Source organism: Peromyscus maniculatus, chromosome 1 (genome assembly GCF_049852395.1).
Source record: "Peromyscus maniculatus bairdii isolate BWxNUB_F1_BW_parent chromosome 1, HU_Pman_BW_mat_3.1, whole genome shotgun sequence".
Classification (NCBI taxonomy): domain Eukaryota; kingdom Metazoa; phylum Chordata; class Mammalia; order Rodentia; family Cricetidae; genus Peromyscus; species Peromyscus maniculatus.
This window is the reverse complement of record NC_134852.1, coordinates 30655384-30727191: the sequence shown is the minus strand read 5'-3', so window position 1 is coordinate 30727191 and position 71808 is coordinate 30655384. Positions and strand designations below refer to the sequence as shown.

Genomic DNA, 71808 nt, shown 5'->3' with positions numbered 1-71808 from the left:
CTTCTCCTGAATCTTGCTAGTCTGGATCTCAGGTGGCTCCAGCTCAAGGACTCTCTCTCTCCTAGACAATGGCTTCTGCCTTTGTTGGAGAACATTTTGCAAACAGACCCATGAGCTACTCAAATCTTTCAAGGGGTGAGATGTGGAGGAGGTCAGGATGAGGAGGCAGGAGGTGGGAGGAAGGAAGTGATGCTCACAGGCAGCAAAGAGTTGCAAGTCCATGGTTCAACAGACATCTCCAGATCAGGCTGGGAATTCTCTTCTTCCAGCTGTGCTCTGGCACTAGAGAAGCTTCTAGAATTCTTTTGAGGAGGAACAGCGGGAAGGGAGGGAGATAGGCTGTGGTAGACATAGTGTGGTCTTCATCTGGAGAGTAACATTGGCTTGTGTGAAGACCGTGAATCTCATAAAGTCGGAAGCTGGGAAGTTCTCAGAAAAGCTGGGACCCGGGGCCCTCAGGGATGGAGAGATGAGAGAAGGTCACGTGAAACCACAGAGCTCCAGTTTGGCTTCTTCCCTGATGAGACCCAGACAACCCTGGGGAGTGTGATCCAGAGAGGAAGGACCCATCACCAGGGTCAGCTTGTGAGGTCTGGGCTCTGCCTTGTAGCCAGGAGGGGAATATGGAGACACTGTCTCAGCCTACATGGGCCTCAGTGTCTTGTCTTCTACTCCTTTGTGGACATGAGGCAATATGGGAGGCCCTGGTGGATCAGGCTGAGGGTTTCTCTGGCCAAGGGCTCATGGCTATCATTGATCCATCTTCCAGGAAGTTGTGAGTGGGGGATGGTCCTGAGGGTAGTGGGAGGGAAAATCCCACTCACCCCACTCTTAGGGATGATGATGATGAAGATGAAGATGATGATGATGATGATGATGATGATGATATTTTTTGGCCAAGGAAAGACTTAGAGCTTCCTCAAGGGGTTCTGTTTGACCACCACGATGGACTTTGTACCAGAAAATGGAGCATGGAGGCTGAAGTCAAGGTAGACGCTTGGGGTCTGCTGGTGGAGCTTTGGAAACCCTGAGCTGAGTCCCAGGGGTGTGTGCAGGAGGTCAACACATTGGAGACAAAGAGATGGAGTGTGTGATTGCTAAAGATCCAGAAGAGTGATGAAGAGACAGGTTCTCGGGGTGGGGATGGAGGATGACAAGTTAAAGATCCAAGGATACATTTTGAAATAGAAGTTTCTCAGAAGAAAATTAGAACTAAGATATGTGATCCTAGAAATAGATAACAGAGACACAAAGTGTCTGGGTGGGAAGGACAGATGGATGTGAGATAAACCAGGATGTGGTAGTTTGAGTGAGAATAACCCCCACTGGCTCATGTATTTGAATACTTGGTCCCCAGTTGGTGGAAATGTTTGGCAAGTATTAGAAGGTGTGGCCTTGATGGAGGAGGTGAGTCACTGGGGATGGGCTTTGAGGTTTCCAAAGCTCATGCCTTTCCCAGTTAGCTCTCTGTCTGCCTCTTGACGTGGATTAGATGTAAACTCTCAGGTACTGCTTCAGCACCATGACTGTCCACCTGCTTGCATGTTCCTGACATGATGGTCATGGTCTCACCTCTGAAACTGTCAGCCCCAGTAAATTCTTTTTTTCCTCTCAACTGAGCATGTCATGGTGTCTTAGCAGAGCAATAGAAGAGTAATCAAGACAAAGGGTATGAAAGGAGAACAGACTCTCAGAGAGTCAGAGATGAGACCAGAGAGACACAGGTGCACAAGGAGTCACACCATGACTAGAGAACAATAGACACAGCAAGGCTTCAGGAGTACAGGCAAACCAGGAGATGGCACCAGCCATGTGAGAGTCAGCCAGAGGGACAATGGAGGGGACACCTAGACCTCTGTGATGTACCTCTTGTTGCCAGGGGCCCATCTGAACAGAGCCCTCTCTTTTACTCTGCCATGGCCAACATCATCTGCTCCATGATTTTTGGGGAGTGCTTTAATTTCTAGGATCCCAACTTGGTACATTCACTTAATTCACTGAGATCTTTCCATAGTTAGCTAAGGTCAGAGGTTCCACAATGAGCCAGGAATCAGTGTGGATGAATTCTGGGAAGTGACCAGATGTCTCCTGTCTATAACACAGAGGCAAGAAAGGCCCCCAGAGGTCAGATTTCCAGTGCAGTGGAGATTATTTTAGCCTCTCCACGTTTCTGGGTATGGTATCACTCAAAAAGTAGCTACCAGCATCCATAGAGACTGAACAAAAGGAGATGTTCTGAACCATGCTCAGATCACAGAGTGTGTGCCCAGCATGCACGGAGCCTGGGTCTGAGCCTTGGGATCACATAAAAAGATTGTTCTGGAACAAGCCTGTTATCCTAGTCTTTTGAAGGTTGAGGCAGGGGCTCAGGAGCTCAAGGTTATCATTAGTTCCTTACAAGGAGGCTAGCCTGGAGTACATGAAACTCTATCTGAAAAACTACATATACAAAATTCACCTCTTTCTCAAGGAAATACATTGTGAACTTGTCTACAGAAGTCTGAGATATCATTTCTGGTTCTGGTTTGTGCATTCCCACATCTCTAGATTCCCACAAATGCACCTTACCTTCCAACTTTCTTGGCAGTCCTAAGAGTGTCAGAATGCCACACAACAGCCTGGAAGCCTGCTACTGGTGGCACAGGAGGGCATTTCTCCCTTAAGATCCTGGGTGGGAACGACTGTTTTTGCAGCACCACAGCATACAGGCTGGCATTGCATACGGGGACATTTCAAAATCCACAGTGGGACCGTGGGTGGCTGCCTGTGGGTGACTGCCGATGGGTGTGTCCCCAGAAGACCTCTGGGCAGACAGCCATTCTCTGAGCTCCAGGGCTGCCCCTAGATCCAGTCCTGCCTTAGCCTCCCAGGTGCTGGGATTACAGGTGGGACCCCTCACCATTCGATGTGTGTGTGTGCTGGGGCGGGGGTGGGCTTATGGGATCAGAGAAATGCTTTGCCGCATGGACTCTTGGGACTGAACTCAGGCCCCCTCACCAGCTCCCTCAATCTTTTATTAATTATTATTCTTCTTCTCCTCCTCTTCCTTCTCCTCCTGCTCCTCCTCCTCCTCTTCCTCATCCACCTCATTCTTCCTCTTTTTTTTCTTTTTGGTTTTTGGAGACAGGGTTTCTCTGCGTAGCCCTGGTTGTCCTGGAACTCGCTCTGTAGACCAGGCTGTCCTCGAACTCACAGGGATCCACCTACTTCTGCCTCTCAAGAGCTGGGATTAAAGGCATGTGCCTGTGGTCTGGTAATCCTTTTTCAGTCTATTTTGTCTGTGGTTTGGATTGTGCAGTTTCTATCATCCTGTCTGCTAGTTCATTCATTTCTCTTTCATGGACAATATATTGTTGAGTCTAATCATTTAGTATTTAATGTTTTTGGATACTGTCATGTTTAGCTCTGCACTACAAAATACCAACCTCCCATTCATTGCAAATCTGCCAAACACCAACAGAAATCAAGAAAAATTTTTCTTTAAAAATTTGCTTCTCGTGCAGTGCCCTCAGAGGCCAGAAGAGGGCGTAAGATCCTGGAACTGGATTTACCACGCAGTTGTGAGCCACCATGTAAGTGCTGGGAACACAACCTGGGCCCTCTGCAAGAGCAGCCAGAGTTCTCAACACTAAGCCATCTCTCCAGTCCCAAGATTTTCTTTTTGGGATGTTGGCACTGAACCCAGGACCTTTAAAATGTTATGGATTCATGCAACCTTACACACTTGACAGTTCTTTTGTGAGTTTCTTTTCAAAATGGAAAATTAAGACTTTTCAAGTTGACAGGAATGGACGGATTATGAATTCTGGCAGAGAGCCTGCAGTAACTCTTTGGGAGAGATTAACCACCATTATCCCAAAAGCAAGAGAATAGAATTCATAAAGATGACTGAATGTGTCCTTCTTCACATTGTATGACAAAAGCAATCTCTAGAGTCCTCACATTCTATGCTGATGCAAATAAATCTGGGAAAACAGGATACAAATCAGAAGACTTAAGTAAAGTAGTTCAAAGTCCATACAACTCTGTACAAAAGGCAGAACTGTATACAAGTCTCATGGTACTGATGAACTTCACAGAACCCCTCAATATAGTCACTGACTCTCAATATGCAGAGAGAATTGTTTTACATATTGAAACTGCTGAATTTATTTCTGATAATACAGAATTAACTTCATTATTCATGCAGTTGCAGGAAAACATCAGAAGTAGAAAACATTATATATATGTATATATATATGTGTATATATGTATATATATGTGTATATATATCACATATCAGATCCCATATACGTCTGCCAGGACCTCTAGCACAAGGTAATGATGAGATGGATCAGTTACTAATAGATAACATGCTAGAAGCCTCAGAATTTCATAAGAAACACCATGTAAATAGCAAAAGTTTGAAGAAGGATGTCTCCATCACTTGGCAACAAACCAAGTATATTGTAAAAAAAAAAATGTCCTACTTGTTCTTTCTATAACCAAACTCCATTACCTGCAGGGAGGAATCCAAAACGTATACAAATAAATGAAATTTGGCAAATGGATGTGTTTCATTTCACAGAATTTGGAAGATTAAAGTATGCACACCATATCATTGACACCTATTCAGGATTTTAGTGGGCAACTCCTATGAGTTCTGAAAAGGCTGAACCTGTGTTTATACACCTATTATAAGTTATGGCCATCATGGGAATACCTGTACAAATTAAGACAGACAATGCCCTAGCATATGTCTCCAAGAAAATGAAACAGTTTTTTGCTTATTACAATATAAAGAATGTTACATGTATACCACACAATCCCAAGGCCAAGCAGTCATAGAAAGATCCAATCAAACTTTAAAGGATATGCTAAATAAACAGCAACAGGTAACAATGACTCCTAGAAATAGATTGCATAGTGCTTTATTAATCTTGAATTTTCTCAATGCTGATGAGAAAGGAACAACAGCTGCGGAGAGATATTGGACGACAGACAAAACTCCTGAGCTAAACCAACCGGTTTATTTCAAAGATGTGCTGACCTCAGAATGGAAACCAGGATACGTCCTACCTTGGAGAAGGGGTTTTGCTTTTGTTTCTGCAGGAGAAGAAGCTATGAATACCGACAAAATTAATAAAATTTCAATTCAAACTGGAGAAACCCCTTGCTCAGGAGAAGTAAAAGCTCATTCACCAATGTGACATCTCTACAAGCTGCAAGAAAAATTTAACAAAGGTTGGGGTAGGATTCTGTATTTGTCCTTCTAGGATAATGGAAATATCCATCTTCCAGAAATCGTAAGGCCTTGGATATCCAAATGTCTACAGCAGAAAGAAAGAATCTATTGGTGCCAATCTACACAGGGTAAAATCTTGCTGCTTAACATCTGTATCTCTTTAAATATAGAAAAGTTGTGGTTCTGATTCAATTATATACCAAGCTGGCTTTGGAGTTGGAATTGGCTCACTCCTTCTCTAAACCCAAGCATATTGCTAAAAGAAAAAGGTTGAGAGATTCTGTCTCATATCACAAGAGCTGTCTTGTGTGGGACAGAAGAAAACAATAAAAATGGACCATTGTCTTCAAGATTCTAATTCTTTCCATGTTGACTCTTGATTTCTCAGAATCCTTTCTTATGTATCATGTCATCTTCAAATCCAAACTTTCCATTTTGATATTAATAATGTTCAAGTTTTTCCACAGTAAAAAAATAAGTTTTTCCAATAGCAATCTCTGAAGTCTCCAGAAGGAAGATGGAGCCCCACAATAACAACTCTACCCAATCCAGAATGATGCCATGGTACTCATCATCATACTACACTTCTAGCCAGGATCTCAGACAACCTTACCCATTACTCTGAGACTGTCTGCATAAAGACTTAACTTTCTGAGCTTTCTTACAGAACCCAACAGAGATACCATCATCCCCTGAACAGCAGGAAGCAATTCTAAGAAAATGATGCTACTTTTCCCCCAAAGGTTTCATGTTTCTGAGGTTTATGGATAATGGTTATAGGGTTGGGGGTGGAAGAAAACTCTGGACTCAGTATTCCCCTTAAGAAAAGAAAAAAAGGGGAATGGGTAGGTATAGGATATTAAGGTATATTATTATATATGCTAGTAAACTAACCTAGTAAAATATCAGCCTTAGATAAATTGTACTGTTATGGATTCTTGTATATTGATACAAATGTAAACTATTTTCATATTCTAGATAATTTGTATATTGATACAAATACAGAACCATATTTGTTGTAATGTACATTTATTTCTACTTTTATTTGAAATGTTTTATGTATTGATACAAATGTAAACTTATAATTGTCATTCTGTATGTATGTTCTACCTCTGGTTAGAATATTTGGTATATTGATACATATTTAGGATTATTGTCATATTGCATATTATACTATACATTCCTACCCTGCTTTAGCTATTTTGTGTATTGTCACAATTTTGAGATCATTGTCCTTTTACTGCACAATTGCTTACAGACTGTTTACCTTGTCTACATGAAGCCTTAGTCCTTAGGTTATCTAGTTAGATAAGACTTACAGATTTATAGTCACCTATGCTTGTCATCTCTATAGTTATGTTAGTTTCTCCAGAGTTACAGAAACATATGTCAGATGGATAGGTAGTCTTCAAACACTTCATAGACCTGAAGAATATGGCATTTAAATGTCTTGATGACTTGGAATTCTGTTGATGTGACACATGATTGCTCCTGGCAGCACCAATCTGATCCCGAGAGAATGTTGGGCTTCTGAGACATTTCCGTTTGGAAGTTTGCCTTCACCTTGACACAAAATGGCCTACTGGGTGAAGAACTGCCCTTGCCTCAACTGCTGATGGTAAAATGGTCTGACAGATACTCTAGGCCTGTGGCCAAATTGAATGCACCAGTGATGCTGAGAAACTTTAGGTGACTATCCAGGCTGCCAGCTGTCTCTGTCTACTCTCAAAAGACGCCCAAAAGTTGCTTGCATCCTTCTACCATTTTTCAGGTATTATTATATTACTTCTCAGGTCTTTGATGGGATTGAAGACTAACAGTTATAGTTACAATCTTCTTCTATCTTAGCTAGAACATATTAAGTATTAGATTCAGGTTCTTTAGGATAGGACACCTTTTGGAATGATCTCTGTAATGTGCCATTCACCCATGCTCCAGACGTCTCTGGATCTTAGTATGTGTCTCTCATTTGATGTTGTTTGTGTTGGTTGTAGTTCCATCTTGTCTAGGACATTATCCCTAATTCCTCCTGTACAATATTTGATAATCATTCCTGTTGTGTATAGTTTTGTATTAGGTTAGAACTTTCTTATTTAGACAAAAAGGGGAGATGTGGTGGGTAGCTGTTCTAGCTTTGACCTGGAAGTACTACCCCCAGTGAGGTTTCCAGTAACTGTCACACCTACCCATGGCCTGCCCCTAAGGCGGGGCCATGATGGGAGTCCTTAAGAACTGAGATCCAGATTTCTAGCTCTCTTGGTTCCTGGTAGTCCTGGATGCTGGATGGTGGACTGAGCAGAGTTCTCCAGAGAACACCACTGGACTGCACTTCACCTCTCCCAGACCCTGTAACCTATTGCTTTACTTGTACGTTACCCCCCAAAATAAATTACCCTTTTAATTATGTGGAGTTGCCTTAATATTTCTACCAATACACAACAATGATTCCACCTTGACTATAGTAACATCATTAAGCTGACAAACACCACCTAAAGATCAGCCTTGGACTACAAACTGCTCAGGAGAATTTCAAGGTGGCTAGCTGAGATGCTCCAGCCTCACAGACTATTCTAGCCAGGACTTGAGATAAACCCTGCACTTTCCCATTACAGAGACGGGACAACAAATGATACAATTAACTCTCCCAGGACCTGACAATTATTACAATTTTTTCAGGGTTTTGGTTTTTTTTTTAAACTAAACAAAGGATATTAGATTTAGGGATTTCATTTTAAAAAGAAAAAGGGGGTATAGATATAGGATAAAGAGGTAGATTAATCTACTTTTAAAAAGCAACTACTGGTTTTAAATATTTACATTGGCTTGGATTTTTGTTTATTGATACAAATTTGAGGTTAGTTTTGTTATACTGTATACATGTTATAGAAATGATAGGATAAAAAGGTAGATTATTGAATCTACTTTTAAACCACAAAAGAAACTACTAGTTTTAATATTTTACATTGTTATGGATTTTTGTATATTGGTACAAATTAAGATAATTTTTCTTAGAATATACTGTACATATGTTTCTACTCTTGTTCAAGGTATTGTATCTATACAGATCATTTAGCAAGTTATGTAAATTTCTAGTCCTTGAAAGTTATTATTACAAACTATTTAGGATAATAAAGAAATGCAGGTTAGTAGTTACTTACTTATTACTATTGTAGTCATGTTTGGTATGTTTTCAAGATCAGACAGAGATATATTTCAGATAGGCAAGTGACCTTCAAACACTTCAGAGACCTACAGAATATGGCATTTAAGATGTCTTGATAACATAAGGTTCTTTGTTCTTTTCTTATGACAATGAGACATGTCTGTTCCTGGCAGCATCAATCTACTTCAAAGAAGATGATGGGCATCAAGAAACTCCTTATGTAGTTTAGTTTCTTTCTTTCTTTTTTTTTTTTTTTTTTTTTTTTTTTTTGAGACAGGGTTTCTCTGTGTAGCTTTGCGCCTTTTCCTGTAACTTACTTGGTAGTCCAGGCTGCCTGGGTGGAGTCAATAACAAAAATATTGGTTCATCTTCTGGAGACAAGAGTTCAAGATCCAGGTATCCTCAGGGTCGGGGGGGGGGGGAGAGGAGGGTCTTCTTTTATCATTCAGTATTGGAAAATGAACCTAGAGCCTTGAACATACTAGATGAATGCTGCCACTGAGCACAGCCCCTCACTGGGTGATTCTACACAAGGACTCTACCACTGAGCCACACTCCAGCCCATCACTGGGGGATTCTAGGCAGGGGCTCTACCACTGAGCCACACCCCCAGCCCCTCACTGGGGGATTCTAGGCAACGGCTCTACCACTGAGCCACGCCCCCAGCCCCAAGCTTGAGCTTCAGGAATGAGTGAGATACCTTGTGTAGGGGCTGGGAACCAAACTCAGGTACCTGCCTGTAACTGAACTGTCTCCCTTGCTTTTCCGCCTGTTATCAACAGGCTTTTACTATGTAGCCCTGCTAGCTTCAACCTCATGGGTGATCCTCTTGCTTCTGGCATCCTTGTGCTGCGGTTACAGGTTGTGCCACCACACCAGGCTCTCTTAACTGTCTCCTAAAGGTCTATCATCTTTTGATACCACTACACGGGGGACCAAGCTTCCAGCATACAACCGTCTTGGGAACAAGACTTCTTAAAGCATGGTGTCCTCCTAGGAAGACGCAGAGTGATGGCTGAAGTCTTTTGGAAGATAACATGGTGGAATCCAGTCAGCCTCAGGTAGTGCTGACAAGCCTAGTGTACATATTCTGATCTCAAGGCTTTGCTCCAAGATAAATTCCCCAGCAGATTAAAGGCTTATTACCTGGGGTGTTCATTTGTTCTCCAAGGAGTGTTCCAATGAGACCCGCCCATAGGAATGTCAACACAGGGGCCCTGCTTTCTTTCTTCCCTCTTACCTTTGTTGGGTGAACTTGAAGGAGCATACCATGAGTCACTGTTCCCGCCTCCTCCTAGAATTGTCCCATCAGAATTCTAAGCAGGGATGACATTACAAACCTCTAACACTTTCAGGATAGACTAAGCCACATACAATGCACAGAAACACTTGGCATGTGTGAGTATGGTGTTTACACAGGTAAAAGAAAGCTTTGCTGGGTTGTTTGGAAGACAAAACAATGCTGTGGGGAAGAGTGAGCTCCGGGGCTGGGACAGGGCTCAGCTAGGAGAACGCTTGTCTATCATGGATGACAACCCGCACCGGTAAGCAGGGTTTGGTGGCTCATGTCTGTAATCCCGGCACTTGAGAGGTAGAAGCAGTTCAAAGCCATCCTTAGCTACATAGTAGGATTGAGGCTTGTATGGGCTCCATGAGACCCCCCCCCCCCATCTCAACAACAAAAGATGGCACTGCAGTCTGATGGATCCCCTTGAAGTCTACAGCCTGCAGCCTACTACTTGATGGCTTTGAGGAAGGCCCTTGTTCTTGCTGTACTAGCCCTTCCCCTTCTGCTCCCTGCTCATTCAAGTCCAGCTTGCTCCCTGGACACACCACGGCTCTGTCCTTCATCTCAGGGACTTTGTGCTGACAGTTCATTCTTTGCAGAATACCTTCCCTAAAAGGTCCAAGTCTTTCCCATCGTCCCTTCCTTGAGGTCTTTATTCCATTAATCACCTCATCAGGGAGGCTTCCCTCTGTGTTCCCACCCGTCTCCACCTTCAGCATCATCTGCACACCCTCTTTTCTTCCTGAGACACTGCGGCACCCGGTCTCTTGCTGTCTGTTTCCAAAGGACGGTGAGAACAAGGCACTTTCTGTCAATAGTTACTTATTTTTGGATGGGGTTTCATGTAGACCAGGATAGCCTAGAACTTGCTTCATAGCCAAGGGTAATTTTGAACTCTTGCTCCTGCTTTTTCTCAGTGCTAGAAACACTAGTGTCTTTCTCCATAGTGGTCTCTGGAGTTTTTAATGGCCACCACTCAACAAAGCAAGACACAACACAGAACCGTGACAAGGGCATTGCAAATTCTGACTTCCCCTCAACCTCCTCATCTGTAACATGGAGCTCTGAGTACTTCTCTCTTAAAAGCTATGAAAGGGGGCTAGCAGGATGGCTCAGTGGGTATGGGCGCTAGCTGCCAAGCCAGACTACCTGAGCCCTTGGACAGACAGACAGACAGACAGACAGACAGACAGACAGACACACACACACACACACACACAAAAAAAAAAAACACACGGTGAAAGGTCAGAGTATAGTCCCACAATTTGACCTCTGACCTCCACCTGCATACCTTAGCACACAATAAATAATTAGAATACAAAATTAAAAAATATGAAAAAAAAAAGTCACAGGATGATGTCCACAAAACGTTTTCAGCACCGTCTGGCATAGAATGAACAGTTAGTAAAGGCGATCTCTCTGTGTCTTGGAAGAGTTCATGATTCTAAGACGCCACCTGTTTGTGCTATGAACTCTTTGAAATTCATAACTCCATTTTTCCTGAAAGGAACACATGGTGTAAAATCAGATTAGACTGCAACTAGGGACCACATAATTGACTACACTGGGATTATTTTGAAAGACGGGTTGTCAGTAATTAAGCCAGGGCAGGAAGACAATCTAAAAGAATCATTTCACCCTCGACAGGGGCCAGCAGAGGGCAGCTGTCAGGAAACCGGTTTCCAAGTCACTTCTGTGGCAGGCGCCTTTTGTTCAGAGACAAAGTTACAGGGTCAAGCTGTGCCTGCTGAACATTCCTTGGCTCACAGCAAGAGTATGTGTGGGAACCATGGCCTGGCACCCCGCTTCAGTGGGATGGGGTGGATGTCTCAGGGAGACATTGGGAGTGACTCTGGGGTTCCTCCTACTGTTATTGAGCATAACTCTGCTTATCACCCTCACAGTCATCACGTCCCTCATCATCTATGGGTTGTGTGAACACTCTCAGGGGGTTTCAGCCCCTCATGGGGCAGTGTTACTGGTACTTACAATAACAGCGATTGACTTTTTCCAAGCGTTGCTGCTGGAGCAAATTAATGACCACCCTTAGGAAGAATTTGGACTTGTGGAATTGTTAGTAAGGTGAGGTTAAGGTGTTTTTGTTAATGGTTTTGAGGTAGAAAATCTTGGGGAACGATTTAAAGTTTAGAAAGGCACACTTCTGTTAGTTAAGCAAGGCACTCGCTGAGGTCATGGAATAAAAACAACGGCAGCCCGGCTGTTGCTGCCTTTCTGGCTAGGATAGGTTGGTGATCAAAGGTGATGATTAGTTCCTTGTACCCATTTCTGCCCCCAGCTTTCTGGTATGATTTAATAAAAAACTGTCCATGAGTGGGTATGCACCCTGAGAATTTAAAGTAGAAATGACTGTTTTTCATATATAAAAGTCTAGATTTGTGATTCTTTTAAGTTTTTTTTTAAATAAAATTACCCATTGAGATAAATAATAAAATGATTGATCCTTTCTCTGTAACCCTAAATGCAGGCTGCCAGTAAAAGAACTGGCTGAGAAAAGACCTTGCTTGCTTACACTCTGTTAATCTACAACAGATTGCTTAGCTATGAATGTATGTGGATCACTGGAAATCATTTGTTTTTTTACATAGAATTTTTCACAAAGCAGTTAAGATTAAACTATTTCCCAATGTTTGCATTGCTGTGTAATATTTACGTAACTCTAACAAAAGTAGTTATGAAAAAACTATTATTTTGGATTAGATGGGCTTTGCTTTAGAACTTTCAGTGTATGGTTGCATTTAGATTTTTTAAAAAAGCAGATGCAGATGAACACTGTTCTAACAACACCTTTGGATGTTTTCATTGCCTGGTGGATTCTGTAGCTCCTGAATGAACTGGGCATGCTCAGGAACGAGTGTGATTGGCACAGATCTGGGCTTCCTTGCCCTTATTCACCTGAGCCCAGCTGTCCCATCTGTCAGGAGACAGGAACTGGCTTATGTTAAAGAAGGAAGAACAGAGAGGGCTGGCATTCTCCCCAGAGTCACACAGCACGGACACTGCCCAGAGAAGGAGAGGAAGGTGGGGCTCCTCTCAAAAGTGCCATTGGTGTCTAGAAACTTCTCGGGCTGGAACGAAGCAGGTCCTGGAACTGGTCAGGGCCATGAAGGATGGAGTGGAGTGGTGGGATAACTGTGGTACCCTGTTGGAGGAGTTGGCACAGATGATCATGGCTGCCTACCCAGGGCAGCACCCAGAGATGGCCTCCTGGCATATGTCTCCCGAACTCGAGGGCCTACTCAGCCCTAGGGATAGAGGATGTGAGATTGTGGGCTACCAGGTCTGCTCTCCTGGCAGGGTTCCTGCAACCTTCTCACTTGGTAACATGAGTTTCGCTATGGCTACCCAGCACAGCCAATGAATTACAGACGCGCCTTGTCTTACAATGGGGCAACCAATGGCCCACAGCATTGTTGAGGTGAAAGGTGTAGGGACGGCCGGACACACTGGTGGTTTTTGCATCACGGGGCCCTGCAGTGTCATGATTGTGTAGCTGATGGAAGCCGTGGCCGGCTCACCCAGGGTTGAGAGAGAGCATTGCATATCACTGGTAAGTACATGAACACAGTTAAAAACTCCAAAGCCAGGGAGTGGAGAGATGGCTCAGCAGTTAAAAGCCCTGTCTACTCTTGCAGAGGATCCTGGTTCGATTCCCAGCACCCACATAGTGGCTCACAACCATTTGTGACTCCAGTTCTAGGGGCTAAGTTTCCCTCTTCTGGCCTCTGTGGGCACCACATATGCACTGGTGCAGACATAGATGCAGACAAAACATCCTCAAACTACCCAGGTCCCCCACCCTGCTCCCAACTCCCCACCCTGTCCCCAGCTCCCCACCCTGTCCCCAGTTCCCTCACCCTATCCCCAGCTCCCCACCCTGCCCCCAGCTCCCTCACCCTGTCCCCAGCTCCCCACCCTGTCCCCAGTTCCCTCACCCTATCCCCAGCTCCCCACCCTGCCCCCAGCTCCCTCACCCTGTCCCCAGCTCCCCCACCCTCTCCCCAGCGCCCCACCCTGTCCCCAGCTCTCTGGCCTTGCTGTCTCTCTCTCAACTTGCTGTCTTTAGGTTCCCACGTCTCTGTGGCACCAGGTGCTTACTGAGCACCTACAAAAACACCAGGTCACATGCTTCCCAGTACTCATTCCCATCTCATGATACACCTGTACCGTTAGCATCCCTAAGTTTTCAGGATGAGAAAATTTAAGGCTCAAAGCTGAGTAGGCACTTGCCCGGGGCTTTTCAGCAACACAAAACAAACAACCAACTGTGATGTGGACTGGGGTTTGTCAGACTTAAAAGCCAGTGCTTTGCTATGACTTAGGAGCACTTCTTAGAGGGGCCTCTTGGACCCACACAGGGGAGGCAGGGAGGAATTCACCAGTGGAAGAAAAGCTGAGAGGCCGAATCGGGGGAGCTGCTGTTGGCCTCTCTCTCTCTCTGGAAAGGCTAAGACAGCCTTAAAGTGTGCTGTGTCTTCTTCCCACAGACCTGTGTGAACCCATAGCCCTTGACAACAGTTCACCATGGCAGCCCTGTGTTTCAGTTTCATCCCCTGCGGTTTGTGTTTCTTCCCCAGCTGCCTCATTTGACAGGTTGGGTTGACTAGATGAGGGTTGTCAAATAGTAATCCAGAGCAGCTGAAAGTCCTATCAGTCTCTGTAGATGTAACCAACAGTCTTAATAAATAAGAAACACAGAAACAATGTAAAAGAGAAAGCCGAGAGGTCAGAGCTCAGAGCTAAAATCTCACCCTTCCTCCTGCGGTGTCCCAGCTTCCCGAAAGAGAGCTATATCCTGTCTGTTTATCTTTTTATAGTATTTTCTTCTGCCTCCTCATTGGTTGTAAACCCAAACACGTGACTGCCTCGTCACTGTCTGAATGTACAGCTCCCTAGGTCTTAAAGGCGTATGTCTCCAATGCTGGCTATATCCCTGAACACACAGAGATCTATGGGATTAAAGGCGTGTGCCACCACCACCACACTCTTGCTATGGCTCTAATAGCTCTGACCCCCGGGCAACTTTATTTATTAACATACAATCAAAATCACATTTCAGTACAATTAGATTACCACCACAAGTCTTCTCTTCCACAACGATCTCTGAGCCTTAGGTGCAGGATCGTGTTGTTGTTTATAGTCACTTTATTCTGTTTTCTTCAGGATATAGCTGTGTTGATACCTCTGGCTTCTTGGCAGTCAGAGAAAATTTGGAAGCTAGCAGCCACACCCTGAAGGCAACCTACTAGCTTTCTAGGTTCGTTGTCCTATGATGCTAATCCACAGTCAGAGAATTAGACAAATTTTAACTTTAACATAGTAAAATTACATAAAATAGAACAGTTATCAAGCAAGAATTACAGTGAGAATATCTAGTCTATTTGTATTTGGTAAAATTAAAGAAAATATTCTATCTATCCTATATTTGTGTGTCTAAAGTTTTATATCTAATTTATCTTTTATCATGACTAAGGAAAATTATAGTTATAACTATCTAGTCTTCAACTACATCAAAGACCCCAGAAGGATATAATATTACCTAAGTAAACAGGAAGTACGTTGTAAGCAACTTCAAAAAATCTAGAATGACAGAGACAGCTGGCTGCCTGGACAGTCACCCAAAGTTCCTCTGTGACATTGGGGCATCCATCTTCAGCCTATAGGCCTAGAGTTTCTCAGTTGCTTCTCTCTGTGCCATGCAGAATGTCTGGCAGTCTCCTCTGTGAAGCAGGAACCTGGAGGACCATCTCATCTTGCAAAGTTTAGTGGTCACTTTCTGATGGGTCCTGCATGTCCAGTCATTACAACTTTTGTCAAGCAGTCCATGCAAGAGCAGTTTACTTATCTAATTGAAATATATCTATGTATACCTAGAAAACTTAACTAACATAACTATAAGTGTGATTATCATAGATGACTATTAATCTGTATTTCTTAATTATACATTACAATTTCAAATGAGCTGTACAAACATAATACCTTAAACAAGTGTAGAAACATACACACAGTATAACAAAATTAACTTTAAATATGTAATAAACTAAAATCTGTAACAATAGCAAACATTTTACACGAGTTGTTGCTCTTTAAAAGTAGATTCAAGCCGGGTGGTGGTGGCGCACACCTTTAATCCCAGCACTCGGGAGGCTGAGCCAGGTGGATCTCTGTGAGTTCGAGGCCAGCCTGGGCTACCAAGTGAGTTCCAGGAAAGGCGCAAAGCTACACAGAGAAACCCTGTCTCGAAAAACCAAAAAAAAAAAAAAAAAAAAGTAGATTCAATCATCTACCCTTTCATCCTATCATATCTATATCCGATCCCCATTTTTTCTTTAGAAAGATATTGACTATGACCAATAACAATTTGTGATCAACAATCTAAACAAAGAAAAAATACATAACCCAGATTTTGGGAATGTGGGCGTAGTATTCTAGGTTACTTCCTGCTGATTGGGGGCACTGGTAATCTTATGGGGATACAAAGAAAGTTTTAGGATTATGGTCAAGTCCTGACTGGAGTAGTCTGTGAGGCTGTATTCTCTGAGCCAGTTGCCTTGAAGTTGATTTTGGATGTTGGATCATCTGGAGACCTCTCAGGGGGTCTTGGCTGAGCAAACCATATTAGCCTAGAAGCAATCTATAGATTCTCATCTTCTGTGGAAACAAAAGCAGAATCTCTTTTCCAAAGCAATGTATCCTTACACACAAATTTTGAAGTCAAGATACCTTTAAAATACATATATATATATTGGTTTAACTCAGCAGCCTTTACAATTAAATATCTTTCTGCAGTTAAAAATCCCAAAGACAATATAATCCAGACTCTATGTGTAATTTCCATCTTTATGTGGCTTATTTTTATATTACTTTTACTGTCTCTTTAAAGACTTTATTTTTTAAAACTATCCATTTCTTTATATAACTGCATATATTCCTTTTTCTCTCTCTTCCAAGCCTATGTACATTTTTACACACACTGTAAACTGTTTAGAGGTTTATCCCATATGAATCTGTCTTACTGTGAATCTAAAAATCCTCCTCTGACCAGGGGAGATTTTTAACTGTTAAGCTGTTTGGCTAGGATGAAGGCTGCAGCCCTGGCTGCTGACTCCACCCACCTCAGCTTCGCAATGTGGCAGAGGTACATTTACCACCAGCTCTTGGGGAACCATGCTCACAGCTGACTCTGGGAAACAGTGGGTCTATACCTCCATCCAGCAATGTGTAGCCCAAAAACCTTTCATTATTCATTTATTTAACTATCTGTTTATTTATCTATTTATTTGTCTGTCTTAGCAAAAGCTAAGTCCACCATGCAGTGAGCTGCACAGCTTGGAGACACCTCTGTGTACCGTGGTGGGAATCCGCCAAGTTGTAGCTAAAGTCCACACACCACAAACCTGCCATACTGTAGCTCAAGCCCGCAGGCCACTGTGTCTCTGTACCTTGGCATCTCTATATCTCAGTCCTCATGAGACATGAAGTAGAAATTTGTGCTTAGCTCAATTTTAGAATTTCTTTTTAAGTTCTCACAAGTTTTAGGTGGAAAGTCGAGCCAACACGTTGGGCAGCCAAATGTAGCCAGGAGGTTTCTCTGGTCCTGCCTGGCCCTGCAGTCAGGACAAATCTCTCCCACCCACGTCCTGCAGCTGCTTATAAAACAATCACTCAGAGGCTTAATATTATTTACACACTTATGGCCATGACCTATGGCTCAAGCTTCTTGCTAGCTAGCTCTTATAACTAAACTCAGCCCATTTCTGTTCATCTATATGTCGCCACATATTCTGTGGTTTTGTCTGTGTGCCATTACATGCTGCTCCCTGGATGGTGGGATGGCGTCTCTCTCCCCTCTCCTTTCTTCTTCAGGTCTCTCTCTTCAATTTCCTGCCTAGCTATAACCTAACTTGCCATAGGCCAAACGGCTTTATTTTATCAACCAATCAGAGCAACACATATTCACAGCACCCAGAAAGACATCCCACAGCAGAATGTGCCCAACCACTGGCTCTTACACTGCTATGTGTTTATTTAGTGCTATGATTTGTTTCCATAAAGCTGTCGCCATGAACATCAAATATGCTTCATTGTTCTGAAGTTCTGGTGTGGGTCTTCAGTCCCTAGACTTGTAAATGAGAAACGCTAAAGCAAAGGTAAGATGCACACACATGACTTACACAACCATTTCCTTTGTGGCCAAACTGTGCACACTATTAAACATTTAGAAAATGCTTTAAATTTTTTCTCTTTAAAAAGTCGTGTGTGTGTGTGTGTGTGTGTGTGTGTGTGTGTGTGTGTGTGTGTGTGTATGGTGGATGTGCTCATGCTTATGTGTAGAGGCCAGATGTTGATGTTAGTATCTTCCTCAGTTGTTCTTCACTTAATTAATTACTTTAATTAATTAGTTAGTTAAATTAGTTTGAGACTGGTCAATGAGACTTACCTGCTCCACCCTCCAAATGCTGGGGTTATGCACAGATGCTCCATTCATGTCTAGCTTTTACGTGGGTGCTGCAGATCCAAACTTAGGTCCTGGGGCTTGTGAGGTAGGTACATCTCTGACTGAGCTATCTCTCCAGGTCCTCTTCAACTGTTCACTAACTTTTTTAGTATAGAAAACAATGGATTTCATTTTGAAATTTTCATACATGTCATACTTATTCCTCTACTACCCTGTCTCTCTCTGTAATGGGGATTAAACTTCTGATATCATTTATGCTAGACTAGTGTCATGCCACTGAGCTCTAAGCCCCTCACTGTTGATTGCCACAGTCCAGGTATGGTAGTTTGAATGAGAATGACCCCATAGACTCATGTTTGAATGCTGGGTCCCCAGTTTGTGGAACTGTTTGGGAAGGATTAGGAGGTATGGCCTTTGGAGGAGGTATGTCATGGGGGTAGGCTTTGAGATTTCAAAAGCCCAACCATTCCCAGTTAGCTCTCTTTCTCTGTGCCTCGTGCTTGTGGATAAGGAGGTGAATGTTCAACCACTGCTCTAGAGCTATGCCTGCGTGCCTGCCTGCTGCCATGCTCTCTGCCATGGTGGTCATGGACTACAACCCTCTGGAACTGTAAGTACGCCCCAAGACAGTCTTTCTTCTGTACATTGCCTTTGTCATAGTGTCTCTTCACAGCAACAGAAAAGTAAGTATGACACCAGGCAAGTGCTCTACCACTGTGTACATCACCCACTCTTTTAAGGTTTTAATTTGGAGATAGGGTCTTGCTAAGTTACTTAGGCAAGGGTTGATGCTTAATCTCAGCCTTCCTAATGCAGAGATGAGAAGCATGGGTGGCCATGCTCATCCTTAGATCTCCCTTTCTTAATAAGACTTCATTTCTGTTTACTGGAGTAAGAGATGGAGTGAAGGAGGGGAGGCAGTGACCTTTCTGTGATGTCCAGCCAATGCCTGTCTGATGCTTGCAGCAGAGCTATATGGCAGAGGTTGAGGAGAAAGGTCAGGAAACCAACGTGATTTCAGGCATAGCATCTGTACTTTCCGACCTTGGCAAGGTACCACAATAGACTTGAATGACACCAGGACTTTGGTCCTGTCAAGCAAGGTGATCTGGCCCTGAACTTGGGTCATTATTCCAACCCTGAATCTGAGTGGGAGCATTGAAGTACATTTCACGTAGTAACTGTCACAGTCCTCACATTTTGGAGGAGGTATATTGCCTTCACCTACTAACAGACACAAGTTCATAGGGGGCCACACAGTGGGTTAGAACTCCATCAGACTGGGATACAGAGGGAGACCTTGTCTAAGACAAACAAAAAAAGAGACCAACCACCGAATGCATTTCAAATGAGATATAGCCCATCAAATGTAAAATCAACTCAAGTTCGAAATTGATACTCAACTGTTGGAAACCTTCAGATATTCTTGAAACATCAGAGTCACGGAAATCCTCTTTTATTAGTGGGAGGATTCATGAACTCTAAATATTAATCCAAGATATTTTTAAGAAAAGTGAAAGAAAGACAAAGAACAAAAGAACATCTTTGAAGAACATCTAGGTTCCCAATTAAGACAGGCCACCATTGCCAAAACACACACCAGATTTCAAGCATAGCATCAAAAACTAGCAACAACAAAAGCATAGCCAGACCTGGTGCCATTAGCTTTCAAACCCAGCTACTTCAGAAGTTGAGGAAAGTTGACTGCAAGTTAAAGGCCAGTCTGAGCTACAAAGTGGGACCTAAAACCAATAGCTGGGTATGGTGGCACAAATCTGTAATCCTGACACTTGGGAGGTAGAGGCAGGAGGACCAAGAGGACCAGCTGGGCTGGGCTCCATAATGAGGCACTTTTTCCACAACAAAAAAGAAATTATTGGGGCCATGGGTGTAGCTAAGCTGGCAGAGTTCTGGCTTACATAGCATACATGAAACCCTGGGTTTAATCCTCAGCCTTCTCTAATGTGACCATGGTGGCTCACGCTTGTATTCCCAGGACCTGGGAGATAAAGGCAGGATAATCAAAAGTTCAAAGTCACATGGATACAAAATGAGTTCAAGGTCAAGTAGGGCTACATTATAGACCTTGTCTCTAAAAGAGGGAAGGCATTATGGTGCAATATTAGCCCGATGACCTGCTAAACAAACCATCAGGAGGGTCATATGCATGGAGTCATCCTTGGCCACTGAGCCATAATGATGTTGGTGGGTTTGGGTCTTTGATAATTGAAATTTATTTACTTGGGGAAAGTCATTATAACTGAAAGTATGATAATTATGTATTTTAAAATCATCTTAAGTTCCTGCTCCATTTCCAGAGTGATGGGATTATATACATCACACCCACTTTATGCCATGCTGAGGATGATACCCAGAACTTGGTGAATTCTGGGTAAAGACTCTATCCACTTGAACATCTCCAGCTGATTTTGTCCTATAATGCTCCTGTAATTTCGTGCTACCACAATCACTTTATGCAATGCTGAGGATTAAACCCAGAACTCTGTGCAAGCTAGGCAAGGATTCTAGCAACTGAGAGACATCTCCAGCCAATTTTGTCCTATGGTGGCCTCTGTAATTTGAGAGATTGCTGTAGATGCCAGTGTTGTTTACATGGATCTCTCTGTACCTCCCCCATCCTCCTTTGCAGATGAGTCAACATGACCTTCCAGCTCTTCATTTGTTCTCAATTCTTTTGCACATATCAGGATAAGGAACATGTTACTACAGGGAGAAGATAAAATTTTCATTTGAGGTATAGACATATGTGCAACCTTCCATGATCCTATACATGAACTACACAAGTTTATACCAGTTTATATTTTTCCATGTAAATGATGAATAATAAAGTCCACAAAGTGAATGGTTGTGTGAAAGACTGTCAGCAAAATAAAACTTATTGGTATGGAATGAATGTTATTTTGTATGTGAAAAGGCATGAGGGGTGTGTGTGAGTGTGTGTGTGTGTGTGTGTGTGTGTGTGTGTGTGTGTGTCTGTGTGTGTGTGTGTGTGTGTGTGTGTGTATGTGTGTGTGTGTGTGTGTTGGGGGAAGCAGGGCAGAAGGCTATAGTTTGAATGTCATTTCTAAAACCCATGTTGAAATTTAAATGTCATTATAACAATGTTAAGAAGTGAGATCTTCAAGATGTGATAAGGTCATAAATCTTTTGCCTTGATTTTATAGGTTGATTGTAAATGTTGTCCAAAACGCGTGCTTGAACATTTGATCCACAGCAGGTGGTTTTGTTTTGGGGAATTATGGGATCTTTAAGAGGTGAGGCCTGTCTGGTGGAAGAAGGTTGCTTACAATGGACTGTAGATAGATATGATGGCTTGAAACCTGGGCCTGATCCCAGCTTCACACTGTCTCTCGTTTCTCATCTGCCACTGTTATGTGACCAGCCATGAGCTCCCATTTTAATCCCAGAGCCCCATCTGACAATGATTCAAGCCTTTGAGTAACATGGTCATGCTTATCCTAACAACCAAGTTCTGGAACCTTTTTTCTGCATTCATTGCTTTTTTTGTCACTGTGACCAAATTCCTGCTACAAAACAACCGAGAGGAGAGGATTCATTTTCTCTCAATTTTATGGCAGCTTAGGTGTGGCCCTTGATCTAAACGTGGGAGCTTCTGGTACTTATATATGGCAGATGGAAGAAGAAGGAGGAGGATGAAGAAGAGGAAAACACACATACACAGAGAGAGAGAGAGAGAGAGAGAGAGAGAGAGAGAGAGAGAGAGAGAGAGAGAGAGAGATGCATGTAGTGGAGTTGTGACTCATTAGCTTACCTCCAACAATCTACTTCCTTTCTTTTACCTCTTAGGGTGTCCTGCCACCTCCCCAAATAGTGTTATCAGTTAGGTACAAAGTGTTGATATGTGAAACTGTGACAAGGATTTCACATTTAAAACATAACACTGGGTGAATGGATCAAAGTTGTCACTGTAGTGGTGGGCTAGCTGAAAATGTTCAGTTTCCTTTTTAGGTTTCTTCTTCAGTCTTAGGTACAGTTGGTGACCCCTGTGTCATGTTATAGTGCAGTAGCAAGGGCCTCTCCAGACACCAGTGCTGTGTTCTCGGAAACAAAAACCACAAAATTAAAACACACTGTTCATGTAATTACTGGGTTTCCAGTATTCTGCTACAGCAGACAAAGATGGCCTCTGCATCTTGCAGCACAGAGTCTAGGGGATGGGGACACACAGAGACACTATGAGAGAAAGATAGGAAAAGAGAGGGTCGGAGAGCTTCATGGCCTATGAAGACAGCCAGGAGGACAAAAGGAACCATTTGTCATTAGTCACAACAATCAGAGACTATTTAGTTAGCGTTTCTATTTCTGTGACAAAACACTGTGATCAAAAGCAACTTCGGGAGGAAAGGGTTTATTTTGTTTGAATTCCCACTTTATAGTTCATCATCCAGGGAAGTCAGGGTGGGAACACAAGGCAGGAACCTGGAGGCAGGAGCTGATGCAGAGGCAAGGCAGTGGTGCTACTTTCTGGATTGTTCCCCATGGCTTGCTCAGCCTGCTTTCTTATAGAACCCATGACCACCAGCCTAGGGATGGAACCACCTACAGTGGGCTGGGTTCTCCCCATCAATCTCTAATAAAGAAAATGCCTTACAGGCTTGCCTGCACCGTGATTTTAGGGATGCATATTTTGTAGCTACTCATCTTTCAAAGACACCAACAGTCCTACCTTTAAAATGGTTAACGGACAAGCCTGTATGGGTTCAGCAATGGCCTTTAACAAAAGAGAAACTGCAGGCCTTAGAACAGCTGGTACAAGAGCAGTTAAGTGCTCAGCATATTGAAGAATCTACCAGCCCTTGGAATTCTTCTGTATATGTTCTTTTAAAAAAATCTGGCAAGTGGAGAATGGTAACAGACCTTAGAGCAATTAACAAAGTAATTCAGCCAATGGGCTCTCTACAGTCCACAATTCCTTTGCCTACTCTGTTACCTAAAGGATGGCCTCTTCTATCTATTGATTTAAAAGGCTGTTTCTTCTCAATACCATTACAAGAAAAGGACAGAGAAAGATTTGCCTTCACAGTGCCTACTTATAATTCTCAGCCTGTTAAGAGATATCAGTGGAAGGTTCTTCCACAGGGGAATATTAAATAGCCCAACCCTGTGCCAATATTTTGTACATCAGATGTTGGAAGTAATACATAAGCAATTTCCTCAATGACATGTTACTAGCTGATTCAAATGTAGATATTTAGAAAGAAATTTGAAGAAGTAAAAAAAATATTTCCTTGCTGGGTATTATAAATTGCTCCTGAAAAGATACAAAGAGGAGATCCTATTAATTATTTAGCACATAAAATAGGTCTACAAAAAATTAGACCCCAAAAGGTGCAGATTAGGAGAGATTGATTGCAGACTCTTAATGACTTTCAAGGATTGCTGGGAGACATTTCCTATCTATGGCCCACTATTGGGGTAAAAAATGATGAACTGAATAACTTGTTCAAAACCTTAGAGGACTTAAATAGTCCAAGAGACTTGTCAGTTGACACTGAGAGAGAATTGCTTTTGGTGAAAAAGAAAATATATGATGCACATGTGGATCCAAAGTTTGATTGCATTTGGTATATGGATATGGATATGGTATATAAATGTATTATATAGAAATGATAAGATAAAAGGTAGATTATTGAATCTACTCTAAAAATATGGATATGATAATATAAAAAGTTAGATTATTGAATCTACTCTGAAAAGAAAAAAACAAAAATACAAATATGAGGTAAAATGGTAGATTATTGAATCTACTTTTGTAATGCAAGTACAACCAGGCATTGGTGGCGCATACCTTTAATCCCAGCATTCGGGAAGGTGAGCCAGGCAGATCTCTGTGAGTTTGAGACCAGCCTGGTCTACAGAGTGAGATCCAGGACAGGCACCAAAACTACACAGAGAAACCCTGTCTCAAAAAACCAAAAAAAATTAAAAATAAAAAATAAAAAACAAGTATTAGTTTTAAATATTTACATTGGAATTTTTATATATTGTATATAAATTATGTATATTGATACAAATTTGAGATTAATTTTGTTAGAATATATTGCACATACATTTCTACTCTTGTTCAAGGTATTGTACCTATACAGTTCATTTAACAATTTAATGCAAATTGCTAGTCCTTGAAAGTTATTATTACCAATTTATAGAATATAAAGAAATACAAGTTAGCAAATAGTCATTATAATCAAACTGGTAGTCAGGTTAGGTATGTTTTCAAGGTCAAACAGATATATTTTAGATTGACAGGTGGCCTTCAAACACTTCAGAAATCTACAGAATATGGCATTTAAAATGTTTCAATAACATAGGTTCTTTTTTTTTATGGCAATGAGTCATGTCTGTTCCTGGCAGCACCAATCTACTTCAGAGAAGATGATGAGCACTGAAGAAACTTCTTATGGAGTTTACTTTCTTTGTGGCAAAAGTTAGCCACTGGGCAAGAAGATGCCCTTGCCTTGACTACTGACAGTATGCTGTCCAAATGGACAAGCAGGACACAAAAGAAAGGAATGCCAAACCTTGCCAAGACAAGGTAGGAAGGCCCTTCAGAAAATCCTGCTTCACAGAAAAGTGTCAGTTTTGCTAGGCCTGTAGGCAGAAGATGGATGCCCCAACATTGCAGAGGAACCTTGGGGGACTGTCCAGGCAGCCAGCTGTCTCTGTCATTTCTCACATTTTTTGAAAGTCACTTCTTTGTACTTCCTCTTTTACTAGGTAATATTACTTGCTTCTCAGGTCTCTGAAGGAGTCAAAGAATAGATAGTTATAGATATAGTTTTCCTTGTTAACAAATTCATAAAAGAAACTCACTAAAGAGGTGTAAAGTGTATAAGTTTGAAAGACATCAAAAGATAGTTTCTGTTGGTAATACCAGTTAGGATAGAAAGTGATTTAGGTACAGCATTTTGTACTCACTAAAATAGGATAAATAATGGAGTGTTTTCTCTGAATCTGTCAAATAAAAATGGACTGGACATTGTTAATGTAATTCTTGACTGTATATATTGTATATACTTATTGTACTTATCATATATAGTTTTTCTTATACTAATTATAATCTTCTTTTATTATTTTAGACAAAAAAGGGGAAATGTGATATATTGTGTACCCTAATAAAAATTTGCCTGAATATCAGAGAACAGAACAAGCCACTAGATTAAACACAGAAACCAAGTAGTGATGGCACACACCTTTATTCCTAGCACTAGGGAGGGATGGATCTCTGTGAGTTCAAAGCCACCCTGGACTACATGAGATTGACTCAGTCTAGGAGAGAAACAGAGCCAGGGAGTGGTGGCACACACCTTTAATCCCAGTACTTGGGAGTCAACATGCCATTAATCCTGGCACTAGGAAAGGATGTGATGGCTGTGTGGAGAAAGGTACATAAGGTGTGAGGAGACGGGAACTGAAGCTTTTACAGGCTGAGGGGTCCTAGAGGTAAGAGGTGGCTGTGGCTTATTTCTTTGTCTCTCTGATCTTTCAGCATTTACCCCAATATCTGGCTCCGGGTTTTTTTTGTTTTTTTTTTTTTTATTATTATTATTAAAAGACCATTTAGAATTTGTGTAATGCATTTTCTCAACTGAAGTTCCTTCCTCTCAAATGACCCTAACTTGTATCAAGTTGACATAAAATCTAGCCAGTCCAGACACCCAGAGGCCCCAACTGTTCCTCTGCCAGGTTTCAGCCTCTCTCTCCTCCTACCTTCTGAGCCTTCTCAATTCTGAATCTCTTGCCTCTCATTTCTTCTCCTTTTTCTCATCTGTGGCTGTCATGGGCCAGAGAGTGCAATAGGGACTCTGGAGAAATTACATCTGCAGCTCCTCAAGGACTCGGGGTGGGGAATGCATTGATGCACAGAGATGCGCACCGGTCCATGCGACACTGTTCTTGTCACTTAAATGTGATCACCTTCATATATGAAGCTAAGAACATAGAGAAAGGCCTCCACAATTTAAGATTATACATGCAAACTCACCCCAGATGTGCAAGAGTAGACTAGCAAGCACCTCTGGACTCAAACACAGAAACACACATCTGCACACTCATATTAGAATGACCTTTCACATATAAAAAGCACACAGTGGATTCAGGCCCAGTGGCAGCCCACAGAGGTAGACAGGCCCGGCGGCGGCGGAGACAAGCAGACGCAGGTAGGCCTGTGGCGGCGGCCCGCAGAGGTAGACGGGCCCAGCTGCGGCAGCCGACAGGGCTATTCAGGCCCAGCGGCAGCCGGCAGACACATTCAGGCCCAGCGGCGGCCCACAGAGGTAGACAGGCCCGGCGGCGAAGACAAGCAGACGCAGGTAGGCCTGTGGCAGCGGCCCGCAGAGGTAGACGGGCCCAGCGGCGGCAGCCGACAGGGATATTCAGGCCCGGCGGCAGCCGGCAGAGACATTCAGGCCCAGCGGCGGCCCACAGAGGTAGACAGGCCCAGCGGCGGAGACAAGCAGACACAGGTAGGCCTGCGGCAGCGGCCCGCAGAGGTAGACGGGCCCAGCAACAGCCCGTGGAGGTAGATGGGCCCAGCGGTGGCAGCCGACAGGGATATTCACACCTGGCGGTAGCCAGCAGAGACACTCAGGCCCAGCGGCAGCCCACAGAGGTAGACGGGCCCAGTGGTGGCCCGCTGAGGTAAACGGGGCCAGCAGCAGCGGCCGACAGGGACATTCAGTCCCAGCTGCAGCCGGCAGACACATTCAGGCCCAGTGGCGGCCCCCAGAGGCAGACAGACCCAGCGGCAGCTGACAGGGACATACAGGCCAGGCGGCGGACCGCAGAGGTAGACAGGCCCAGGGACGGAGACAAGCAGACACAGCTTGGAACAGGGACGCCCCTAACCCCAACATCTGGGGAAGAAACTATCTCCGTGGGTCAGAACCAGAACGAATCTGAACACTCCTTCTGAGGACAACCCAGGGCCCATCTGCTGATCCTGTGAAACCCAACAACTTGGAGGTGTTGGTGAGACTACCCTGCTCAGCTGAAACCCATCTGGGAGAGGATTCAGATGCCTACAGTTTAAAGTCTGAAGAAACAAGATCAGCTGAGGAGTTGACAAATGAACAAAACGTGACCTGGGAACACAGAAGAAGGCGCTACCCAGACACCAAACCAGATCACCATAATCATAAGTATATAATTCACCTATTGAAATCAGCTGCCCCTGAAGAAATAGCCCAATAGCACCAATTTAACCAAGAACCCCTACTAAACAAAGACTAAAAATTAGAACAAGAGAGGCACTCTCAGACACAGACACCACCTGCACCGCACAGAGGAAGAGATGAGTAGACGCCAGTGCAAAAATACAGGCAACAACATAAAGACCTATATGGCAATATCAGAACCTAGTGATTCTACACCTGCAAGACCTAAACATACCATGACAGAAGAAACAGAAGAAATCAACCCTAAAAATGACTTTAAGAAGATTATAGAGGCCCTTAAAGAAGAAATAAAACATTCCCTCAATGAGGAAATAAAAACTTTCCTTAAAGAGGAAATGAAAAACTACCTTAAAGAGGAAATAAAAACTTTCCTTAAAGAGGAAATAAAAAACTCCCTTAAGGAGGAAATAAAAACTTCCCTTAAAGAGGAAATGAAAAACTCCATTAAAGAGGAAATAAAAAACTCCCTTAAAGAAATGGAAGAAAAAACGAACAAAAAATGGGAAGAAATCAAATCAAGCCAAGAAAAAGCAATTAAACAGATGAAAGAAACATTCCAAGATCTGAAAAATGAATTTGAGACAAGAAAGAAAACACATGCTGAGGGAATGCTGGAAATAGAAATCCTGACAAAACGAACAGGAACTACAGAAACAAGCATAACCAACCGATTGCAAGAGATGGAACAGAGAATCTCTGACGCTGAAGACACAATAGAGAAAATAGATTCGTCAGTCAAAGAAAACAATAAAGACAAAAAAGTCCTAACACAAAACATCCAGGAAATTTGGGACACCATGAAAAGACCAAACCTAAGAATAATAGGGATAGAAGAAGGAGAAGAATACCAACTCAAAGGCACAGAAAATATATTCAACAAAATCATAGAAGAAAACTTTCCTAGCCTAAAGAAAGAAATACCTATGAAGATACAAGAAGCTTACAGAACACCGAATAGGCTGGATCCAAAAAAAAAAGTCCCCTCGCCACATAATAATCAAAACACTAAACACACAGAATAAATAAAAAATATTAAGAGCTGCAAAGGAAAAGGACCAAGTAACATATAAAGGCAAACCCATCAGAATAACACCAGACTACTCAATAGAGACTATGAAAGCTAGAAGATCATGGACAAACCTCATGCAGACACTAAGAGACCACGGATGCCAACCCAGACTATTATACCCAGCAAAACTCTCAATCACCATAGGCGGAGTAAATACAATATTCCAGGATAAAACCAGATTTAATCAATACCTGTCCACAAACCCAGCCCTACAAAAAGCACTAGAAGGGAAAATTAAACCCAAAGAAGCTAAACACATCCATGAAAAATCAAGCAATAGATAATCCTACACCAACATACACCACAGAAAGACAACACAACACAACCAAAAAAATAACAGGAATTAACAATCACTGGTCATTAATATCCATCAATATCAATGGTCTCAACTCACCTATAAAAGGACATAGGCTAACAGAATGGATAAGAAAACAGGACCCATCCATATGCTGCATACAAGAAACACACCTTAACTCCAAAGACAGACACTACCTCCGAGTAAAGGGCTGGGAAAAGGTTTTCCAAGCAAATGGACCTAAGAATCAAGCTGGTGTAGCTATCCTAATATCTAATAAAATAGACTTCAAACTAAAATCAATCAAAAGAGACCAGGATGGACATTACATATTCATCACGGGAAAAATCCACCAAGATGAAGTCTTGATTCTAAACATTTATGCTCCAAATACAAAAACACCCACATTCATAAAAGAAACACTACTAAAGTTTAAAATGCACATCAAACCCCACACATTAGTAGTGGGAGATTTTAACACACCACTCTCACCAAAAGATAGATCTACCAGACTGAAACTTAACAAAGAAATAAAGGACTTAACAGATGTTATGACTCAAATGGACCTAATAGATATCTACAGAATATTCCATCCTAACACAAAAGAATATACCTTCTTCTCAGCACCCCATGGAACCTTCTCAAAAATTGACCACATGCTTGGACACAAAACAAATCTCAACAGATACAAAAAAATTGGAATAACCTCCTGTATCTTATCAGACCACCATGCCTTAAAGTTAGAACTCAATAACAACAAAAATTATAGAAAACCCACAAACTCATGGAAACTGAATAATGCCCACCTGAAACATCAATGGGTCAAGGAAGAAATAAAAACAGAAATTAAAGAGTTCCTAGAATTCAATGAAAATGAAAGTACAACATACCCAAACTTATGGGACACTATGAAAGCAGTGCTAAGAGGAAAATTCATAGCTCTAAATGCACACATCAAGAAGATGGAGCAATCCCATACCAATGAATTAACAGCACAACTGAAAGCTATAGAACAAAAAGAAACAAACTCACCCAGGAGAAATAGACTCCAGGAAATAATCAAATTGAGGGCTGAAATCAACGAAATAGAAAACAAGAGAACAATACAAAAAATCAATGAAACAAAGAGTTGGTTCTTTGAAAAAATCAACAAGATAGACAAACCACTAGCCAAATTAACCAAAAGGCAAAGAGAGAGCACCCAAATTCACAAAATCAGAAATGAAAAGGGAGACATAACAACAGACAATGAGGAAATCCAGAGAATCATCAGATCATACTTCAAAAACCTGTACTCCACAAAAATGGAAAACCAGGAAGAAATGGACAATTTTCTGGATAAATACCACATACCAAAATTAAATCAAGACCAGATAAACCATTTAAATAGACCAATAACCCCTAAAGAAATAGAAACAGTCAACAAAAGTCTCCCAACCAAAAAAAGCCCAGGACCAGATGGTTTCAGTGCAGAATTCTACCAGACTTTCAAAGAAGAACTAATACCAATCCTCTTCAAAGTGTTCCACACAATAGAAACAGAAGGAACACTACCAAACTCTTTTTATGAGGCTACAATTACCCTGATACCCAAACCACACAAAGATGCAACAAAGAAAGAGAACTACAGACCAATCTCCCTCATGAACATTGATGCAAAAATACTCAACAAAATATTGGCAAACCGAATCCAAGAATACATCAAAACAATCATCCATCACGACCAAGTAGGATTCATCCCAGGGATGCAAGAATGGTTCAACATACGGAAATCAGTCAATGTAATACACCATATAAACAAACTGAAAGAAAAAAACCACATGATCATCTCCTTAGATGCTGAAAAAGCCTTTGACAAAATCCAACACCCCTTCATGATAAAGGTCTTAGAAAGATTAGGAATACAAGGGGCATTTCTAAACATAATAAAAGCAATTTATAGCAAGCCAACAGCAAACATCAAATTAAATGGAGAGAAACTCAAAGCGATACCACTAAATTCAGGAACAAGACAAGGCTGTCCACTCTCCCCATATTTATTCAATATAGTACTAGAAGTTCTAGCTAGAGCAATAAGACAACAAAAGGAGATCAAAGGGATACAAATTGGCAAGGAAGAAGTCAAACTTTCACTATTTGCAGATGATATGATAGTATACATAAGTGACCCCAAAAACTCTACCAGGGAACTTCTACAGCTGATAAACTCCTTCAGTAAAGTGGCAGGATACAAGATCAACTCAAAAAAATCAGTAGCCCTCCTATACACAAATGATAAAAAGGCTGAGAAAGAAGTCAGAGAAACATCACCCTTTACAATAGCCACAAATAATATAACATACCTTGGGATAACACTAACTAAACAAGTGAAAGACCTTTTTGATAAGAACTTTAAATCTCTAAAGAAAGAAATTGAAGAAGATATCAGAAAATGGAAGGATCTCCCATGCTCATGGATAGGTAGGATTAACATAGTAAAAATGGCAATCTTATCAAAAGCAATCTACAGATTCAATGCAATCCCCATCAAAATCCCAACACAATTCTTCACAGACTTGGAAAGAAAAATACTCAACTTCATATGGAAAAACAAAAGACCCAAGATAGCTAAAAGAATCCTATACGATAAAGCAACCCTTGGAGGCATCACCATCCCTGACCTCAAACTCTACTATAGAGCTATAGTAATAAAAACAGCTTGGTACTGGTATAAAAACCGACATACGGACCAATGGAATCGAATTGAAGACCCTGACATTAATCCATGCACATATGAACACCTGGTTTTTGACAAAGGAGCCAAAACTATACAATGGAACAAAGAAAGTATCTTCAACAAATGGTGCTGGCATAACTGGATGTCAATATGTAAAAGATTACAAATAGATCCATATCTGTCACCATGCACAAAACTCAAGTCCAAGTGGATCAAAGACCTAAACATAAATCCAGTTACACTAAACTTAATAGAAAAGAAAATAGGAAGCACTCTTGAACATATTGGCACCGGAGACCATTTCCTAAATAAAACACCGACAGCACAGACCCTGAGCACAACCATTAATAAATGGGACCTCTCGAAACTGAGAAGCTTTTGCAGGACAAAAGACACAGTCAATAAGACAAAAAGACAGCCAACAGATTGGGAAAAGATCTTCACCAACCCCACATCTGACAGAGGATTGATATCCACAGTATATAAAGAACTCAAGAAACTAGACATCAAAGCACTGAACAGTCCAATTAAAAAATGGGCTAAAGAGCTAAACAGAGAATTCACAAAACAAGAACTACAAATGGCTGAAAGACATTTAAAGAAATGCTCAACATCCTTAATCATCAGAGAAATGCAAATCAAAACGACTCTGAGATACCACCTTACACCTGTTAGAATGGCTACGATCAATAACACCAATGACAACCAATGTTGGAGAGGATGTGGAGCAAAGGGAACACTCCTCCACTGTTGGTGGGAATGTAAACTTGTACAACCACTGTGGAAATCAGTATGGCGGTTTCTCAGAAAATTAGGAATCGAACTACCTCAAGACCCAGCCATCCCACACTTGGGCATCTACCCAAGGAATGCTGATTTATACCATAAAGATACATGCTCAGCTATGTTCATAGCAGCACTATTTGTAATAGCCAGAACCTGGAAACAACCTAGATGCCCATCAACGGAAGAATGGATGAAAAAAATGTGGTACATATACACAATGGAGTACTACTCAGCAGAGAAAAACAATGAAAGCATGAAATTTGCAGGCAAATGGATGGAACTAGAAAAAATCATCCTGAGTGAGGTAACCCAAACCCAGAAAGACAGTTATGGTATGTACTCACTCATTGGTGGATTCAGATATAATATAAAGAACAATCAGACCACAACCCATAGAACCATAGAGGCTATATATATATAGCATGGAGGTCCCTAGGACGACTGTGGCATATAATAAATTTCAGTTTTACTCAATTATTGAAAAAAATAGCCAAATGAATGGAAACACATGAACTATGAACCAAAGGCTGAGGGGCTCCCAGCTGGATCAGGCCCTCTGAATAGGTGAGACAGTTGATTGGCTTGATCAGTTTGGGAGGCATCTAGGCAGTGGGACCAAGTCCTGTGCTCATTGCATGAGTTGGCTGTCTGAAACCTGGAACTTATGCAGGGACACTTGGCTTAGTCTGGGAGGAAGGGACTGGACCTCCCTGGACTGAGTCTACCAAGTTGATCACAGTCCTCGGGGGAGGACTTGTCCTGGAGGAGGTGGGAATGGAGGGTGGGCTGGAGTAAGGGGAGGGCGTGGGAGGGGGGAGAATAGGGGAACCCATGGCTGATATGTAGAACTGAATGATATTGTAAAATAAAAAATATATATCACAAAAAAAATCCATAAAAAAAAGCACACAGTGCACACTCACAGGTTAATGCCTGAATAAATAAACAGACAAAACTGAGCTGACATGTGCATACTCACTCCCAGAAATCGAGACGCATTACTCCCTATGACCTTTTGTCCTGTGTATCTGTTTCGTGGTGTTCTTGACCAACATCTCGGGTGGGGGGGAGGGGAGAGGGAGTGAGCAGGTCACCAGCAGCCCAAGCAGGAAGCAGGGGTGTTCACACTGCTGGACAGTGATGAGATGGGAGGCGGGAACAGCTCAGGTTGCATAACTAGGTGGAGAGGCAGGCTCAGCACAAAAGGTCCTGCTGGAGGGTGCACTGAAGTCACCAGGGGCCAGACCAAGACCATGGAGACCAGTGTTCTGCTCCTCCTCGCTCTCCTCGTGGGCTTTGTACTGCTCCTGGTCAGGGGCCACCCAAAAGGACGTGGCCACCTCCCACCAGGACCACGTCCACTGCCCCTCCTGGGGAACCTCCTGCAGATGGACAGAGGAGGCCTCCTCAACTCCTTCATGAAGGTGAGACTTATATGGGGCTCTTGTGTCGGCTTGTCCTTGCTTTTGTGCATGGAGATCACTCAGAGGGATGAGAAAACGACTCCTTCCAGGCCATAGGTTCAGTTGGGAAAACTGCTGAGTGGAAGGTGGGATGCTGATTGGTGATGATGGGCAGGCATGTCCTCACTATGGTGGAATCCTGTGGGGGCAATGTGCTTGGAGTGTGGAAGGTGCAGAGTCATTGAGGTGTAAGTGTGTAGAATTTCACTCCGTGGGGCTTGTCTGTTCTAGAAGAGAAAGAAAAACGTCAGAGGCATCAGCAACAGGTTTTGCTCCTGCTAGCAAAAGAGAGAGCAAAGATTAGCTTGAGGTGTTAGGGACAAAGGGGAAGAGAGGCAGGGCAGGAGGAGGGGCAGAAGGGAGTGTTTATCAGTTTATTGCAGCAGCTAGCAGTGTATTTACCAGTCTCTGCACAGAAGCTTCACACTGGAGATTTCATGTTTAATTACCACTTGCTTGCTAATAAAATTCATCAGCATCCATGCTCTACTTTCCATGAGAGAGCTGAAGCAGTGATTGTAAGTCCCACTTCTCTGCCCCTCCCCATGGCTCTGGGGAGCTCCCTCTTGAACCTTATGTTTGGTACCCCCTGGTCTTTAAAAGACCCCCCTCCGATCAATGGCAAATTTAGCTATTTTACTTTATATTTTGAGACAGGGTCTCCCCGTGCTTTTTAGGTTGGCTTCGAACTCATGATTCTCCCTGCCTTAGCCTCCTGAACGGACTGAGAAGCGTGTGTCACCACACCCTGACAAAGTGTTTAAAAACATGCTTCCCACATGTTAGAAAACTCAAGTCAACATCCCATTTACTTTAGTTTTAAAAAATCCTTTGACACTTTATCATCTGCATATACCGGATCTCGGTCATTTGTCACCTCCCCTTTCCCTCTCTCTCCTCCCTCTTTCTCCCACAGAACCCCTTCTTTTTGCCAACAAGACTCTCCCTGCTTTAATATCCACTTGCCCCCCCCCCCCGCAAGTCCAATTAGGGTCATTCAGAGTGGGCTTGTGTGGGGCTTGTTGCTTGGAGATCACTTTGCACAAAGAGAAAGGATGCGTTCTAGGCTCTTGGTTCAGGTGGGAAGGTTGGTGAGGAAAAGTCAAGATGCTGACTTCTGCTCGGGCGTGGGTGGGGCCCATTTCCTGGACCATGAGCATCTCATGAGTGACTACACCACTACAGAAATCGGCACCTTCCCCCAGCAGCACTAACTGCCCACAGACCCACAGTGAGGGGTGGTAGCATTCTGTCTCAGTGTGAAATGCTGCATCTTTCCCCTGCAGGGACAGTGATGTTAATGATATGAACACACAGGGTCTAGGAAATGTGCAGACAGCAGGAAATTCCGGCATATACCATCTCTGATGTGATGGTCTGGTTTCTTTTGAACAATAAAGACACAGACACACAGACACAGACACACACACACAGACAGACACACAGACACACAGATACACACACAATCTCTCTCTCTCTCTCTCTCTCTCTCTCTCTCTCTCTCTCTCTCTCTCTCTCTCTCTCTCTCTCTCTCTAGTGAAAATTAAAAGCCAGTTTATCTAGCCTATGATCATGGACAGACAGTCCAAGATCAAGCACTCACTTTCTCCAGCCTTTGGTGGGGACACCTCTCCTGTGTCCCAACATGGTGGAGAGGAGAAGAGAATCTGTCACGTGCAGAACACATGAGGCTAACCACATGGATTCTCCGAGAGTCCAGCCCTCTCTGTGAGACCAGTATTAACCTATTCTGTGGATCTTCCCCCAAAGACCCAACACCTCTCGCTAGGCTCCAGCTCCCGAGGGCTCTGCCACCTCTCAACACAACCACACTGGGGACCAAGCTTTCAACATGTGAACACACAGAGGACACTTAAACCATGTTTAAGGCATAGCACATGGGACAGGCAGGAAGAAAAGGGCAGTTCAGAGCGACAGCTCTGGATTCCAAGTGGTAGTGATGTCCTGGGGAGAACTCCAGGAGCAACCGGCTTGGCTCTCTCAAGCCTGTTGTGGATGAGCCCAGAGCCTGACTCAAATTCACCTGCTAAAGGACAGGTCAGCTCAGGGAGTTCCAGCTCAGTTCCAAACTGCTTGTTTTTCTTGGGTTTGCTGGCACGCAATTTGGAATGTTCTCTGGAAGCGTATGGCTCAAGAAACAGGTCTACTCTCCCAGGCAGCTGTGTTATTGGAAGTGAGTGTGGACTTTTATCACGTGTATTATTCAGACTGACGTCTTAAGTATGATGAAATCCTGTTGGCTGGGAGTAGAGAAACAAACCCAAGCTCTGGTAACAGCCAACGTTTGGACTAAAAATATTCAACTGCCTTTCTAAGTCTTTAATTTATTTTTTGAAACTCAAGGACAGTTTTATTAGCGTTTGCGAGAGAAACACCAAGGCAGGCAAGTTGTAAATCTTGGCGACTGTCAGAGGAGGAAGATGAAGGAGGAGGAAGAGTGAAATCCATGCTGTTCATAGGCTGCCACATGGTGAAAGCGGGTTGGGGGGTAGTATAGCGTCAGAAAAAGAGAGAGGAAGAACAGAGCACCAGGGAAAGCTCACCCAGCCTTTGGTAGAGATCCAGAAGAAAAAGAGATTAAAAAGAAGAAAGAACTGTGGTTTTCCTGCTTCCTCTTGGGATCACTGGCTGCTGGTCCATGATGTGGGGAGGGAGCAGAAGTGAGCGAGCAACAGCTTGAGAGCTCTCTGGGAGACAGTGTGAGTGTCATAGCTCCACATCATTCCAGAAAGAGAGGGGGATACAGAGGCTGGGGACAGAGGCTGGGGCATCGCCTAATCTGCATTAAACAGCACGCTCCTGTCATAAGGCTCCTAGCACAATGTCTAATTACCTTGTGGGCAGCAGGGGGAGAACTCTAGCAGAGAACTGAGCCAAGGGTCACACTAGGGATAAATCCAGGCCTAGAGACCTTCTCCAAATAAGGGCAGGTAGAGAGCAGGAAGTCTCGTGGGGAGGGAGTTGTTCATGTTGCTGAGCTTGGAGAGAGCTGCCAGGCCATGATAGACCACAACCTCTGACCAGCAAGGCCTCCCACAGAAGAGGAATGGTTTTCTGAGTAAGCACTAGAAAGCTGCTGATGGAAGTTCTGCAAGTGGCTGCACCAAGGTCAGGGAAGGAGAAGCACACCAGCTCAGTAAGGGGATGATTATTCCTCCCTAGAGCAATAAGGGGATGATTATTCCTCCCTAGAGCAATAAGGGGATGATTATTCCTCCCTAGAGCAATAAGGGGATGACCATTCTTCCCATCTGCTTATCATGGTTTAATGAACCAGTCTTCTCCAGGACTTATCTCTTGGCTGGTGACTGATGGGCCCAGCTGAATTAACTCTTAAGGGAGGAGTCAATCTTTGGAGTAGGTAAGAATTTCATGTCTCCACTCAGGACCAAAGGGAGGAGGGAGGAGTCTATTCTAAACTGGTTTTAAGTCTCCTTAGCATTCTCCTCTTTTTTTTTTTTTTTGTTTGTTTGTTTTTGTTTTGTTTTTTGTTTTTCGAGACAGGGTTTCTCTGTGTAGCTTTGCGCCTTTCCTGGAGCTCACTTGGTAGCCCAGGCTGGCCTTGAACTCACAGAGATCCGCCTGGCTCTGCCTCCCGAGTGCTGGGATTAAAGGCGTGCGCCACCAACGCCCGGCAGCATTCTCCTCTTAAGGATGGAAATGCCAAAATAATTGGGAGATGGGCTGAAATTTGATGATGGAACATTTCCAAAGCTGTTCAGTGAGGGTCAGTGTCTAGATTGGTTTTCAGTCACATAGCTCATTTAGGAGAAGACAAAAGTAGGACCTGGGTGGTGGTGGTGGTGGTGGTGGTGGTGGTGGTGGTGGTGGTGGTCGTGGTGGTCGTGGTGGTCGTGGTGGTCGTGGTGGTGGTGGTGTGGTGGTGGTGGTGTTGGTCGTGGTGGTGGTTGTGGTGGTGGTGGTGGTGGTCGTGGTGGTGAGCTGGCTCAGCAGTTAAGAGCACTGGATGTTCTGTTGAGGACCCAGTTTCAGTTCTCAGCACCCAAAATAAATGGCTCCCAACCATCTGTAACTGCAGTTCCAGGGGATCTGGCTCCCTCTTCTGGCCTTTGAAGGCACTGCATGCATGTGTTGCACTTGTGTATATGCAAGTTTAACACTCATACAAATTCCATGATGCTCCCTTGGTAGGGTCACAAGAACATGCATCTGTGTCTGCTCACTGGGCTCATCATCAGGCTTTTAAGTGTGGTCTCTGAGGCTTGATTCAAGAGTGGTGGACCTGGGATCTATTTTCAAATGTTTTGATAGTTGTTGGGTGTCTAGAGTCAAAGCCTGGGTGTGACTGCTAAGGTCCTGGAGTGCGACCACCTGTTTTATCCTCCCAGGAACGTCTTTAGAGTCCCATCTTATTCTCATCAGAACCTAGGGGAACACACCGTTATCATGGAAACCGGTGTTAGGAACAGACTCAGGAGGAACTCAAGGGCAATCTTATCAGAGTTTGAGATTAAAAACATCAGGGCAGGCAAATGGCACATCTTGGCAGCAGCTGGAAGAGGAAGGTGGGTGAGAGAAATAGAGGAATCTATGCCGCTTGAAGCACCCATGTGGTGAAAAATAAGTGGGTGAGCTTCAGAAAAAGAGAGGGACAGCTCACAGTGTAGGGAAAGCACACCCAGCCTTTGGTCAGTATCTGAAAGAACAAGAGATAGAAAGGAAGTTTTGGAAGAGTCATGATTTTCTGAGTCAGGACTCAGAAGAGGAGGTGGGTCTCATGGTACAGGTACTATAGTGCTTCCTTATGGAAGTTCTGCAAGTGGCTGCCTAGAATTTGGAAAGAAATGTTATTATTACCATTATTATTATTATTATTATTATTAATGTTACTACTACTACTATTATTATTATTGTGTGTATGTTTGAGTATATGTTTACTTTGTGTGTGGATGCACACACCTATTACATAGAGGCCAGATGGGGACATTGGTTGTTTTCTATCCCTCTCTGTCTATTCCTTTGAGGCAGGGTCTCTCCCTTAACCTGGGCCTGCCATTGTCTTAACTACACTGTAAACCAGCAAGCCCCACCATCCTCCTGTCTCCACCTCCACTTTGGAGGTGGGGCTATGGGTGTGCTTGGGACACCAGGCTTATAACTGGGACTGGGGTGCAAATCCCAGTCATCATGTAGCTGCAAGTGTTCCAGACCACTGAGCTACCTCTCCAGCTTCAGTTATACTTTAAAATGATTCCTTTTGGATTTATTTTTACTTTGTGTGTAAGAATGTTTTGCCTGCACATATGTCTGTGCACCAGGTGTGTGTCTGGTGCCTGCAGAGGTCATAAGAGGGCATTACATCCCCTGAAACTAGAGTTGAAGATAGTTGTGAGCCACCATATGGGTGCTGGGAACCAAACACAGATCCTCTGCATGAAGATTTTTAACCTCTGAGCCATCTCTCCAGTCACTCCAGTTTTAACTTTTGAGCTATGATATTGTTTTTTGTTTTTGTTTTTTTTTGTTTTTTTTTCGAGACAGGGTTTCTCTGTGTAGCTTTGCGCCTTTCCTGGAGCTCACTTGGTAGCCCAGGCTGGCCTCGAACTCACAAAGATCCGCCTGCCTCTGCCTCCCGAGTGCTGGGATTAAAGGCGTGCGCCACCACGCCCGGCGAGCTATGATATTGTTGAAGTTGACCATCAGCCTTCCTAATGCTGTGGCCCTTTAATACAGTTCCTTAGGTTGTGGTGACCCCCAATCATGAAATTATTTTTGTTGCTACTTCATAACTGTAATTCTGCTACTGTTATGAATCATAATGTAAATATTTGTTGTCTGTTGGTCTTAGGTCACCCTGTGAAAGAATCAGTCAATCCCAAGAGGGGTTGAAACCCACAGATTGAGAACCACTGCTCTACAAGAGCACACCTCAGTGAATTTTCAAAGCAAACACATTCTTATCATCAATGTGCAGATCAGCTCACATTAAGATTGGTCCCTGTCTTGTGCCCTATAGTTACTACCCTCTCACTATTCTGACTCTGGGGGTTGACTTTACCTGTGTTCAAACTTCATTAGGATAACAGCAAATGTAAGAAGTTGCTTTTATGACAACATTAAGTGTGTGATCATTTCTATCATTGAACTGATGGGCAGGTTTTTATTTTGTTGATGTATGAGGTTCCTTGGTGTGGGCTCACCACTGTTGCACGTAATATTTATTAAGAAGGCTTCCTTCTAGGAATAATCTGTTTCATTCAGTTGGTGAACATGTGTATGTATTTTTGTTGTACAAGCACTTGGAGGTGAAGTTTCTCTGTATGTTTATATTCAGCTTCAAAAATTACAGCTGATTCCCCATAAAGGCTGATTCTCTACTCACAGATTCAACTAGCTGTGGGTTGAAAATACTTAGTAGAAATGCATTTGGGGCTAAGTGTGGCTCACATCTGGAACCCCAGCACTCCAGAGACTGAGGCAGGAGAATGACAAATTTGAGACAACTTAAACTACATAGTGTGTCCCAGGTCAGCCTGGCCTATATAGTTTTAAGATCTTGTCTTAAAACATAAACGAATGTAAATCACACATGTATAGAGTTTCCTTCTTAGCACTTTTCATAAGTAGCATCAGGTCTTGACCATTTTCATAGCCTTTCATTTCTATTAGCTGCATTGCAGTCTAGAGTGAGATAAAGGTTGTGAGAGGATGAGGTGGGTTATGTGCAAACACTGCACCATTCTCTTCAAGGGCTTTCAGCACTTGAGGGTTGTGACATTCCTGGGATCAATTCCCTGAAGATGCCCAGATGGTTGCATTGTCAGGTATTTTCCAACTGTGTGTGCTGTAGTCATGACTCACATTCAGGTCCACCGCCAGGTGACTATCACTTTCCCTTCCCATGTCACCCAGTGGGTGGGTCAGGACCATCCTCTTGATGTTGTTGGAAGGCACTGAACAGGTTGAAGCTAGTTCACAAGAAACACCATTATTGATTGAGATTCCAGAGCTGTTCAGACTGAAGGGTATGGGCAAGGATCTATATCTGTATTTATAGCCATATCAATATATACCCACATTATATCCTATCCATATCAGTATCTATATCCATATCTATATCTGAAGCAGCAGGTTAAGCCCCCTCCCCTCACCATTGAAAATTTACTCCAAACACTTGAGAAATAAGAACAAATCTCTTTAATAATGCACATCTGGTTCTGGCCAACATCCTAGAGAAACCAGCCTCAAAGAGACATTTTTAACAGCTTGTGTAGGACTTGCATGCTAGCAATCCATATGTGTTGTCATCTGTAAATATCTTGGGTTCCATCAGACTTTGAGCAGTTACACATATTTCACAGAGATAGGAACTGCAAGCCTGTCTATTTCAGATAAGTGGAGATTTATAGCAACGATATCGTCACCACTAATTTTAAAGTAGACCAGTGGTGTTTTTTTTTAATCACATTGCTTATGTCTCAGTCATTGTTCTGTTGCTGTAAAGACACCCCATGACCAAGAAAACTCTTTTTTTTTTTTTTTTTTTTTTGGTTTTCTGAGACAGGGTTTCTCTTGTGTAGCTTTGCGCCTTTCCTGGAACTCACTTGGTAGCCCAGGCTGGCCTCGAACTCACAGAGATCTGCCTGCCTCTGCCTACCGAGAGCTGGGATTAAAGGTGTGCACTACTACCACCTGGCATAAGAAAACTCTTATAAGAAAGCATTTAGTTCACTATCATCATGGCAGGAACATGACAGCAGGTATGGCAGGTGCTGGAGCAGCAGCTGAGAGCCACATCCTGATCTGTGGGCAGAGAGAAAAACTCTGGAATGAGCAGGGGCTTTTGAAACCTCAAAGCCCATCCTCAGTGACACACTTCCTCCAACCAGGCCACATCTACCAATCCTAATCTTTTCAACCTGGTGACCGAGCATTCAAATACATGAACTTATAGAGGGCCATTCTTATTCAAATCACCACACCGGTACTCTCCTACCCTCCTGGCAGAATTACACCTTCCTTATAAGAGAAATGGGACTTAATGATCATTGTTAGCCAGTGCTATCCCCTCTGAACTGCCCATTAGAGCCATGTTCTTAATATGGGAATGGAGCCTAATTCACAACTAACTTAACAAACAAATGTTAGTAGAAATATATTCTCAGAAGCCTAAACTACAATTATGTTCAAGGTACAATATTTTTCCCACAGTTTCTAACAAGTCTGGCTGTCTTACTACTTATCAACCAGTCATATGAGAGGCAGCACTGCCTTAGCTAAACCCTACCTTGTGCAGCTTAGTATTTCCTAAGCAAGTTTACTGCTGAATCCTTTGTAGCGTTAACTCATCACTCTGTTTTCCTGTAAGATATATATATATATCTTGTTAATTCTTTTCAGACAAGGTCTCATGTAGCCCCAGGCTGGCCTCCAGCTCAACAGCAGCAAGAGATGATCTTGAACTTCTGATCCACCTCATTTATTTCCCCAGTGCTGAGATAAAGCATGAGTCCCACACCTACAGCCATATTGTAATGCAGTACTGATCAGATCATCCAGCATCCATGCAGACTTCCATGGTGGTGGATTGACCCTGAAATTGCTAGGTCCTCAGAAAGGTGGCCAGGGGAGGTCTTCCTCTGTATCACTCTGTGTCTAAGTGTTTTCACAGGGTACCAACAATATCTGCACTGACTAACAACAATCCTGGTGTCCTTATGCTTGGCAGCTTCGAGAAAAATATGGAGATGTGTTCACAATGCACCTGGGACCGAGGCCCGTGGTCATGCTGTATGGCACAGAGGCCATAAGGGAGGCGCTGGTGGACCAAGCTGAGGCTTTCTCTGGCCGAGGGACAATTGCTGTGGTTAGACCAGTCTTCAAGGACTATGGTAGGAGTCTCAAAGTTTGGGTTGAGGTGGGCTGGAGAATGGGTCCAGAGAGAGGAGAATCTGATGGAAGGGAGGACATGGGGTGGGGAAGGACCCAGGTTTCTTTGAACTTCCTCTATAACTCCCCCATGCTCCCCCTGCTTTCTTAGGTGTGGTCTTTGCCAATGGGGAACGCTGGAAGACCCTTCGGCGATTCTCTCTGGCCACCATGAGAGACTTTGGGATGGGCAAGCGGAGTGTGGAAGAGCGGATTCAGGAGGAGGCCCAATGCCTGGTTGAGGAGCTCCGGAAATCCCAGGGTGAGTCCTGGAGAATGGGCATAAAGGAAGATGGTGATGCAGAGACCTGAGTGCACAGTCAGAGAAAGAGAAGAGACACCCATGGGCAGAGAAAGAAACACACACACACACACACACACACACACACACATAAACACATACACACACAGATATACACAAACACACATACAGAGACACACATACAGAGACACACATACATAGACACACACAGAGACATACATACACAGAGAGACACACAGAGGCATACACACACATACACACACACACACACTAGGGAGAGGATGGAGAATGAGGTAGGGGGAGAGAGAAATACAGAAAGACAGGGAAAGAGATGTGAAGTTCACAGTGTCCAAGAATGGCTCAGAGACATAGATTGAGAGAATTGCATGCAGCCTACTTACGTTCAGGGAAATTGATGCCTGGGTTAAGAATATGTGTCATCTGGTGTGATGGCGCAAGCCTGTCCTCCCAATACTTAGGGTACTGAGACAGGAGGATCATAAATTCAAATTCTCCTGGTCACTTCCTGTCTATACAGACCTCCAGGTCTCTATGGTTGGTATTGAGATTAAAGACACACAGAGATCGGCCTGTCATGTGATCGGGATTAAGGGCATGTGCTACCACTGCCAGACTTCTGCTAGATGGCTTGCTATTAGCTCTGACCCCCAGGCAACTTTATTTATTAACATACAAATAAAATCACATTTCAGCACAAATAAAATATCACCATAGAATCAGAGACAACAGACAGGTGAGACCCAGAGAAAGGGGTAACAACAGCCTAATATTGCTGGGCTGACAACATCCCTCCCACCATGAGGGCCCATGAAGGAACCAGGAACTAAAGGCAGCAGGCACTGGGTGTTGATGGTTCTTGGAACACCACAGAGCCTAGAATAAAAGGAATGGAGGATGATTCAAAGGAGAGACTTCTAAATCCACACAGGCAACCCCCACACCGTTCTCTGAACCATTCCTGCCAGTGGGAGTCAGCTGTGGGCTCAGAGTCAGAATGTTGTCCTGGGAGGAGGTGCACGGTGGAGACTACGTTACACATGCTCTGCTTCTCAGCTCCTGGGTCTGATCCTGGTCCCAGTCATGAGGAGCTGTGTTACCTTGGTGAAGTTAGTGCCCATCTCTGTGTATGCTAATAGCATTGCATCTTATGTATAATTTTGATAAGAAATTAAATAAAATGGTGTATGCAATCCTGAGTGCAGGGCCTGGTGCTGTATGTCCAAATGGGGTAGCAGCTGTTGGTATTGAGTAGTGAGTGGTGGGGACAGGTTTACAGAGATGGAGACCAACACCAAATGTTCCCCTGGTGCCATGTCTTGATGCTATGTCTCCTGAAATACATCTTCCTCCTCCAGGAGCCCCCCTGGACCCCACCTTCCTCTTCCAGTGCATCACAGCCAACATCATCTGCTCCATTGTCTTTGGAGAGCGCTTTGACTACAAAGACCGCCAGTTCCTGCGCCTGCTGGACCTGTTCTATAGGTCCTTCTCTCTCATCAGCTCATTCTCCAGCCAGGTCAGTGGATGGGAAGAGAGGAGCATCCAGGGCAGAGGAAAGAAGAAGCTTCTCTGTGGGTGAAGAAGGGAGTGTCTCAGGGCTGGAAAAAAGGCAGAGACAACATGGAGAGACAAGGAGCCTGAAGCCTGAAGGGCGAGGATGGGGATCAGATGTTAAGTAGGGTGGAGAAACCCTAATGCAGAAATACCGAGTCACCCAGACATGAGAAAATGATAACATGGGGGGTGTGGCTGTAGCTAAGAGGGTAGAGGATTTGTCTATCACGTGTGAATCCTGGGGTTCATCCCTAGCACAAATTAAGCCAGGTTTGGCGGTACATATGTGCAATTCCATTACATGGGAGATCAGAGTTCAAGGCCATCTTTGGATAAATATTGAGTTTGAGGAGAGTCTGAAAGACATGAGACCCTGATTGACAAAAACAAAAACAAAATGACGGCTTAGGAAAGAGTGAGAGAGAATACAATACAAGTGCTGGAGAAAGACTCAGAGAAACAGGCTGAGAGCATGCTGTGTGTGTGTGTGCATGAGAGGGGAAATGAAGGAAAGAGAAGATGAGCAAAGGAGTGGGGGAGGGGAGGCGAAAGGATGGAAGGAGAGAGGGCAGATCCTTGTGAAATATGGGGACCTAGGAACACACGTTCTAGAGTCCTGATAGCTCCAGGTGACCTCCTGACCTTCTTTCCTGCAGATGTTTGAGCTCTTCTCTGGCTTCCTGAAGTACTTTCCCGGTACCCACAGACAAATCTCCAAAAACCTGCAGGAAATCCTTGACTTCATTGGCCAGAGTGTGGAGAAGCACAGGGCAACCTTGGACCCCAGCAATCCAAGGGACTTCATCGATACCTACCTTCTACGCATGGAGAAGGTAAGTCCTGCATGAATGAGAGAAGTGATGGGTGAGAGTGAAGGCTGGGGATGTGAGCAGAGGAAAAGGGGGGCAGAGGATGGGGAGGAGAGATAGGAAGTGGAGTGGAGGAGATGCAGAAGAATCTAGAATTGAAGACTAGAGAAAGGGAGGAGAAAATGAAATATGGAGGAAGAAGGCTGTGGAAGAAACACAGGGCAGGGGGCAAAAAGCAGAAAAGACCTCAGAGGAAGAGAGAGCCTGGGAGACAAAACACAAAAAACTACCAGAGAGCAAAGATGAGAGAGAAGACAGAACAGAGAGCCAGCGACATTGTCAGGACTGAGAAATGCCGTGTGGTCCATACAGTGTGAGACAGAAGGTCAGTTCTCAGGATGTGTGAGCATCTTCCTGTAAGGACCCAGTCACCCCTGACCCTCCCTTCTCCCTCCCATCTGGAACCAGGAGAAGTCCAACAAAGATACGGAGTTCCATCATGAGAACCTCATGCTCTCCGTGCTGTCTCTCTTCTTTGCTGGCACCGAGACCAGCAGCACCACACTCCGCTATGGCTTCCTGCTCATGCTCAAATACCCCCATGTTGCAGGTGGGACAGAGGTGGCTAATTGGGGGGGGGGTCTTCTAGGTTGCTTTTGTCTGTGGAGGTTTGTGTGGATAAGAGAGACACAGGCCTCTTACTTCTGGAGCTCTGAAGGCTTTAGTCTACTTCTAAACTAGGGCAGTGCTGTGGGTGTTGAGCAAATGAACACTCAGCTAGCCCATTTTCCCTAGATTTCTCCTATCACTTTAAGGTTGATCCATCCATCCACTCATCTATCCATCCATCCATCCATCCATCCATCCATCCATCCATCCATCCATCCATCCCTCCATTCATTTACCCACCCATCCATCCACCCATCCATCCATCCACCCACCCATCTATCCATCCCTCCATCCCTCCATCCACCCATGTATCCATCCATACATCCATACATACATCCACCCATCCATTCACCCACCTATTCATCCACTCACCCATCCATCCATCCACCTATCTGTGGGAGCCCGTTCTGGGGTTCCTCGTGGCTTTACCCAGCAGGTCCGAATAGAGGATGATCAGGACCACGGGCCTGAGTGCAGGTGTCTGAGATGGCCTGCACTTGGCTGTGCTGGGGGAGGAGGTCTTTTGCTCCACCCCTTGGCGTCTCTATAAAAACCCTGGACCAGAGACAGTCCGGGCCCGTTGGAATAGGTTCCAGGCCCTCTCGAGGCTATCCTTTATTTTCTATCTGTTTATCTCCGCAAGATTCTCCGCTATAAATCCTTCTATCTAATATTTCCTGCTGCTCGCACTCAAGAAAACTCTGGGAAGCTGTGGGGGTGGTGGGTAAACGCCCCACACAAATCCATCTACCCATTCACCCATCCACCTATCCATCCATCCACCCATCCATCCATTCATCCATCATCCATCCATCCAACCTTCTTTCCTTACATCTTTTTATCTTTACATCCATCTATTCATTCATCTTTCTATCCATGTACCTCTTCATCCATCTACTCATTCTGTTTGTCCACCCACCAACTCATGTCATCCATGTATCCCTTCATTCATTTTCCCATTCATCTAAGCATCTACCTATCTAAACACCTATTTACTCAACCCACCTTCTATCTACCCACCTATAAACACTTATACACACACACACACACACACACACACACACACACACACACACACACTACCCACCCACTCAACCATATATCAATTTACTGTCTAGTTTTTAGTGTGTACTCACTGATTTTTTACTCACCCAAATGGCCATGTCATTCATTTATTTCAATTTATCAACTTAGTTTCCCTTTGTTCAGTAGAAATGAATAAATTATTTGTCTTTTATTATACATAAACTCATCTATCCTTCCATCAAAAGTTTCATTCCTTAATCCTTTCACTAACTGGCCTTTGAGTTTATCTTTCATCTGTCTATCCATTCTTCCCTTTATCCTCTAATTGAGTCATCTGTTGACTTATTAGTAGAACACATAATCCAGTGTTCAGTCTGTTCATTTCATTAACTCACAAATCTGTTCATTTATTGATTGATTTATCCATTAATTTTATTGTGTATTCATTTTACATGCATCCATTGATAGATTCATTTGCTAATCTACCTACTTCTCTGTTATATTCCTGAGGATACAGCCTCCAGTTCTTAATACAAAATTCCATGTAAGATTACAGTATGTGTGTGAGTGCGAGCATGTGTTTGTTAGTGCACGTGTGTGTGTGTGTGTGTGTGTGTGTGTGTGTGTGTGTGTGTGTAGAGAGACAGACAATTCATTCCCTTGAGAAGGTGAGATTTTTATGCTTTTCTCCCTCACACTCTTACACCAACATGATTGCTCTGAAGTCTCCCTATGCAATAGCCCTTTGCTGTGTTTTTCTCTTTTTTTTTTTCAAATCCCTGCTGAAATGAGGTGGAGGAGAGCTGTGATATAGTTTTAAGCATGGGCACAGAGAGACAGTCGCTTAAGAACAGAACAGTTGTTTGTACCCACAAGTGCACTGCGTTTCTCAGAGAGGCTCCATGATGCCCTCTTTCCTGGGGTGTTGGCTCATAGAATGAAATATCATTGCTACAAACCATCAAAGCAGATCCACACTGTTCCTCTTTTCTGTGCAGAGAAAGTCCAAAAGGAGATCGATCAGGTGATTGGCTCACACCGACTCCCAAACCTTGATGACCGCACCAAAATGCCTTACACTGAGGCTGTCATCCACGAGATTCAGAGATTTTCAGATCTAATCCCGATTGGTGTGCCACACAGGGTTACCAAAGACACTTTGTTCCGAGGGTACCTGCTCCCCAAGGTGAGACCAGCGGCGATTCCACATCTCTACTCCATGATCATCCTCCACTCTCCTCCTCACCAGCCTCAGCCTGTTTGTGGTTTCCTACATTCTGTGTTTCTCGGGGACTGACTGAAGATGAGAGTCAGGGTATGCTAATATCTTTGTGTCTCATAATGTCTCCTAGAACACTGAGGTGTACCCCATTCTGAGTTCAGCTCTCCATGACCAACGGTACTTTGCACAACCAGACACCTTCAATCCTGACCACTTCCTGGATGCCAATGGGGCTCTGAAGAAAAATGAAGCTTTCATGCCCTTTTCTATAGGTGAGACCCACTTGTGCTTCCTTTCCCAGACACTAGAGGGCAGGCTCATCCTCCAGGACACAGACAGGACTAGGTCCATGTTTACTGAGACTGATCTGCTGCTTTGCATGAACCAAGTCTTTCATCCTGGCTACAGTCCTACGAGGGGATTCTTGAGCTAAAGGAGCCCTGAATAGATGACAATGAGCACAGCTGTGAATTGTGCATGGTCTTGATGGCCAGGGAGGCACTGAGTTTAGCTGTGAGCACAGGGGGGATGGGGCATGTCTTGACATGCTTGTCTCTACTTGCAGTAAATACTCTTGCTTGGTAAATTGTAAGAGAAATCAAAATTACTACCTTTTATTTAAAAAAAAAATCCCCGATGGATAATATCCTGAACCAGAGAAAGTTCAGGGTTACAGCACCCATCAGAGTCAGCCCAGGGTTTCTACAGACAACTGGGAGCTGGGCATGGACACACAGTTTGATTGGTGCCAGCTCTGCTTTTGCCTTACTTGGCCGTGCTGGCATAGTTGGCAGCCTGGGGTGGGTCAACTGCTACGAGAGATTGAGACTTGTTCTTCAATGGAAGATATAATTGTAGCTAGAGTTTTCCTGCCTTGCCCACAGTCAGGACAAATCTCTGTCACCCGCCAGTCCCACAGCCACTCAGACCCAACCAAGTAAACACAGAGACTTATATTGCTTACAAACTGTATGGCCGTGGCAGGCTTCTTGTTAACTGTTCTTATATCTTAAAGTAACGCATTTCTACAAATCTATACCTTGCCACATCGCTGGTGGCTTACCAGAGTCTTCACATGCTGCTTGTCCTGGCAGTGGCTGGCAGTGTCTCCTTCTGCCTTCCTGTTCTTTTATTTCTCCTCTGTTAGTCCCGCCTATACTTCCTGCCTAGCCACGACCAATCAGGTTTTATTTATTGACCAATCAGAGCAACTTGACATACAGACCATCCCCCAGTACAGCCAAGTGCAGACCATCTCAGACACCTGCACTCAGGCCCATGGTCCTAATCATCCTCTATGCAAACCTGCTGGGTAACGCCACAAGGAACCCAAGAAGGGCTCCCACAGGACATACATTAACATCCCACAGCATATAATCTCAAGTTGTTATTAGTTCAGTTGCCTCTTGTGTTTGGTTAGTTTGTTACATACAGAAGCTGCCTCCAGCCAAATTTAATTCAATTTAATAGACTCTATGGGATGTAAACATGGAAACTTTGTGTTCATGTTTTTGTCTTTTGGAGAAAGACACATTCTAGAAACAATTCCTTATCTTTTAGCTGTGCCTCCCACCATGTCCTCATGCTAGGGATGGGACCCAGGGCTGAGTGTGTGTTAAGCAAGTTCTCTTTGAAATAGCTCACACCTCCAGCCTCTTCCTCCTGCATTCTCGAAGATGCTTCCCTGTGGAGCCTCTCTGTTCTCATCCTCTGACTGAGGGATTTTAGGCAAGTGCTCTCCTGCTGAGCCATGTGTCAACTATGAGTTGTCTAGTCTTGAGTGTCCAAGTGACTTCAGTGACCCTAGGCTCAGCCCGGCTCCCAAATTGTCCATATAACAGTCCCAAGTCTAGAAAGGCGGGGTTGTGGAGAAAAGGGACAGAGACAAATACATAATAGAACGATAAGGACATTGTAACAGATCCCAATAAAGAGAGGCACACAGAGGACACCAGGAAGCTGCAATAGGTGGAGATATGTGGAAGGATTCCAAGTGTGGACATGAGACAGTGAAGAAGCGTGAGGAACCAGAGGTGAAGGGGGAAGACTCCAAGAGAAGAAGGGGAGAGAGAAGGAAGGGTGAGGAACCAGAGGTGAAGGGGGAAGATAGGAAGAGAGGAGGGGGAGAGAAGGAAGGGTGAGGAACCAGAGGTGAAGAGGGAAGATAGGAAGAGAGGAGGGGGAGAGAAGGAAGGGTGAGGAACCAGAGGTGAAGGGGGAAGACAGGAAGAGAGGAGGGGGAGAGAAGGAAGGGCAGGAGACACAACTAGAAATAGATAAAGGAACTCGAGGGAAGACACAGAGGAACACATGACAAGGTGTCCTTAGACAGAAAGGGGAGGGGCTGAGATGGTATCTAGGGAATTTAGAAAGACACAAGTAGGTGGAATAAATCAAAAGACTAATAGAGGTGATAGGAACAGATTCAGGTAGTCCGTAATGGAAGAAAGGAGAGAGAGAGACAGAGAGACAGAAGACAGAGATAGAGACACAGTGACAGAGCCAAAGAGATGTGAACAGTGTCCAAATCACCAACTCCAGGCATGAGGGCATTGCGTTGAGAGTGAGATCAGCCATCAAAAGCTGCTCTGGAGAAATCTGGGTCATAAAATCAGTTCTAGAGGAACCATCTCAGAGAGATACTCCATGAATTTCTAAGCCCATGTTACTTAACTTCTGGAAATGGGCCACTCAAGGGGATAGTGTGCCTTCCCTAGACACCCCTACACAGGCACAATTTCCAACAACTGGAGGGCACAGGGGTTGCTGGGAAATCCCTCCTCCACCTGGAGGACTGAGGTGGTAAGTTGCAGATTAAAAATCTCTGAGGTACAGGGCAGGAGGTGGAGCCTCTGCCTGGGCTTTCAGGGTCCCATTGCTATGTGGTGCTCCATGACCACGTGACAAATCAACAAGGCTCCTTATGTCTCTGAGAATCCTGTGGGTGCCATAGGCCCTTATCATGTGCCCCTGCCCATTCTCAACTGTGTGAACAATTGTGTTCAGGAACTTGTTGAAGTTCATTGATCACAAGCTTAAGAAGCAAAAGAGACAGAGAGAAAGAGAGAAAGGTAGAGGAGAGGATGAGTGACAGAGGGGACAGAGAAAGAGAGAAAGGCAGAGGAGAGGATGGGTGACAGAGGGGACAGAGAAAGAGAGAAAGGCGGAGGAGAGGATGGGTGACAGAGGGGACAGAGAAAGAGAGAAAGGTGGAGGAGAGGATGGGTGACAGAGGGGACAGAGAAAGAGAGAAAGGTGGAGGAGAGGATGGGTGACAGAGGGGACAGAGAAAGGGGAGAGACAGAGAGGCCATGCTCTGTAGTCTATCAACTTCCTTCCTCAGTATCCCAAGTGCTGCACTTGCACACATGTGCCTCCATGTCTGGCTCATATAGGACCCTTAACACCATCCAGTTGTTCATCTAAGAGTCTTTGTAAACAGTACCTTCACCCTCAGGGCATTCTTATGCGATGGGTACCAATCCCTCACATGAGAAAGGAGGAAACACTAAAGATGTTGCATTAAACATGTGTACACAGACACACTTGGCTCCTATTCTAGTACCTTCTTACAGTTCTGGAACAAAGGACTCTGATAATCCCACAAATGGTAGAAAGCTGTTGGAAGTGATCCAACAAAGACATCCACCAACAAATTGGCACACATGTTACGATTTATTTATTCATTGTGTATGTGGTTGTATGCATATACATGTGTGCTATGGTGTGTGTGTGTGTGTGTGTGTGTGTGTGTGTGTGTGTGTGTGTGTGTGTGTGTGTTTATATCAAAGGACAGACTTGGGGGTCGGTTCTCTCCTTGTAACATGTGGGTCTAGGGTGTGAACTCATGTCTTCAGGGTTGATGTCAGGCTCTTTTCCATGCTAAGAAGTCTCACTGGCCCTTGTACCAATTCTTTAAGGTTTTGGGAATCTCTTAACGTTTTCAAATTGTAGGTGAGGGTCAAACTCACTCTTATTCTTTGCAATGGGCCAAGTTGTCTGGGTTATGGGATGGGAGAGTCCAAAGGTTGTATACTGCCCTGGGGCTCACCTGGCTCATCCTCTGTGCCTACAGGAAAGCGCATTTGTCTTGGCGAAGGCATTGCCCGCAATGAGTTGTTCCTTTTCTTCACTACCATCCTCCAGAACTTCTCCTTGTCCAGTCCCTTGGCTCCTAAGGACATTGACCTCAGTCCCAAGGAGAGTGGCTTTGGCAAAGTGCCCCCAACATACCAGATCTGCTTCTTGGCCCGCTGACTGGGCTGAGGTGGCCAGGTGTCCTCACTCCTGTTGAGAATGGCCTCATCTTTCTGCCTCTGAGAGACCTGCTGGAATCCAGACCCTCGGTCATTGCTCACTTCCTTCCTCCTTCCTGCAGCTTCTGCAAAGCTGGAGATGTGTTCTTCTGCCCTTTGAATGGCAATGGAGAAATCAATCAAATGGCTTTCTTGATGTGTGAACAGAGAGATTTCTGGAGGCCACATCTCATGCTGAATCATTTTCCTATTGCTCCCAACAGCCACAGTCCCCGTGTGTCAGCTCCTGGTGTCCATGATCTATGCTGATCAACTCTGTTCATGGTCTGAATTCTGTGTCTGTAAATTGCCTAATATGCATGGTTCACATAAAGAGAATCACAGAGTGTGTGATCTTTGGTGTCTGGGGTCTTTTACTTCACACAATATTATCTAGGTCCCTGTGCTGCTTTGCAGGCCACAGTCACAAACCTTCATGGACTTTTCTCATCATCTTTCTCAGCCAAAAGCACATTACCTTCTTTTCTGTGTTCTGCCAGCAGAAGGTGTGGTCCTGATTTAGGGTGGGTCTTCCTGCTTCTAAGAAGCTGATAAAAAATCCCTCACAGCATGCCCAGCAGCTTGGGTTTTAGTTGATGCCAGATGCAGTCAAGTCAACACTCAAGAGCAGTCATCAAAAAGCCTAGGCCCCTGACCTCCTGGCTACTTTTACATGTGGCCTCTTGGTTGTCTGGTAACTAAAGTTTTTCTCAGAAGGGCTTCTGGCTGCAAACTCACATCCAGGCCAGGCTGGTGAAGGGACCAACCTGTTTCCTTGTTCCGTGCCACGTTGTGAGAACCTGGAACAGGAGGTGACTGATGCCAGGTGTTACATATGATGGGAAAATAATCAATAAGTAAATAAACAACTCAACACCGTGACAAAATGAGTCACTCGTTATACTTACCCAATATGCAGCCAGACCTAGTCTCTCTAATCTCTGTCACTCCCCTCAGATGACCAGAGTAAATCCTCGTCCCCAGACTCTCCAGACTGACCCAGTTCTGTGAACCATCTGCTCTTGCTGTCTTGTCACCTTCTGACAGAAGTGTCTGGGAGCCACCCTTTGAGCAGTGTCCCCTGAAACTCAGCCTCTGCACACCACACTGCTGGGACAAGCAGGTGCTTGTGGGAAGTGTCATTTATTTAACATCATCACCTAGGAAGGTGTCTCTAGGAAGCCATTGGCCAATCAGCAGGCAGCTCTCAACTCACCTCTGAGATTCTAAATTTCCACCTTAGTTACCAAGCTCCCTGCAGCCTACGGAGAGTTACCAGGAGCTTTGCCAAAGTAGATTCCTGGCTCACTCTCTTCCACCAACCACAGAAACAGGACAACAAACAGATCAGTCTGTCTTCAAGAAAAAAGGGAGGGGTTGGGGATTTAGCTCAGTGGTAGAGCACTTGCCTAGCAAGCACAAGGCCTGGGTTTGGTCCTCAACTCCGGAAGAGAGAGAGAGAGGAGAGAGAGAGAGAGAGAGAGAGAGAGAGAGAGAGAGAGAGAGAGAGAGATGGGACTGTGCTACATGCTGAGGTAGAACCATGGCACTCTGGCTTCTCCTGAATCTTGTTAGTCTGGATCTCAGATGGCTCCGGCTCAAGGACTGTCTCTCTCCTAGACAATGGCTTCTGCCTTTGCTGGAGAACATTTCACAAACAGACCTCGTGAGCTACTCACATCTTTCCAAGGGGTGAGATGGGGAGGAGGTCAGGGTGAGGAGGCAGGAGGTGGGAGGAAGGAAGTGATGCTCACAGGCAGCAAAGAGTTGCAAGTCCATGGTTCAACAGACATCTCCAAATCAGGCTGGGAAATCTCTTCTTTCAGCTGTGCTGTGGCACTAGAGAAGCTTCTAGAATTCTTATGAGAAGGAACAGTTGGAAGGTAGGTAGGGAGAAAGGTGCAGGTAGACATAGTGTGGTCTCCATCTGGAGAGTAACATTTGCTTGTGTGAAGACTGTGAATCTCATAAAGTCTGAAGCTGGGAAGGTTCTCAAAAAAGCTGGGACCAGGGCCCTCAGGGAAGGAGAGATGAGAGATGGTCACATGAAACCACAGAGCTCCAGTTTTGGTTCTGATATAGATATATAGGAGGATATAGAGATGATAAGATAAAGGGGTAGATTAATGAATCTACTTTTAAAGAACAACTTGTTTAAAATATTTTACATTGGTATAGATTTTAGTTTATGTTTAAAATGTTTTATATTGTTATAAATTTTAGTTTATTGATACAAACTTCAAGTTAATTTTGTTATACTGTATATATATATTTCTATTCTTGTTTGAGGTATTATGTTTATGTAACTCATTTAAAATTGTAATGGATAATTAAAAAATAGATTAATAATTAGTCATCTATGATAATCATATTTGTAGCCATGTTAGTTAAGTCTTGTAGGTATACATAGATATATTTCAGATAGGTAATCTTCAAACACTTCATAGACCTAGAGAATATGGCATTTAAATAACTTAGAATTTTTTTGACGTGAGACACAATTGCTCCTGGCTGCACCAATTTGATCCCGAGAGAATGTTGGGCTTCTAAGACACTTCCATTTAGAAGTTTGTCTTCTTGGCACAAAATGGCCTACTGGACAAAAAAATCTGCCCTTGCCTTGACGGCTAACAGTACGAATGCAATGCTGTCCTTTCTGGACAAGCGGGACACAAGGAAAGCGACCACTGTACTCTGCCAAGACAGGGTAAGATGGTCTTTCAGAATTCCTGCTTCTAAAAATGGTCTGTTAGATACTCTAGGCCTGTAGCCAATTTGAATGCACCAACAATGCTAAGAAACATTAGGTGACTGTCCAGGCTGCCAGCTGTCTTGGTCTACTTTTGCAAGATTCCCAAAAGTTGTTTGCATCCATCTACCATTTCTCAAGTCTTTGATGTGGAAAAAGACTAGATAGTTATAATTTCCTCGGTTATGATAAAAGATAAGTTAGATATAAAACCTTAAACTCACAAATATAAGATAGATAGGACATCTTCTTTAATATTGTAACTGCAATTCTTGCTTGATAATTGTTTTGTTATATGTAATTTTACCATGTTAAAGTTAAAACCTTCCTTTTTAAAAAAAGAAGAAAGGGGGAAGTGCTGTGGCTATCATTCTATATAAATAAAACACTGATGGCCAGTGACCAGACAGGAAGTGTAGGCGGGACAAGGAGAAAGGAGAATTGGGGAAACAGGAAGAAGGAGGGGTCACTGCCAGCCGCTTCGAGGAGAAGCAGCATATAAAGACACCGGTAAGCCACCAGCCACGTGGCAAGGTACAGATTTATAGAAATGGGTTAATTTAAGATTCAAGAACAGTTAGCAAGAAGCCTGCCATGGCCATACAATTTATAAGTATTATAAACATCTGAGTGATTATTTTACATGTGGATTGTGGGACTGCGGGGCTTGGTGGAAGCTGGAGAGAAGCCCTCCAACAACAGGGTTCTTCCCTGATGAGACCCAGACAACCTTGGGAGTGTGATCCAGAGAGGAAGGACCCATCACCAGGGTCAGCTTGTGAGGTCTGGGCTCTGCCTTGTAGCCAGGAGGGGAATATGGAGATACTGTCACAGCTTACATGGGTCTCAGCATGTTCTAGTCCTGCGTGGATATGAAGCAATATGGGAGGCCCTAGTGGATCAGGCTGAGGCTTTCTTTCCCTGGCCAAGGGCTCATGGCCATCATTGATCCATCTTCCGGGAAGTTGTGAGTGGGGGATGGTCCTGAGGTTAGTGGGAAGGAAAATCCCACTCACCCCACTCTTAGGGATGATGATGATGATGATTATTATTATTATTATTATATTTTTTTGGCCAAAGAAAGACTTAGAGCTTCCTCAAGGGGTTCTGTTTGACCACCACGATGTTCTTTGTACCTGAAAATGGGAGCAGGGAGGCTGGAATCAAGGTGGAGGTTTGTGGTCTGCTGGTGGAGCTTTGGAAAACCTGAGCTGAGTCCCAGGTGTGTGTGCAGGAGGTCAACATGTTGGAGACACAGAGATGGAGAGTGTGATTGCTAAAGATCCAGAAGAGTGATGTAGAGACATGTTCTTGGGGTGGGGATGGAGGATGACAAGTTAAAGATCCAAGGATACATTTTGAAATAGAAGTTTCACAGAAAAAAATTAGAACTAACATATGTGATTCTAGAAATAGATAACAGAGACACAAAGTGTCTGGGTGGGAAGGACAGATGGATGTGAGACAAACCAGGATGTGGTAGTTTGAGTGAGAATAGCCCCACTGGCTCATATATTTGAATACTTGGTCCCCAGTTGGTGGAAATGTTTGGAAAGTATTAGAAGGTGTGGCCTTGATGGAGGAGGTGTGTCACTGGGGATGGGCTTTGAGGTTTCCAAAGCTCATGCCTTTCTCAGATAGCTCTCTGTCTGCCTCCTGACATGGATGAGATGTAAGCTCTCAGGTACTGATTCAGCACCATGACTGTCCACCTGCTTGCATGTTCCTGACATGATGGTCATGGTCTCACCTCTGAAACTGTAGCCCCAGTAAATTCTTTTTTTCCTCTCAGCTGAGCTGGTCATGGTGTCTTAGCAGAGCAATAGAAGAGTAACCAAGATAAAGGGTATGAAAGGAGAACAGACTCTCAGAGAGTCAGAGATGAGACCAGAGAGACACAGGTGCACAAGGAGTCACACCATGACTAGAGAACAATAGACACAGCAACATTTCAGAAGTACAGGCAAACCTGGAGATGGCACCAGCCATGTGAGAGTCAGCCAGAGGGACAATGTAGGGGACACCTAGACCTCTGTGATGTACCTCTTGTTTCCAGGGGCCCATATGAACAGAGCCCTCTCTTTTACTCTGCCATGGCCAACATCATCTGCTCCATGATTTTTGGGGAGTGCTTTAATTTCTAGGATCCCAACTTGGTACATTCACTTAATTCACTGAGTGAAAAATTCACTATCATTAGACCTTTCTATAGTTAGCTAAGGTCAGAGATTCCACAATGGGCCAGGAATCAGTGTGGATGAATTCTGGGAAGTGACCAGATGTCTCCTGTCTATAACACAGAGGCAAGAAAGGCCCCCAGAGGTCAGATTTCCAGTGCAGTGGACATTATTTTAGCCTCTCCATGCTTCTGGGTATGGTATCACTCAACAAGTAGCTACCAGCATCCATAGAGACTGAACAAAAGGAGATGTTCTGAACCATGCTCAGATCACAGAGTGTGTGCCCAGCATGCACGGAGCCTGGGTCTGAGCCTTGGGCTCACATAAAAAGATTGTTCTGGAACAAGCCTGTTATCCTAGTCTTTTGAAGGTTGAGGCAGGGGCTCAGGAGCTCAAGGTTATCATTAGTTCCTTACAAGGAGGCTAGCCTGGAGTACATGAAACTCTATCTGAAAAACTACATATACAAAATTCACCTCTTTCTCAAGGAAATACACTGTGAACTTGTTTACAGAAGTCTGAGATATCATTTCTGGTTCTGGTTTGTTCATTCCCACATCCCTAGATTCCCATGAACGCACCTTACCTTCCAACTCTCTCGGCAGTCCTGAGAGTGTCAGAAGGCCACACAACAGCCTGGAAGCCTGCTACTGGTGGCACAGGAGGGCGTTTCTCCCTTAAGATCCTGGGTGGGCACGACTGTTTTTGCAGCACCACAGCATACAGGCTGGCATTGCATACGGGGACATTTCAAAATCCACAGTGGGACCATGGGTGGCTGCCTGTGGGTGACTGCCGATGGGTGTGTCCCCCAGAAGACCTCTGGGCAGACAGCCATTCTCTCAGCTCCAGGGCTGCCCCTAGATCCAGTCCTGCCTTAGCCTCCCAGGTGCTGGGATTACAGGTGGGATCCCTCACCATTCGATGTGTGTGTGTGCTGGGGCGGGGGTGGGCTTATGGGATCAGAGAAATGCTTTGCCGCATGGACTCTTGGGACTGAACTCAGGCCCCCTCACCAGCTCCCTCAATCTTTTAATTCCTCCTCTTTCTCCTCCTCCTCTTCTCCTTCCTCTTCCTCTTTTTTTTTTTTTTTTTTTTTTTTTGGTTTTCTTTGGTTTTTGGAGACAGGGTTTCTCTGTGTAGCCCTGGCTGTCCTGGAACTTGCCCTGTAGACCAGGCTGTCCTCCAACTCACAGAGATCCACCTACCTCTGCCCCTCAAGTGCTGGGATTAAAGGGGTAAAGATTACCCCACACCTGTGGTCTGGTAATCCTTTTTCAGTCTATTTTGTCTGTGGTTTGGATTGTGTAGTTTCTATCACCCTGTCTGCTAGTTCATTCATTTCTCTTTCATGGACAATATATTGTTGAGTCTAATCATTTAGTATTTAATGTTTTTGGATACTGTCATGTTTAGCTCTGCATTACAAAATACTAACCTTCCATTCGTTGCAAATCTGCCAAACACTAGCAGAGATCGAGAAAAAAGTTTTTTTCTTTAAAAATTTACTTTTCGTGCAGTGCCTTCAGAGGCCAGAAGAGGGCATAAGATCCTGGAACTGGATTTACCATGCAGTTGTGAGCCACCATGTAAGTGCTGGGAACACAACCTGTGCCCTCTGCAAGAGCAACCAGAGTTCTTAACACTAAGCCATTTTACCCTTTTGATCCCAGCATTCAGAGGTAGAGGCAAGTGGGTCTGTGACTTGAAGTCAGCCTCGTCTACATAGCAAGTTCCAGGACAGAAGGCTGCAGTGAGACCTGGTCCCACAAACAGAACAAAAAGAGCCCCTGTGAGATCAGGGATGGAGAGACCTCCTCCAGAACCACTTCTGCAGTAAGATGAGCTCTCACACCTCTGCCATGATGCAGACACCCGAAACCGGAATGAGCTTTGAAAATACATTGGCAAACAAATAAGTAAATAATAAACAAAAGTGGGTTGACAGAAGAGCCTGGAAGAACTCTGAGGGCCCCTAGGTGAGATACACTGAGATTCTCCCCACATGTGCCTGCAGATGCTCACAAATACAGACGAGATCCAGAAGAATCCAGAAAGGAAAGCTGTTGTCCTCTGAGTCCTTGGCCCCAGGAATCTGAGGCAGGGGAAAATACCTTGTGCAGGCCATGGATTTGAACCTAACACCTTCCCCAGGGCCCTACAGGCTGGGAGCAGGAGCCATGGTCCTCCGTTAGTAAAGTCTGCTGTAAACTAGTTACTCTGCAACCGTTGGCTCCTTAACGAGGGTGTAGCCAATCAAGTCACATTCTCCCTTTGCTTTCTGAGACAGTCTTTACTCTGGCCTGTGGTTCTACACCCTCCTGCCTCACCCTCCCCAATGCTGGGGTTTCAGGTGTGCATCCCCACACCTGGCCCTTTTCTCTTTTTCCTTTTTTATTTATTTATTTATTTATTTATTTTTGATAGGGCTTTATGTAGCCCAGGCTGGCCTCACACACCACTTCTTAGCTGAGGATGACCTTCAACTTCTGATCTTTCTGCCTGTCCTTCCCAAGTTGCGGTAGGGGTTATGGGTAAAAACAAATGAAGGCTCCTTCCATCTGCTTGCCATGGTTGAGTGTGTATGTGTACTAATCAGTTTGCCAACTTGGCACAAACTACGGTCATGTGGTGAGAGGAAACATTAAGAAAACGCGGGCCGGGCGGTGGTGGCGCACACCTTTAATCCCAGCACTCGGGAGGCAGAGGCAGGCGGATCTCTGTGAGTTCGAGGCCAGCCTGGGCTACCAAGTGAGTCCCAGGAAAGGCGCAAAGCTACACAGAGAAACCCTGTCTCGAAAAACCCAAAAAAAAAAAAAAGAGTCTAAAACACGGGGCAGAAGCTGCTCACACGGGGCAGAAGCCGCTCACACAGGGCAAAAGCTGCTCACACGGGGCAGAAGCTGCTCACAAGGGGCAGAAGCTGCTCACACGGGGCAGAAGCTGCTCACACAGGGCAGAAGCTGCTCTCATGGGGCAGAAGCTGGCATGGGGCAGAAGCTGCTCACACGGGGCAGAAGCTGCTCACACAGGGCAGAAGCTGCTCACACGGGGCAGAAGCTGCTCACACGGGGCAGAAGCTGCTCTCATGGGGCAGAAGCTGGCACAGGGCAGAAGCTGCTCACACGGGGCAGAAGCTGCTCACACAGGGCAGAAGCTGCTCACACGGGGCAGAAGCTGCTCACACAGGGCAGAAGCTAGCACGGAGCAGAAGCTGCTCACACGGGGCAGAAGCTGCTCACACGGGGCAGAAGCTGGCTCCCACAAGAAGCTCAGAGAGAGTGAGCAAGGAGGACAATCTGACCTGAGACCAGAGGGAAAGGGGAGAAGCAACTAACTAACCACTCAAGTTTACTAAGAACTTTTTGTCAACAGTAAATACTTTGTAAAAAAAACATCTGCAGTGTTCATTACAGTAAAAACCCTGTCCCAATGAACTCGGGGCCCAAACTTCCAATGGCATACATTTCAGTTCATGTTCCTAGTCTGATAAATACAGGACTTTTTTTTTTAAGCACCGTTTTAGTCTTATAAAGTACAAATACTAAAAATCACACAGTACAAAGTTGCTATGCTGTACAAAGCACCATGGCTACATGAGGCAGGCCACACACTACAGATGTGAGTGGAAGCCTGTGCCTTCCAGAAGCTACTTTAAGGCTTTCTATGGGATTACTGATGAATATGAATCAATATGAATGCAAGGTTGGAGACGGGCTAGCGTTTTCAAATGAGTCTTGCTTAGAGGGCCCTTCTCCACTTGCTTCAGGAATTGTGGGGCCCTGGGCCACACACAGCTCTGCATAGCAGAATACAGAGGAGCGCTTCCTTTGAGGAAGTGACAGGTCAGTCAACACCTGCCAATCTCCCACTTTGGTTAAAGCCTTTCCTGTGGCCTCTGCGGAGACCTGGATGGATGCTGAGATTTTCCTGCTGTGTCATGTCCTGAGGGTGGCAACTCTCATTCCTGGTGACTGTGCATTTATAGAACAATTTTCCTCTCATCCGTGATTTCCGACATTTGTCAAGAATCCATCTCTCAAACAGAAGCGCACCATCCGTTCGAAGTCCCCAAAGGCTCCTGGTTCTGAAGAACTTCTAACAATCAGCAGCACGGATTTCCAGGGAGAGCAGATGCCTGACAGGGCTCCACCTGTCAGCAATACAAAGCTCCTACAGATTGCCAGCACTATGGACCCGCTGGTGGTAGACCAGATGTGATCTCTGACTGAAGCCCTTACAGCAGATGCTGCAGATGTAGGGCCTCTCCCCGGTGTGGACCCTCTGGTGCGTGTGGAAGTGTGAGGCCTGACTGAAGCCTTTCCCACACTGCTGGCATGTGTAGGGTTTCTCACCCGTGTGGACCCTCTGGTGAGCGCTAAGCCCCGCGCTCCAGCTGAATTCCTTTCCACATTCCTCACACTTGAATGGCTTCTCCCCGGTGTGGATGATCTGGTGGACTTGGAGATTGGACCTCTGGCTGAAGGCTTTCCCACAGGTGTCACATGTGTAGGGCTTCTCCCCCGTGTGCACCCTCTGGTGGGCCTGGAGGTGGGAGGCCTGGCTGAACCGCTTCGGGCACGCGTTGCATTTGAACGGCCTCTCCCCGGTGTGGACGCTCTGATGGGCCTGCAGATTCGAGGCCTGACTGAAGCCCTTGCCACACGCCTCACATTTATAGGGTTTCTCTCCTGTGTGGACCCTCTGGTGATTGTGAAGGTTCAAGCTCCAGTTGAAGCGCTTCCCACACACATCGCACTTGTATGGTTTTTCCCCGGTGTGAACTCTCTGGTGGGCTTGAAAATAAGAGCTCTGACTGAAGCCCTTCCCACACACACTGCAGCGAAATGGCTTCTCTCCCGTGTGCACCCGCTGATGGCTTTGGAAGCTCGAGGCCGAGCTGAAACCCTTCCCGCACTCTTCGCATTTATATGGCTTCTCCCCGGTGTGGACTCGCTGGTGACTGTGAAGGTTGAAGCTCAGGCTGAAGCACTTCCCACACGCGTCACACTTGTAGGGCTTTTCCTCCGTGTGGACCCTCTGGTGGGTGTGGAGGTTCGAGCTACAGCTGAAGCGTTTGCCACAGTCTCCACATTTATACGGCTTCTCTCCGGTGTGGATTCTCTCGTGGGCCTGGAGGTGTGACCTCTGCGTGAAGCCCTTCCCGCACGCCTCGCATTTGTAAGGTTTCTCTCCGGTGTGGACTCGGCAGTGGATGTTGAGGTCGGTGCTGCGGCTGAAGCCTTTCCCACAGCTGTCGCAGCGGTAGGGCTTCTCGCCCGTGTGGATGGGCAGATGCGCGTACAGATGTGAGCTCTGGTTGAAACTCTTCCCGCACTCGGGGCAGGTATAGGGCTTCTCCCCCGTGTGCACTCTCTGGTGAGTCTGCAGATTGGAGCTTTGACTGAAGCCCTTGCCACACTCGCGACACCAGTAGCGCCTTCTTCCCGGGTGACCACTTGGTTGACTGGGGACACTGGAGCTATGCCCGGTGTCCCCGTGCGTCCTGTGTACAGGGGACTTGTTTCCTAAGAGGACCTGTTGATGGAGTCCCAGACCGGGGCTGTCACCGAAGGCTTCTTCACTCTTGCCGCACTGATAGGCTTTCCGTTCCGTGTAAACACGATGTGGGGCGCGGGGCGACACAGCAAAGCTGACTTTCCTACAGTCGCCACTGCTGGGGGCTCTGTCTCCTTTGTGCAGCGCATCGTTATCGTGGTGGGAAATGCAACTCAGAATGTCAACATCCGGGGCTGACAGCCGCGGCTTGGTTTTCACTGGAGGCTGCCGACAGTGTCTCCGATGGTTCCGCCTCTCGCTAAGATGTGTTTTTCTCCAAGAACTCGGGACTCCCGCAGAGGGACATTCTTGGTTGTCAGTAGTGCTAGAATGGTCTCCTGTGAGACTCTCAAGGCGGCCATCATCCCTGGAGGCCCAGGGCGGCTCTTCTGCTCCCCCGTGGCAGGAGTGACATTGCTCCAGGAAGTGAGAACCTTTTCCCTGAGTGTTGACCACAGCACCTGGAGTTCTGGCCAGTGTGTTGACATCAGGGATCATCAATTGCCAGCATGGAAGCCGCCCCAGTGAGAGGCACCTTAATCCTATTGCATGAAGAACCTCCATCTTGTTTGGACCCTGGCCTCCTGAAAGGACAGAGAACACAAGGTGACATCAGCAAGGTTGGGGACATCGAAGGGCCAAGTTCTCATTTCTCTCTGGAAACACTGAAGAGACCATTGTTGAAGATAAACTTGCAGGAGCTCTGGAAACCAGGGTCTACAATGAAGAGAGCATGCACTCAAGAGTTTGACGTGGTGGGAAATTCGGGGTGAGCCCAGGAGTGAAGGCTCAAGGTCACCGACAGCCCCTGCCTCACACCTGCTTCACACAGCCTGTGTACGGCCGTCCAGACTGATAATGGGGTGGGGAGCACTTTTCAGCATCGGGGTGTTGACACTTGAGGGATGGTGTGGGCTGAAGTACCCATGTACTCCCTGAGACTGGAGGGAGCAGGGAGGACCAGACCTGCCCGATCCGAACCTGTCTGCAGGCAACGTGAAGACCGATCTGGTTCACCTGACTGAGGGCCAGGTTGAGAGTGTAATGGGAAGGCAGAGGAACTTCAGGGCTGAGCAGAAGACGAGAGATACATAGGGACTGAATGGAACAGTAAAGGCCCAGAAACCAAGGTCCAGCTCGAGGAAGCCACCGTGGGGGCACACGTGTGTAGGACGCGACTGGAATGACTTCATCACACGCGCTCACTTGGAAACTACTAGAAGGCAGCTAAAGCGTTCAGAGAGCAAGGCTCCAAACACGCCTGCTGAGTAGGGAAGGCCTTCTCTGGGGAAGGAGTTGAACAGATTGGAGGGACAGGAGCGAGTGGGTTTCCTGCAGACGCCTGCTCTACTATCTGAGATGTCCAGGCTCGCAGAGGGTTGCGGGCAGGGGCTCAGAAACCAAAGTAGATCTCGACGCCAACCAAAAGCAGCAGCCGTCCGGTATACCGTAATAACAAACGTTACCACACGGCCCGACAGGTCCCCGGGGAAACCGGACAGTGACACATGAGCAAGCTATCGGGACGGGAAACACGGAGTGAAGCAAACAAATTCAGAAGCTGCAAAAGGAAACAGCAGCCCCACGGACCCTGGGATGTAGGGCCCCCGGGCTTGTATGAAGCACTGGGAACAAAGTCGGTGGGGGGAGGAGGAGGGAGAGGAACAGGGTTGGGGGTCAGGAGAGGGATGTTCCTGTGAGGAACACGGAAGGTCTTCTCGGGATAGTCGACACCAAAGGCTTCCTGGAGCCGCCTCTCGGTGTCCACTTGGGGTTGTGGTGTACATCACCATAACTCAAACTAAGTCCACGGTAACAAGTCTGGCGATGCCCAGACACCAGCAGAGACGAGTGTAGAATGTGGAGAGTGACACACGGTTTAAGCTGCTCGGAGCAGGGCCTTGGGGACTTCTGAGCAGACAAATGCAGTCTCTGAGAGAGAGCGGGCACTTCACCGGGGAAGAACATTCTGAAAGAATCGAGCCATGGCAGCAGAGACAAAAACAGGGAAAAAAAAATGGAGACTGGCAGAGCTGCAAGTGTGAGCCCTAGGAAGATGGGGTCCTTGCCAGGCACAGTCAATGAAGCCTGTCACCCTAGTGCCTGAGAAGCTGAGGCAGGAGGATGACAAATTTCTGGGCAAGCCTGGGCTACATAGCAAGATCTTGCCACAAAACCAAAAATCTCAAAACAACTTGATTTTACTGAGTGAAAGTGTGAAGCCTAGGATCTAAGGCAAGGAATGGCACACTAGGACTCTTCGGTTGGGGGCGGTGTGGGGGAGCACCCCACACAAGAGCAGAAGCTCTGGGGCTCTGGTAGCTGCACTTACCTCTCTGGGTCAAAGACACGAGAAAGGGGTTGTGGAATCTCCCTCCACAGCTAAGGAAAGCTGCTGAGGCCAGATGTGTGCCAGGGGTGTCCCTGCGTGGAGGCCCAGAGAGGCCTTTGTGTGAAGTCTGAACTTGCTGGAGACCCCAAGATGTTGGAGATGCCAGCGTCATGGGATAGCGGGACCAGCCAAGGCGGAGAAGTGTGTTACAGTCAACAGAGCTGAAAGGAGCTGGAGATCTGAAGAGCATTTGACATCAGACCTGGAGATGCAGAGTTTGGAGTCTGCCCAGCTGGTCTTCGGTCTTGCTTTGGGTCAGTATTTCCTCACTATGCTCCCTTCCCTACGTTTCGGAACGGTAATGTATACCCTGTGCCATTGTATGTTGGAAGTATGTGATCTGCTTTTTATTTTTATTTTAGAGGGGATTATAGTGAAGAGACTGCCACTAATCTAGAAGAGACTTTGAACTATGGACTTTTAAACACTGTTGAGACTATGCTAGGCTATGGATAGGGACTTTGAAGTTGGACTACATGCAGTTTTGCATTCCGATATGCCTACAAACCTATGGGGCCCAGGAAGTAGAATGTAGTGGTGTGAATGAAAACGGCCCCAATAGGCTTATACGGAGGAGCACTATTGGGAGGTGTGGTCTTGCTGGAGGAACTGGGGGCGGGGCTTGGGGTTTTCCATGCCCAAGCCAAGCCCAGTGTCTCTCTCTTTCCACTGCCTTTGAATCTGGATGCAGAACTCTCAGCTATCATGTCTGCCTGCATGCCGCCACATGATACCATGATGATAATGGACTAAACCTCTGAAACTGTAAGCCAGCCCCAATTAAATGCTTTCCTTTGTAAAAGTTGCCGTGGTCATGGTGTCTCTCCACAGTAACAGAACATTGACTAAGGCACGCGCGCACACACACACACACACACACACACACACACACACACACACACCAACCTTCATGCACACTCACATACACATAGAGAAATGTTTTAGAAAAAATCTTAAAGAACAGCCTCTATGCATAAAACGCAGTTTTAAGACATAAAGTGGAGGGCCTGGAGAGATGATTCAGCACACCGGCTGCTCTTCCAGAGGGACCAGGTTGGGTGTGCAGCACCCACATGACGGCTCCACACCATCTGTTACCCCAGTTCCAGGGGATGTGATGCCCTCTTCTGGCCTCTGTGGGCACCATGCAGAAAAAAAAAAAAAAAAAAAAAAAACAGACAAAACACCCAGCTATACATAAAATAAAAAATAAATAAACCTAAAAGGAAAGCAGTGAGCGTAACTGAAGAAGACACCAGAGGTAAACTTGAGGACACTGCCAAGGGGCACAGGCCACCATCCTCACCCACTGACAGAAGGTTCCGGAAGTTCTCCAGCATCACGTCTCGGTACAGCTTCCTCTGGGTAGCGTCCAGCAGCCCCAGCTCCTCCTCGCTGAAGACCACGGCCACGTCCCTGAACGTCACCGTCTCCTGTGACAGCAAACATGTGCCACCCAGTTTCATACCCAACGCCACTGGGACCTGAGCAACTGTTTACAAAGTGCCTATTCACCCCTTTCCATGGGGGGGGGGCAAGAAAGGAAAACTGGCGTAGGGAACATTGGTGCCTTTTATGGTTTCACTAGGACCCTTGCTGTTAAAGGGGAAGGCACGGATTTTAGAGTTAGAGAGCACAAACCATGTCAGGAGTAATGTGCTGAGTTTGTACTGGAAACAGCTCAGGTATTCCTTCATCTCCAAATCCAAAATGCTCTGAAACCCATTTCATGAGTGATGACATCATTTAAAAATGTTTTGTGTTGGAGGGACACGATGGATTTCAGATTCAGAATTCTTTATTTGTAAAGTCTAGGATGGCTCTTCTGTGTGCACGTGTGTACACAAGCATGCATGAGTGTGCCCATGCACGCACATAGGGGCCAGGGGACAACCCCTGGTGTCCTTCCTCAGGTGCTAGCCACCCTTTTTTTGGTTTTGAGTCAGGGTCTTTCGGGGACCTGGAACTTGCCAAGTAGGCTAGGGTGGCTGCCGATGAACACCAGGAACCTGCCTGTCTCCACAGTCACAGACACAGGAGACCCTGCTTCAGCAAGGTGGAAGAAGAGGGCCCAACCCCCCAAAGCTGTCCTCTGACATCTACATGAATGCCTTGGCATGCTCACAGCCAACCCCACCCCGCCTACACACACACTAATAATAGTACAAAATTTTAAAATGAAAAAAATTCATAAACCACACCAAGATGGAGAACTCATTTGCAAAATAAAATTGGCAAACCATGAGAAATGATGTTACTTTTAGAATGTAAGTGAACTTAATTTTTTTATGTATGTGTATGTTGTATGTCTCTGTGTGTAATGTGTGTGCAGGTGCCCTGGGAGGCCAGAAGAGGGCATTGGATCCCCTGGAGTCGGAGTTACAGGCAATTGTGAACTATCCAGTGTGTGCTGGGAACCAAACTGATCCTCTGGAAGAGCAGCCAGTGCTCTTAACTGCTGAGTCCTCTCCCCGGCCCACTTTCTCTATGTCAAAATTTATTCTTTTACAATTTCATGTGTGCAATGTTCTTTGAGCACATACACCCCTTATCCTCTCATCACCCCCTCTTCCCCTTTCTTCTCAGCCACACCCCCTGGCACTTTCAGGCAGTTCAGAGTGGCTTGGCTGCAGAGCGCTTGCCCAGCATGTAGGGGTCCTGTTTTCGATCCCTAGCGCTGGGGGGAGCCGATCGGACTTACCTGTAACTTGGTCATTGTTCTCTCCTTCTACCTGGGACAGCGCAGGGCTCTGGGAAGCAACTGGGGGAGGAAGGGCTGTGTGAGAGCATTTCCAGGACAGTCAGTCCACACAACTTCCTCAGCTTCTCCCTCAGCCCCAAGCGCTGGCATTGCAAGTCTGTGCGCTTCGCTACCTGGCTTTTCTACCTACTTCAAACTAACCTGCAGAGTAAGCCTCCAGGACACCCAGCCATCCGTGCTCCACCTCGCTCAGCGCGAAGGGTTAGCAAAGCCCACACTCGCTATAATTTCCTGCAGTTTCAGAGCTGCGGCGGGCACTCTTCACAAAGCTGCTCATAACTCTGACGAACGCTGTGTCATGAGTGACCCTCACGCTCAGAAGCGTCTGTGCATTGTGATCCGTTATCTTAACATAATTGTTCCCATCCGTAGGAGTTAAACTGCCCCCCCACTCTCACTCTAAAAGGTTCCATTACTAGTCAACGTTGCTCATCTGCAAGAGCCTCCACAAAGTCTCTTTTCCCACGTGCATGAAGATAATGACCAATAAAACCCTCTCAAAAGAAAAGGGAGTTTGGGCCGGTGAGATGGCTCAGGGGACAGAGGTGAGCCGCCGAGCCTGACCGCCCGAGTTCAATTCTCTGGACCCCACACGGAGGAAGGAGAGACCCGACTCTCACAAGTTGTCCATACACAAGCTGTGGCACGCCCCCCTCTCTAAGTAAATAAATAAATAACGCAAAAAATATTACATTTAAGAACCAGAGCTGCATACCACTTAAGGCTTCAGGACGCCGGCCATCTGTCATCACAGCGCCTCTGCCAGGCTCCCGAGGGAAGCTAGACTCTCCCAGGGGCTCCGCAGGCAACTGAGATGCGTCCAGGAATCCCAGGCAGCGCCGCCCCAGGCAGAGTCCAGCCAGGGAGGGCCCGGCCACCGCCGCCGCTTCTCCCCAGGGCGCAGAGTCAGGCCTTGAGGGGAGCCTCCGGGAGCACCAGCCACACGATGGGCCACGGGACGCTCCAGGATCTCCCCTCACCAGAACCACTGCCAGGCAGCCTCGCCTTGCAGGAGCGGAAGCGACCTCGGCCGCCGCTGGTGCCAGAACTACAATTCCCAGAATGCCTCAGCGGAAGCGTGTAGGGCTGCTGCCTCGCAGAGACTACATTCCCCAGAACGCTAAAGCGCCAATAAATTTCATGCTGTTTTAACCAAGTGAACTCAGGGGAAATCGCTTTTCGGGAGCTCGCTCTTCCCTGATTGCTTTTCGTTTTGTTCTGTGTAGCTTTGCGCCTTTCCTGGATCTCTCTGTGTAGACCAGGGTGGCCTCCAACTCACAGAGATCCGCCTGCCACTGCCTCCCGAGTGCTGGGATTAAAGGCGTGCAACCACCGCGAGCATCGTTTTGTTCATTTCTGAAATGCCATTAAAGACAACTGTGGATACTTTTTAAAAACATTGGAGTCCCATATTATATTGCATTACAAAAGTTAAAACTTAAACTGCGCGGCCTTGGGAGCTTGGCTCAGCAGCAGAGTCAGAGCCCCTGCCTAGAATCCCCAAAGAGGGGCTGGGGTGTGGCTCAGTGGTAGAGCCCCTGCCTAGAATCCCCCAGTGAGGGGCTGGGGTGTGGCTCAGTGGTAGAGCCCCTGCCTAGAATCCCCCAGTGAGGGGCTGGGGTGTGGCTCAGTGGTAGAGCCCCTGCCTAGAATCCCCCAGTGAGGGGCTAAGGATGCTGTTTAATGGTAGTGCTCACACCTGACATGTGTGACTCTTGTTTGTGCCACAATTACTCTCCCTCTTCCAAACACACACACGTTAATTGGGAGCAATGGGGAAGCTAAAACTAGGAAAGCTGAGTTCTTGAGAGCACCAGATATTGTGCTTAAGGGACACTGGATTCCACTTTTGTGCAGTGCCGTATCCCCAAATATTTATCAGCAATACAACCTATGGATACAACAAAAACATAGTTCATTGCTCCTCACGGTAAAAGGAGAATCACACCTTGACAGCTGACACTGTTCCCAAGTGTCATAATGGAGCAAACAGAAGCCTCCCCTCCAGCTATCCTGGAGTCTCAGGGTGGCAGAAACAAGAGACCCTGCCTGTGGCCAGCAGGATGGCTCAGCAGGTGAAGGCTCTTCCCAGCAAGCCTGAGACCCGAGCTCAGTCACTGGAACCCGCATGTGTGTGGGAGGAGAGAACTGGGTCCCTCAAGTGTTCCGCGGACCTCCGTGAGTGCTAGAGCACTCGTGCACACATGCATGTGCGTGCGTGCACACACACACACACACACACACACACACACACACACACACTTAAGAAACTACACACTACAAGAAGACACCTTCGAAGTCTCACAAAAACTCCACTTCAGCAAGCCCATGCTGCAGCAACTGCGTTACTAAGCCTCTTGCCTGAAGGACAGTTCAGCTCAGGGCCGCTCTCTCCTTCCCACTCCCTCCCTAAAACATAAGAAAAATGTGTCCATTCACCAGAGATGGCTGCATGGAACCCGACTCTCAGAACTGCTCTAACTTGCAGCTCAGGTTTTGTTTTGAGGGGGTGTTTTTGTTTTCATACTTATTTATTTATTTATCTATTATCAGCCTGATATAGTACAAATTCTTATCCTAATAGTGAAATGTTTCACTAGGCTTGCCCAATAATTGAGTAAAACCAAAACTTATTATAAGCCACAGTCCTCCTAGGGTCCCCCCTGCTATGTAGCCTCCCTGGTTCTGTGGGTTGCAGTCTGATTGTTCTTTGCTTTACATCTAGAATCCACTTACGAGTGAGTACATACCATGTTTGTCCTTCTGAGTCTGGGTTACCTTATTCAGGATGATATTTTCTAGTTCCATCCATTTTCTTGCAAATTTCATGCTGTTATTGTTTTTCTCTGCTGAGTAGTACTCCATTGTGTATATGTACCACATTTTTTAAATTCTTTTATATATATATATATATATATATATAATTTTACAATACCATTCAGTTCTACATATCAGCCACGGGTTCCCCTATTCTTCTCCCTCCCACCCCCTCCCTTTACCCCCAGCCTACCCCCCCCCCCGTTCCCACCTCCTCCAGGACAAGTCCTCCCCCGAGGACTGCGATCAACCTGGTAGACTCATTCCAGGCAAGTCCAGTCCCTTCCTCCAAGACTGAGCCAAGTGTCCCTGCATAAGCTCCAGGTTTGAAACAGCCAACTCATGCAATGAGCACAGGACTAAGTCCCACTGCCTAGTTGCCTCCCAAACTGAGTACCACATTTTCTTAATCCATTCTTCAGTTGATGGGCATCTAGGTTGTTTCCAGGCACTGGCTATTACAAATAGTGCTGCTATGAACATAGTTGAGCATGTGTCCTTGTGGTATGATTGAGCATTCCTTGGGTATATGCCCAAGAGTGGCAGCTCAGGTTATTGAGTTATGTCTGGAAGAGTGTATCATACAGAGTATGGACTGTTACACACCCATTCAATTCTTTTTAAAACCAGATTCATTTTATTTATTTGTGTGTGTGTGTGTGTGTGTGTGTGTGTGTGTGTGTGCATGTGAGTGCAGGTACCCTTGAAGACCAGAAGAGGGTGTCAGGTCCCCTGGAGCTGGAGTTATGGGCTGTCAGCTTGATACTCGCAGGGAAGAGGATTGATTCTCAACTGAGAAGATGCCACCATGAGACTGATCTGTAGGCAAGTTTATGGGCATTTTCTTCATTAATGATTGGTGTAGGAGGGTCCCACTCACTGTGAGT

The 71808-nt window shown here is 45.3% G+C and overlaps 2 protein-coding genes across 5 annotated transcripts; one reads left to right on the top strand and one right to left on the bottom strand.

The window, feature by feature from the left end:
- The first annotated feature begins 33427 nt into the window (after positions 1-33427).
- LOC102915842 (cytochrome P450 2B1) lies at positions 33428-52817 on the top strand. 2 transcript variants are annotated; one of them, XM_006994887.4, is made up of 9 exons: positions 33428-33656; positions 42406-42568; positions 42718-42867; positions 44244-44404; positions 45099-45275; positions 45720-45861; positions 47945-48132; positions 48299-48440; positions 52244-52817. In XM_006994887.4, exons 1-9 carry the CDS (start codon positions 33486-33488, stop codon positions 52423-52425), a joined length of 1476 nt encoding a protein of 491 aa, XP_006994949.1. In that variant the 5' UTR covers positions 33428-33485; the 3' UTR covers positions 52426-52817. The 2 variants fall into 2 exon arrangements, with proteins under 2 accessions (XP_006994949.1, XP_076429347.1); XM_076573232.1 differs by lacking the exon at positions 33428-33656 and adding an exon at positions 38195-38242.
- Positions 52818-60727: 7910 nt separating this feature from the next.
- On the bottom strand, positions 60728-69156 carry LOC102915536 (uncharacterized). 3 transcript variants are annotated; one of them, XM_015988376.3, is made up of 4 exons: positions 68820-69156; positions 68045-68104; positions 66650-66776; positions 60728-63535 (listed from the first exon to the last, which is right to left on the bottom strand). In XM_015988376.3, the coding sequence occupies exons 2-4, from the start codon at positions 68057-68059 to the stop codon at positions 61566-61568; spliced, it is 2112 nt and encodes a 703-aa protein (XP_015843862.1). In that variant the 5' UTR covers positions 68060-68104; positions 68820-69156; the 3' UTR covers positions 60728-61565. The 3 variants fall into 3 exon arrangements, with proteins under 3 accessions (XP_015843862.1, XP_076429339.1, XP_076429334.1); XM_076573219.1 differs by having other exon boundaries at positions 61430-63535; positions 68797-68889; XM_076573224.1 differs by lacking the exon at positions 66650-66776 and having other exon boundaries at positions 60905-63535; positions 68820-69138.
- Between the last annotated feature and the right edge of the window lie 2652 nt (positions 69157-71808).

Excerpts from the sequence above, each read along its gene's own strand:
- LOC102915536 (XM_015988376.3), bottom strand. Across the intron at positions 63,536-66,649 it reads CCGGAACCTTCTGTCAGTGG|GAGGCCAGGGTCCAAACAAG; the intron begins GTGAGGATGGTG and ends CTGTCCTTTCAG.
- LOC102915842 (XM_006994887.4), top strand. The coding sequence starts at position 33,486 with ATGGAGACCAGTGTTCTGCTCCTCCTCGCTCTCCTCGTGGGCTTTGTA. Across the intron at positions 44,405-45,098 it reads TCAGCTCATTCTCCAGCCAG|ATGTTTGAGCTCTTCTCTGG; the intron begins GTCAGTGGATGG and ends TCTTTCCTGCAG. Across the intron at positions 45,276-45,719 it reads ACCTTCTACGCATGGAGAAG|GAGAAGTCCAACAAAGATAC; the intron begins GTAAGTCCTGCA and ends ATCTGGAACCAG.